General features: G+C 35.1%; 2 protein-coding genes and 1 long non-coding RNA gene across 6 annotated transcripts; 2 read left to right on the top strand and 1 right to left on the bottom strand.

The window, feature by feature from the left end:
• Positions 1 to 24,140: 24,140 nt before the first annotated feature.
• Positions 24,141 to 64,764, bottom strand: LOC101900076 (activating transcription factor of chaperone). 2 transcript variants are annotated; one of them, XM_005179098.4, is made up of 5 exons: positions 64,587 to 64,764; positions 55,757 to 56,035; positions 55,561 to 55,677; positions 25,367 to 25,620; positions 24,141 to 25,302 (listed from the first exon to the last, which is right to left on the bottom strand). In XM_005179098.4, exons 2-5 carry the CDS (start codon positions 55,929 to 55,931, stop codon positions 24,688 to 24,690), a joined length of 1,161 nt encoding a protein of 386 aa, XP_005179155.1. In that variant the 5' UTR covers positions 55,932 to 56,035; positions 64,587 to 64,764; the 3' UTR covers positions 24,141 to 24,687. The 2 variants fall into 2 exon arrangements, with proteins under 2 accessions (XP_005179155.1, XP_019890815.1); XM_020035256.2 differs by lacking the exons at positions 55,561 to 55,677; positions 55,757 to 56,035; positions 64,587 to 64,764 and adding an exon at positions 36,264 to 36,429.
• LOC131805012 (uncharacterized) lies at positions 44,864 to 48,553 on the top strand. Of its 2 annotated transcripts, none has more exons than XR_009343465.1 (2): positions 44,864 to 44,982; positions 47,942 to 48,553. It is a non-coding gene; the product is annotated as an uncharacterized LOC131805012 (long non-coding RNA). The 2 variants fall into 2 exon arrangements; XR_009343464.1 differs by lacking the exon at positions 44,864 to 44,982 and adding an exon at positions 45,894 to 46,922.
• On the top strand, positions 57,377 to 60,247 carry LOC131805011 (uncharacterized). 2 transcript variants are annotated; one of them, XM_059128243.1, is made up of 2 exons: positions 57,377 to 58,759; positions 58,910 to 60,247. In XM_059128243.1, the coding sequence occupies exon 1, from the start codon at positions 57,634 to 57,636 to the stop codon at positions 58,753 to 58,755; it is 1,122 nt and encodes a 373-aa protein (XP_058984226.1). In that variant the 5' UTR covers positions 57,377 to 57,633; the 3' UTR covers positions 58,756 to 58,759; positions 58,910 to 60,247. The 2 variants fall into 2 exon arrangements, with proteins under 2 accessions (XP_058984226.1, XP_058984225.1); XM_059128242.1 differs by having other exon boundaries at positions 57,377 to 58,764.
• Positions 64,765 to 72,089: the final 7,325 nt, after the last annotated feature.

Genomic DNA, 72,089 nt, shown 5'->3' with positions numbered 1-72,089 from the left:
AAAACATAAACCAATGAACCAAATGAAACAAACTTTTTTTTCCCGGAATACTTATTTTATTAGTAGCAAATATACTTAAATACTACAATAATACAACAAGAAATGTAAGACATAGAAATAAAAAACAAAAACAGAAGGCATGTACTCAGTTTTGCACCTTTTATGAAAAATTATAAATAAATACCAAATTAATATTTGGTCCAAAGACCCTTATTCTCTATTACATTTTTTATGCGCTTTGGCATACTCTCAACTAAGTTCTGTATAATTTTTTTTCGGAATTTTGCTCCATTCAATCTCCACGCGCCTCCAGAGATGGTCAAGTTTGCATGGGGCCGATTGATACTGCCCGAGCCGTCGTTTCACAATTGACCATAAATTTTCAATTGGATTGAGGTCGGGACTTTGAGCTGGCCACTCCATGTCCTTAAAATTTTGTTTTGCCAACCATTCTTTGACAATTTTCGCTGTGTGCTTTGGATCCCCATCCTGTTGGAAAGTGATTTCTCCTTCGGGATAGGCACTCTTATCGATAAAATCGTGAAGACGGGTTTTTAAAATATTTAAATAGTCCTCTTTTCGCATTATCCCATCAATTTTGTGCAACGACCCAACGTGCCACCATGTGAAGCACCCCCAAGCCATTATACTTCCTCCTCCATGCTTTACGGTTTGCTTTACATGATGTCTCTGAAGCTTGTCTCCGGGTCTATGCCAATAATACTGCTTGCCATCCGACTGGAAACGGTTAAATTTGGATTCGTCCGACCACATAACACGTTTCCAGTCTTCTATAGTCCACTTCTTGTGTGTCTTTGCAAATTGTAACCGAGCTCTAACATTTTTCTCGGATAAAGCTGGTTTATTTTTTTTAACAGAGGCGACATATCCAATTCTACCCAGTGCTCTTCTAGCTGTCCATCGACTTACGGTTTTTTTAACTCCTTAGAAGCCTCTTTTGGTGATAAAAGCTTATTCTTCCTCATGTTGGACATCATAAGTCGAGCATCAGAGTCCGTTAGAAGGCGGGGGCGACCATTCAACACGCTTTCGGAACAAACATTTTGTCTTTTTTGCACCTTGACCACCACTGACTGACTAATTTTCAGCTTCTCAGCAATTGTGCGTGTCGAACAACCATTTTTAGTCATGGAAACAATACTATTTTCGGTGTCTGGCGATAGCTTCTTCATTTTAAAGATATAAGTTGAAGACTAATTTCTTAATTCATGAAATCTACTTTAAACTATAGGAATTGTGCGACTTTCTGAATTATGACAACGAATAATGAATAAAAAAAGATATGAAACGGTAAATCTGGAAGTATTTTGCTGATAAGAAAACAGGGAGAGCAAAAACAAGTGCGAATAACGGAAGGTGCAAAACTGAGTACATGCCTTTTGTTTTTGATTTTTTTTCTATCTCTTACATTTCTTCTTGTATTATTGTAGTATTTAGGTTTTTTCTTACAAATGGAATAAGTAATCGAGAGAAAAAAGTTTGTTTCATTTGGTTCATTGGCTTACGTTCTATGAGCTGATGAACATGCTTATGCTGAACATGGAATCACTTTTGCTCCCCACTGTATATGGGAGCTTCTAAATTTTTACCGATTATCTCCAATTTCAATAGGGCCAAACAAATGTTGTTTGGAAAATTTCATCTCAATCGGATAATAAATGCGACCTGCATTTTGTTCACAAGAATACACAGACGGACTGACATGCATAAATCAACTCAGAAAGTGATTCTATGGAGATCCTCAAAAGTAACTATGGGTCTATCTCGCTTCCTTCTCCATGTTACAAACAAATGCACAAAGACATAATACCCTTACCACTATGTGGTGTAGGGTATAAAGTGTGGGTATACACTGGTGCATATTCCTATAAACGCACTACACATTTTTTTAAAAAAATTGCAAAAAAAAATAAACAATTTTGAGGACTACATGTTTGTTTATTAAATTAGTTAATATTTCACTTACAATATTGTTCACCAAAAATAAATCATTTGTACTTTATTTATTTGTGTTTACTTATTTTTGACTTATCATTCATTTTTTCAGGGCGCTTTCCTATAAACGCACTTTAATTTGTGAGCCCCTTTGACAGTATTAATAATGTGTGGATGATCCTTTGTTGTGGATTGTCTCAAAAATACGGTTTGGCATTGATTCCACCAATTTTTTGAGGATATCCGAATCGATTTCTTCCCATGCTTGTTTTAATCGTAGTTTTAGCTCTGTTACAGTCATTATGCTGACATTCTGGGCATTATTTCCATAAACTTTACGGGCCATGTATCCCCACAAGTTTTCTATTGGGTTTAAGTCCGGACTACAAGCCGGCCAGTCCAACAGCGGAATGCAATGTTCATTAAACCAAGATATGGATTGTTTTGAAACATGGATTGCAGCATTATCTTGTTGGAATATGCTATCTTCATCCATTTTTTCATCCATAAATGAGAGAAGAGCATCTTCCAATAGTTCGGTATAAGTTGAGCTATTCATTTTTGTAGGAACAAAACATATTTTCGATTTACCTACTGAAGAAAATGCTGCCCACACCATAACACTGCCGCCACCGAAATTACGTTTCGACATTCGAACATCGTTTGATCTCAAATCGTGCCAATAACATGAATATGAGTCAGGACCGTCAAGATTAAATTTCTTTTCATCAGAGAAAATAACTTTGTCCCACTCATCTGTCAATTTCATATATTTTCTCGCAAATTTAAGTCGATTTTCTTTATGGTGTTTTTTTAGCATTGGTTTACACTTCGGTTTTTTCCATTTTATGTTTTCATCTTGTCGTAAAATGTGTGAAACGTATTTGGAAGTTACAGGAAGATTCAATTTGTTCTTTATTTGCGTGGAATTTAATTTGTTGCGGGTTGTTTCTTGTTTTATTAAATTTACTTGTCTTCTTGTTAGTTTTGTATTTCCCTTTGTAGGTTTACGAACTCCATAATTGACCTTTCTTCAAGAAATTCCGAACAACCGATTTTACGTCCAATTTCTCTTTTAGAGCATCCTCGGTCGTAGAAAAATTTTATTTGAATCTTTTCTTGATCGGACAAAAAAGTTCCCTTGGGCATCTTAAAAAGTCATTAAAATTAGTTTTTAAATATAAATAATTCCAGAAAATTAAGACGATATTACTTGAAACGCACCTTTGGATGAAAAAAAAAAATAAATAAATAAAATGGATAATATTTAATTTATAATATTTTTTTACAGATAAATTTCACGTCTGCTTTTATAGGAATCTTCCACTTCAAATAGCACCAAGAACATTGGATCGCATAATTAAACAACAAGAATAAGAAATAACAAATGTTTACTTTCAAAAAGCACCGTTATTAAAAAAGTTCAATTTTGCTTTTGAATGAGAACAACAAAGATATAACAAAAATAGAGAATATTATTATGTGCGTTTATAGGAATGTGCCTCAGTGTATTTGGAAAAAATCACACCGTTCCACAGTGGCCGCTGCCATTGGCCAAAGTTCAAAAAATGAAAATCAGATATTTTTTGTCAAATGTGTACACACATAGACAAATGAAAATATAGACAACGAAATGCTCTCACCATTTATCTTCGAAAAAAATCGGATCAGCAGATGTCGTCCATATCTTTTCAGGGGTTTGAGTGGAAATTTTGAAGTCACTCAATTCAAAAATGTTAAAAATAACAAAAACTGTAGGATATTTGTCAGTTGAAAATTGTTTCATAATAAAAGAAATGTGAAAAGTACGTGATGACATCGAAAAATATGGGAATATTCCAGTGAAATTCTTGAAAAATGATAAAATGTGTTTTCGAAGTCGAGTGGCTTGTACGGTAAATCAGCATGTTGACTATGCAAAACAAGATGAGAGCCACCTGGAAAAAAAGACAAAACTAACTTTTCGTTGTCTATATCTTCATTTGTCTATGGTACACATGAACTCTTAAGGGATTAAGCTTTTTAAAAAACATAAAAATCATGGCTTCATCCTAACTGTCCACTTCGGGAATAGCGTAAAAAAGAGAAAATGTAGTTAGTTGCTCTTATCAGTGGGATCAGTGCAAAAGTGAAGTGAAAATAGAACTGTGTTACAAAATTAAATACATTTCAAAATTACAAATATTAATATAATTATTGAAAAGCAAGGTATTGACTTATTTTTAGTGCAATAATTTGTGCGTTTAGTAGTTGTGTATAGTAGAGAAGATGATCATGGTTTGAGTAGCTTTTAAGATTAATTTTGACAATAAATTTGAATTTCAGTTAAAGTTTTAGTTGTTTCCCCCCCCCCACCCCCCGCCCCCCTGAATCCTCCAATGCGATTTTTTGCACACTGTTAGTAATGGTCCTATGATTCTAAAAGTGCTAATTCAACTCTCAGATTTTGTCAGATTTGTATGTTATGCCCAAAATACTGAAGTGACATCGCTGCAATTGTTGTCTGTTTTATAGTGCTAGTGACATAGACTATGTTTTTGTTGTTATGTGTTGTTTGTCTTATTGCTGTGGTGTTACAGTTTTGTTATTTCACACTTTCTATGCGTTCAATTTTATTTATATTTAATTTTTAATTTTAATCGGATTGTAGGCTGTTCTTGGAAATGTCAAATATCGCGAAGACATATGTTTGATATTTGGAGTTCAACACGCGGAACAGCAGCTGAAAAGGTAAAATTGGTGAATGACACTCTAAAGCTCAGCATTGAAAAGGAATATTTATTTACCAATCAAAATAAATTTGAAAAATGCAAAAATTATAACTGCAAGAAAATAACAGACTTTTGGAAAAAGTCTCATAGCGTGAAACGAACTGTATTGGAAAAATATTCTGATTGGATTTCCGAATATGAGTGTGAGTATTAAGAAAAAAATATTCAGATTCTCTTTCGGAAGAACGAGTACGTGGACATCCACGATTGAATCTTAAAGAGTCCTCGTCTAGAACAAAACGCAAGAAAATAGCTGAACTGGCGGAAACAAATGAATCCGCTGCAGAAGATTTGCGAGTTGTCATGGAACCAAAGTCACCCACAATTTTGCCAGCAAATATAAAAGAAGTTATGTCGCTAATAGTAGAAGCAAATCTGACAAAACACCAATATCTGTTATTAAGAAGCTTCATAAACAATAAAATAGATGTTGAATTTTTAGCGAGTTATGACAGTATCATAAAAGAAAACCAGTAAAGAAAGTCCTAAAGTCGGGCGGGGCCGATTTTATGATACCCTACACCACTCTGCTAATTTAGTTGAGCTCCACTTAATAATTAAAAGTTTTTATGGGAAAATTCAATCCTACACGCTATGATTATAATTATAATTTTAAATTCGGACTTGTATTGACCATTTGGTGCGAAATTAACTTGAAATCGGATAAAAATATATATGGGAACTATATCCAAATCTGAACCGATCTCGATAAAATTTGGCAAAGATATTTCTGAGCTGTATTTGATATATTTCCCTGAATATCGTTGTTACGGAGTGCATATTACGGCTGTGGGTAACAAATACAATAAATCGGATGAACAATATATATGGGAGCTATAACTATATCTGAACCGATCTTCACCAAATTTGGCATACTACCTTCTAGACTAAATTCGGTCGTATGTGCCAAATTCCATCCCATTTGGACATATATTAGACGTTTGGTGCACAATAAAAGGTAAATCGGACGAAGTTATATATGGGAGCTATATCCAAATCTGAACCGATCTCGATAAAATTTAGCAAAGGTATTTCTGAGCTGCATTTGATATATTTCCCCAAATATTGTTGTTACAGAGTGCATATTACGGCTGCGGAGGACAAAAATAACAAATCGGATGAACAATATATATGGGAGCTATAGCTATATCTGAACCGATTTCGATCAAATTTGGCATACTTATTTTCAGGCCTAATTTGGTTGTATGTGCAAAATTCCATACTATTCGGGCTGATATTACACGTTTGGTGCACAATAAAAGGCAAATCGGACGAAGATATATATGGGAGCTATATCTAAATTTTTACCGATTATCTCCAATTTCAATAGGGTTCGTCCTTGGGCCAAACAAATGTTGTTTGCAAAATTTCATCTCAATCGGATAATAAATGCGACCTGCATTTTGTTCACAAGAATACATGGACAGACGGACTGACATGCATAAATCAACTCAGAAAGTGATTCTATGCAGATCATCAAAAGGTACTATGGGTCTATATCGTTTCCTTTTGCCTGTTACAAACAAATGCACAAAGACATAATACCCTGACCTCCTTGTGGTGTAGGGTATAAAAAGAAGAGTTATCCCGAAATAATAACTGTAAATGATTCCAGAGCAGAAGTTGAATTGCAAAGCTTACTAGATCACAGCGTTTCACGTATAATGGAACTGCAAAGCGATGTAATTGATCAAATTATGGTTGTCCTAACACATTGACTTGTATTAATAGGAAAATGGGGTTTCGATGAAAGTATGGGTCATAGCGAGTACAAACAGAAGTTTGAAAAAAATAATTGCGATGATAGACGTTTATTTGTAACATCATATGTCCCACTTCAACTAATTATTCATCCAATTCAAAAAAGAATCACCTCATTTATCCATTGAAGAAGAAAAGTATTTCAAAGACAAAATATGCCTATTAAGTCCTACAACTATTAACGGAGAAGATAAAATATTACACATTGATCACAAGTTACAGCTAACTATGGCTGAGGGTAAGGTATGTAATGCGTTGACTCAAACGTCATCAGTTAAGTGCAATATATGAAATGCAAGCCCAAAAGAAATGAATAACATTGAAGCCTGTTTACAAAGAGAGGTTCAAACAAATGGTTATGAATTTGGATTATTGCCTCTGCATGCATATATTCAATTTTTTGAGTACTTTCTTCATTTTTCTTAAAGATTAGAAATTAAAAAATGGGAAATTAGGTCAAACTTAGAAGAAACAAGTAAAAAAGCTGTAAGTTCGGCAGGGCCGAACTTTTAATACCCTCCACCAATTGGTACAAATTTGGCAATTTCAAAAAAAAATAAATAAATAAAATCCGTTAAAAATTCTATTAAAATCTTAAAAATACCGAATGCATATACGACGACGTGGACCTGCATAGGCAAATTGTGTCATAAGTTATTACAATATTTAAATGGGAAACTTGACGAAAAATATGTTTATAATGTAGCTAAAATCATCAAAATACCGAATATAGGGGGTACCGTTATATGGGGGTATACGAAGACGTGGACCTGCACAGACAATGGGCTGAAGTATCCATTACGAACTTCACATGCGAAATTTGAAACAATCCCGGTAAATAATGTCGCTAAAATCATCAAAATAACGAATATCGGGAGGTACCGTTATATGGGGATATATGATAACTTGGACGTACATGGCCCATTTACGAACTTAACCTGCCTACTGGCAAAATATACATGTGTGCAAAATTTTAGCCTTCTATCTCAATTTGTTCGAAAGATAGCGTGATTACAACAGACAGACAGACGGACAGACAGGCAAAATTAATATACCCTCCATAGTATGGTGGAGGGTATAAAAATCAATTCCAAAAAAGAAAAGAAAAAATCCAATTGAAATTTCGAAAAGAAATGAAATTAATCGTAGATAAGCCAAAAGTTGGAGGCAGTGGATCTTCAAATGACGAGAATACTGCAAGAGTATTTTTCAAAAATGTGAGCTTATCTGCGGAGATAACAGGGATTGATAAGAATGTGATTGAGAGGTGCTCAATATTGTTACAAGCTTTGTCTTCTGGGTACAATCTCAATGTCGAAAAATTTAAGATCTTTGCACTGGAAACTGCTAAACAGTTGACTAATATATATCTATGGTACTATCTTCCACCCACAGTACATAAAATTTTAATACATGCACCCGACATTATAAAATATGCCATGGTATCGATTGGAGAATTATCGGAGTAGGCCGCGGAATCTAGAAATAAAGATATAAAAAAGTTTTGACTAAATCATACCCGAAAAAATTCTCGTGTTTCAACAAACACAGACCTTATTAACCGTCTTCTTCTGAGCCCTGACCCTTTTATAACGGAACAACGAACGTTACCAAAAAATAACAAGTAAAAAAGCTGTAAGTTCGGCCGGGCCGAACTTTTAATACCCTCCACCATTTGATACAAATTTGGCAATTTCCAAAAAAAATAAAATAAATAAATAAATAAAATAAAAAAAAATCCTTTAAAAATTCTGTTAAAATCTTAAAAATACCGAATGTCTATACGACGACGTATACCTGCATAGGCAACTTTTGTCATAAGTTATTACAACATTTAAATGCGAAACTTGAAGAAAAATTTGTTTATAATGTAGCTAAAATCATCAAAATACCGAATATAGGGGGTACCGTTATATGGGGGCTATACGAAGACCTGGACCTGCACAGATAATTTTCTGTCTTAGGCTGTAGTATCCATTACGAACTTCAAATGCGAAATTTAAAACAATCCCGGTAAATAATGTCGCTAAAATCATCAAAATACCGAATATCGAGAGTTACCGTTATATGTGGGCTATATGAAAACTTGGACCTACATAACCCATTTACGAACTTAACCTGCCTACTGGCAAAATATACATGTGTGCAAAATTTTAGCCTTCTATCTCAATTTGTTCGAAAGATAGCGTGATTACAACAGACAGACAGACAGACAGACAGACAGACGGACAGACAGACAGATACACAGACAGACAGACAGACAGACGGACATGGCTAAATCGTCTTAGAATTTTACGCTGATCAAGAATATATATACTTTGTTGGGTCTGACGTGAGTATTTCGAGGAGTTACAAACGGAATGACAAAATTAATATACCCTCCATAGTATGGTGGAGGGTATAAACAATCTGTATTATTAAAAACCTGTATTTGATTTACTTGAATAACCCAGAAATTTATAAATATCCATTAATAAATTTTATTTAATTTTATTTTGAATTGTTATTTTACAAAAAACTTGAAAATAATAAAATTTGGAATTTATTTGGATAAAAAATACTTCTTTTTTGAGGTACCTTTAGAGGGGGACTCTACTTGAAGGCGGGTCGTTCCAAATAATTTTCAGTAGGGTTATTCTTTTACTCTTTAGAACGTAAAATGTCAAATAACAAAACAATCTGGTGTGGAAAGGTGACAAGAATAAGACAAATAACTCTTATTCGGGAGGTACGTTGTAAGAAATCATGCCAAAACATGCACCGATCATATCCATTTTGTCAATTTTTTTATTTTTACCCTATCAAGGTACCACAATCAAAGATTCATATTAATATCTGCTCTGAAAGTATTTTTGGCCGCTGTTCCCATACGACCTCGACCACTGTGCGTTCGTTGTAATTCAAAATACAAAAAAACAAGCAGATTGCTGAGAATCCGCTTGGAAACCTGAAACCTTCGAAATACGGAGTATGAGGGCTCACATTGAAGCATTCCCCCGACTTCTTCGTAACTATACAGGGTGAGATAAAAAAACTGCAACAAAGTTAAACCCCATAATTTTATTTTTTTTTTTTTTTTTAATTTTATTAATGAATGCTAAAATAGTTCAAATTTTAGAATAAGTTTAGATTTGTTCGAATTAGTCAGCTTTGGCACGAATTATGACCTTCAAACGGCCAATGAAATCGTCACACGATACCCGAATGTTGTTCTGCGGTATTTTGGTCCATTCCCGGTGAAGCGCTTGCTTGAGGTAATCGACACTTAGGTAAAATACTTCAGACACAATAGTCCAACGGATTGGTATCCGGAGATTTTGGTGGTCATTGTGCGCTGGAAATAAAGCAAGGAACCTCTTGGGTGGCACGTGCTAAGTGCGATGGTGTCGAGTCCTGATGGAATGTCCAAGGTCTGCGGCCAAAATGTTTGCGTACACCCTCCAGAATATTTTCGCGATAATATTCGGCATTTATTCTGATGCCACAGTCGATTAATACGAGCGGAGAGCGACAATCGGTTGTTATGGCGGCCCACACCATCACCATGACCGGCACTTGAGTTCTGGTGGCCAATCGAAGGTGCACACTTTCAGCTGACCTCTTTGGCAAGTAGACACGATCATTTTGTTTGTTTACAAACTGCTGGACAACCAATGTTTTTTTATCAGTGAAAACCAAATTCGGCAGTTCACCACTCTCGGCCAAGCGAAGCAACACTTTAGCTCTTTTGACTCAATTTTCTTTCTGTTGCGGTGTAAGTTCTTACACTTTTTGGAATTTCAATGGCTTTACCCCGCGCTCATTTTTCAATGTTCGCCGAATGGAATATTGCGATATCTTCAACTCCCGAGCCAATTTTCTGCCACTGCGACGTGGGTTTCGATCAAGTCGCTTCTTTAATATTCGAACCATTTCTGCGGATGTTGCTGTTTTCTTCCGTCGACTTCCTTGACGTCGGGCTACTCTATCAGTATCACGGTAATGAGCGATGGTGCGAGACACAAACGATTTATTCACATTTAAATGCTGGAGGGCTCTAACGATAGCCACTTGTGGTTTTCCATCCAAAAATAAATTCGCTTGAATTCCATCACGAATTCTGGAAAATTCTCACCAAAATGCTTTTGTACGCTTGTAAACAATATAATGAGCTATTACTGGAATAATTTTAACAGCTGTCGGGCGAGTGGCTTAAAAATTACAACAGTCTGAAGTTGGTTTAAGTTCATTCATCTCACCCTGCATACAGATCAACTTATATATTGCATTTATATTGGAACTTCTTGTAAATATGTACTGTTTTGAACCACCTGAATAGAATTGGCACATCTCTGGTACAGAGCATGGCATCAATCTCATTCTATATATTTTGGCTTGAAGTGATAAAAACAAATTTTCCATTCCAACCCCATTCTACTTTCCCTTGTGTACATTAAAAAATGTTGCCACACAGTACCTCATATTCCGTTTGTTTTAAACCTTCATGACAATGCTTTAATTTTTACATTGTTATATTTAGTTTACTCTATGATGTTACAATTTACGCTATGTATTTCTAGAGCGAATCCAAATTATAACAAGTAAAAAAGGAGTAAGTTCGGTCGGGACGATCTTTCAACTGGGAACGATTTGACAATTTTCAAAAATATAAAATCCATTAAAAATTCTGTTAAAATTTTAAAAATACCGAATATAGACGTTGTATTGGGGTCTATACGACATTGACCTACATAGGCATTGTTTGTCATAAGCCATTACCATATTCAAATTCGAAACTTGAAAAAAGCGGTGAATAATGTAGCTAAAATCATCAATATATAGGGAGGTACCGTTATATCGGAACTATACGAGGACCTGGACCTGCGAATATTGGGAGGTACCGTAAACATGCACAGACAATTTTCTGTATTAGTCTGTAGTACCCATTACGAACTTCAAATACCAAATTTGAAAAACCGGTGAATAATGTCGCTTAAATAACCAAAATACCGAAAATAGGAAGGTACCATTATACGGGGGTTAAACCAAAACGAAGACCTACCTGACCCATTTTCAATACCAAAAGTCCTGCAGACATAATACACATTTGAGTAAAATGTTATTAACCTATTTCATTTTGTTCGGAAGCTAGAGTGATTTCCACAGCCGGACGAACATCCCTAAATCGATATGAAAATTTGTTCTGATCTAGAATATATTTACGTGGTGGGGTCAAAAATACCATCCATACTATGGTCGAGGGTATAAATAATTTGTTTGGCATATCAAGTTGCCTACAACTGGGTCGACGACAGTTTCAAAGCTCACATCACTCTACACTGCTTGCCACAACAAACCTTTGTCTTAGGAGCTTGTGTAAGGCTTAAATATTAAATCGGATGATAAAATCCATAATTCCTCTTATTTGGACTTAAAATTGGACAGGATAATATAAGGAATCTTTATCTAAATCTGAACGTACCGGAAATATTTCTACCTTGTGTGTGTTATATCTTGGTCCCTGTTGAAAGACTTGAACCAATGCAGACATAAATTGCCGAAGTACCGAATATCAGGAGGTACCGTTATATGGGGCTATATAAATATACAATGTTTTGGAACATGATATAAAACCCGATGCTAACTCTACGCACTGAATTTTAAACAATTATGTTAGAAAATATGACCAAAATCAAAGTCAAATCATTGAATATTAGGAGGTAAAGTTATGTGGGGTCTATACGAAAACGTGGTCCATTTACGAACATAACTTCCCTAATAAAATCTACGCGCATAAACAAAAATTTCGTTTATTATTTTAATTCATGTTTATTATACCCTCCACCATACTATGGAGGGTATATTAATTTTGTCATTCCGTTTGTAACTCCTCGAAATACTCATGTCAGACCCAACAAATTATATATATTCTTGATCAGCGTAAAATTCTAAGACGATTTAGCCATGTCCGTCAGTCTGTCTGTTGTAATCACGCTATCTTTCGAACAAATTGAGATAGAAGGCTAAAATTTTGCACACATGTATATTTTGCCAGTAGGCAGGTTAAGTTCGTAAATGGGCCATGTAGGTCCAAGTTATCATATAGCCCCCATATAACTGTACCTCCCGATATTCAGTATTTTGATGATTTTAGCGACATTATTCACCGGAATTGTTTCAAATTTGGCATTTGAAGTTCGTAATAAATACTACAGCCTAAGACAGAAAATTATCTGTGCAGGTCCACGTCTTCGTGTAGCCCCCATATAACGGCACCCCCCGATATTCGGTATTTTGATGATTTTAGCGACATTCTTTACCGAAATCGTTTCTAATTTGGCATTTGAAGTTCGTAATGGATACTACATCCTAAGTCAAAAAATGAGCCATGAAGGTCTACGTCTTCATATAGCCCCCATATAACGGTATCCCCCCATATTCTGTATTTTGATGAATTTAGCGACATTATTTAGCGAAATCGTTCCAAATTTGGTACTTGAAATTCGTAATAGATACTGCAGCATAAAACAGAAAATGGGCCATGTAGGTCCACGTCTTCATATAGCCCCCATATACCGTACCCCAAACCACCTCCTAAGTACAATTTCTTTTCTTTTGCCCTTTGTCTTTGGCCCCTATTATGTCAAAATATATACACCATGGCACAATTACAGAGGGTAGAACAAAGCTACTCTCAAAATACAATTTTTTCTTTTAGTGCCCTTATTCTGGCGAAACACATACTCTTATCTTTGCATATTTTGTAATCTAGCTTGTCAAATTTCTCCGCATGAAATGAATGATTTTGAAAAAAAAAACATATGATTGCATCGCTTTACCTTCTTAACTCTGACATGAGATTACCTTGACAAAGGTAATCTCCACGAAGACGTGGACCTGCAATGACAATTTTCAGTGAGAGGCTGTAGTACCCATTAGGAACTTCAAATACCCAATTTGATACAATTCCGGTGAATAATGTCGTTAAAATCAGCAAAATTCCGAGTGTAGGGAGGAACCGATATAGGGGGAGGGGGGTGGGTATACGTAAACTTGGACCTGTAAGAACAATAGGATGAAGTTCGCGTTGGGAACTTAAAATTCCATGTTTGAAACATTTCCGATGAAAAGTATGACACAAATCATCAAAATACCGAATATCAGGATTTATATGGAAACCATACCAAAATTTGGACCTATATTGACAACTCTAAGCAAGGATGTTTCTTACATAATGAGAATACAAAAATTTACAGGGAAAAATGCTTAAATATTTCCGTCCAGTTATTTGGGGGCTATATCAAAACGTGAACCTATATAGCCCATTTCCAATACCAATTCCAGCAGAATAAACACATATCTAAGGAACAATTTATCAACCTAGTTTATTTCGTTCGGAAGCTATAGTGATTTCCAGAACGGACAATGCTAAATCAACTTAGAATTTTATGTTGATAAAGAATATATGTACTTTGTAGGGTATAAAATGTTAAAAATGGAATGACAAATTTAATATACTTATATGATGGAGGGTTTAAAAAATGTTAACACATGTGCTTTTTTGCGATCTAATCCTTTATCAACTGTATATACTATTAACGGGAACACAAAATTTTAACACCCAAGGAATTCTTCGTTGATCTTGGCTTCCTATTGGATCCTAACTAAATTAACTTTTAATAATCAATGGTCAATAAAGCAAATGGTGTTTTAGAATTCATAAAACGGTAATCCGCATGTTACCAAACAATTATTTGTATGGCAAATACTAAAATATACTTCAGTGATATAGAATCCTATTATTGCAATCAATTCTGCTAATATTTAATCGGTGCAAAGTTTCATTAAAGCAGAGAAATTTTAATTAAACTGCCCTATTCAAGCAGACTAAAATTGATTAGACCACATGGTAAAAGTATACAGATAGATGCATCAACGCTTGGGAATAATAATATGATAATATGTCAAAAAAATGAATAAATGGATGTGTATATGTTTTTCCATACGACTCCAATCGGCAATTGTTATGATATGCATTTTTAATAATTTTTAAAAATTTGAATAATTTTTCATTCAAAAATTTCAATTCCCAAATACCTGTATGAACCATGTACAAAGACCTAAAATGGTAAAGACTAGACAAAATGCATTTGAGCAAATGGTTTGTGTCTACAATGCATAGAGTAACAGCTTATGACAGAGGCATGTTAATATAAAAAACATCAATTACAGAAACGAATGACAAATTAAAGTTCGGAAAATCGGAAAATGTGATTCAAAAATTCTATTCCATAGACTATTCTAAAAATGTGCATGCTTCCTTAGCGGTTTAAGTCAGTTTACATTGGCAACTATAGTTGTGTTCCAGAACCTGCAAATTAGTACTAATTAGCACTAATTCTGCTACAACGCGTTCCCGTACTCCAAAAACTAGCAAAACTTGCAGCTCTCTCGAGAACAAAATGGCGCTGAGTGGTGCACATTTCTGCTTGTTTTAGCTACATGAATTTGGCCGAGCAGAAATGTGCATATTGTAAATTTGACATTTAATTGGCAGGGCTAACAAGGTTGAAAAATGTATTGATACATTTCAATAAAGAAAATGATCAACTTGAAAACTAAAGGAAAAACTAATATTTGTCGTGCAAAAAACAAAAAGAGAAAATATGGAGCAACTGATGTATTCACTTTTGGATGATTCCAGCAGTGAAGAGGACTGGCTGAATGAGGAATCAGATTATTAATTATTATTATAAATTATTAATTTTAACTTATCGTCTTCAATACTCATTTTTTAAATGTTGGCGCTCTTTTCAGTAAGGTTTCACCAGTCCGATTTAGGCTGTTTACTTTTGGAATTTTGAATTTTGACATTTTATCGCATTTCTGCTAATTTTCCGTTCCCTTACTTTTTGAGCAAACCTAAATGAGAATGACATTTCTAACTGTTCTCTCTTCTGCTAGTTTTACTACTAAAAAAGAACTGGAACACAACTTATGTTGCTATGATATCATAACAACAGAGATATTTTCACAGGGTTGCCATATTTTTACTCTGTCTTGTCCTATCTTTATACTTCTATGTCTTTGCCATGTACCTACATTCAAAAGTAGACGTATTATATTCAATACCATAATGATATTTCAAATCTTAATTGGTAATGTGCCTTCGGACTCTCTTATTTCTTCGTTAAAAAGTAAACAGGCATTATCAATTTTTAAATACTGATTTTCACCGAACTAATTATTCGATGGGTGAACCTATAAGTAGAATGTATGTATCTAGATTATGACTCTTTGGATGATGTCGTAAATTTTTGTACTAGTATTCAAGGTACAATAATTACAAGGCAGAACAGAATAATTAAATTTGAAAATGTTTAAATTATTTTGTTCAAAACAAAAATATGCGCATACAAAACTGTATACATGTTATCATGGTTCAATAGGAAAGGTCGCTCAACTTCAAGGAAACTAAAAAATGCAACTCTGTGCTGGAGTCTTATAGTGTCAAACAGACTTTTAAACATGGTAGAAGAATATAGGTAGACACAGCTGCTGGGACAATGAACTGTCCAAGCATTTTTCGAATTGAAAATGTTGAATGAATAATTATTTAAATTTCTAAAATTTTTTGAAATACACGAATTATAATGACCTCCGAATGACGTGGTATAAGATAACATATACAAATCTACTTATATTTGAAAGAACATTTAAATTTTTTTTGAAATATCAATGTTATCCAGCGTTGATGCATCTACCTGTATTCTTCTACCATGCTTTTAAATATGCAACAGTTGGTTTTGTTTATTTTTAATTTTTTATCAAAACTCTTATATTGGAGAAAATCCGTAAAACCAGAATGGAATTTTGAGGTTATTCCACAAAATTTAATCAAATTATTGTATTTTTATTTCATTACTAGCTGGCCCGATCCGCGTTGCCGGCCCGTAGTTTAAGTTTTTAATGATTACTTTTTAATGTGTAATTTTTCACAGATCTGGATCATATTATTGGACCTTGGAGGTAAAGTTATATGGGAACTATACTACAATTTATACTTATGTTTAAATTATTCGGTGTTTTAAATTTTTAGCCAAATTGATTGGAAATTTGTTAGCAATAGTTGAAATCAGGAGGTACCTTTATATGTGCGCTTCTGCGTAACATTGGCCTACATTAAACACTTTCTTTGAAGTGGGTTTCTTCCTCCTTAGTAACTAAGATACTAAATAGGGCTAAATCAATTAAAAAATGTGGCCAAAACCCCGAAAATAGCTAAAATCAGGGAACATCTTCATACCAAAACGTGGGCCTATATTGATAATTTTTTGCAAGGATGGTTTTTTCTTACTAAGAACTCAAATCACTAAAATTTGCAAAAATTAGTATGAAAAATGTGGCTTACATATAAAAATACATGAAATCGGGATATACCCTTAAGTGGAGGCTATACCAAAACCTTGACCGATACGATTCATATTTTGTACAAATAGTTCTACATATAACCCATGAGCCTGTATCAAATTTGAAAGCTCTATCTTTAATGTTGCGAAAAATAGAACAACATATTTGAGGCCCTGTTGGTATGAATAAGGCTATACAATGGGCCATAAAAATGTTTGGCGTGGGAAAGTAAACGCCTTTAGAGATTTTGATCTACAAACCGAATACTATTCATTTTGAATTGACCAACCGCTATATTGGCTCTTGCACAGTGTAATTACTCCCTATTGCGCATAGTCCCCCGTATATTGGTACCCGCGATTTAAAGTATATTGAAGGTTGTGGAAGAATTTTCAGGAGGCTATAATTACTATTTTGTTAAGTCCGCATATTGCAGTGACCCTTTATATTCATTGACATCCGTCCCAAAGAATTTTGCATTTTTAGTCCTCATTAGACGGATTATTACCATATGAAAGAAGTAGGTTTAGGAGTTAGCATCTTAGAGGAGAAGTGCGATGTAGGTCCTGAGATGTTAATTCTTGTCAGGAAAGATAAGTATTTAGCATCGTATTGTGCTCTAATTCCCTTTCCAATGTCTTTCATTCAGAATTAAAAAAATTTAAAATTTTTAACATGTTTGTTTTTGGATTTTATCCTCTTCTGCCGAGAAACCATTCCGAATGGGCTATCATTTTGAATTTCGACTCCATTGAAAACTTTTTCTCGATTTTTTCCAGAGTTTAGAATTTTTCGAATTTCTCTTTTCTATCGCAAATTTTGCGAAGTTTAGAGAAAAATATTTGAGGTCCCTTATGTATAGTTAGGGCTACATTTAATAAACCCTAAAAAGTTTGGCCTGGGAACCCTAAATCCTTTCGGGATTTTGATCTACTAACCAAATATTATTCACTTAGAATTCCCCAACGCAGAGATTGTGTGTTTCACAATGCCATTACTCGCTACATACACCCGTCTAATGGTACCTACGATCTAAATAACATAAAGGTTTCAGTAAATTTTTTCCGAGTATACGATGTACCTTTTTGTACAGACCGCATAATGAATTCCTCTTTTTATTCGGCATTTTACTGATTGCAATGATTCCAATGAATTTGAATTTCGAGCATTACTGCCAAATGAAAGGGTTAGGTCCATGGTTTGATATGACCCCTATACAGATTTATCGGTAATTTTTTTGTATGTTTGGAAATATTACCATTTAACATCGTATTGTTATTTTTTTACCTTACATTCAGAATTCAAACAAAAAATTTAAACATCAACAAAGCATGTAAAATTGAAAAAAAAATCATGCAATATTTTAAATTATGAAGAATTAAAAGTTTATATACATCACCATAAAATATATGCTCCCCTTTTTTATTTGCGTATTTTTACGCGATATTTTGGATTTTATCCTTTTCAGGCCAAGAGACCATTCCGAAATAGTGTGAATTGTCGAAATCAGTCCAGCCGTTCTTGAGTAAAAGTCGTAGTAACAATCATTTAATTTGTTCGCATAAAAAACACAATAAAATTCAATAAGATAAGGCTATCATTCGATTCCAGTGACATTTCTTGTTATATTCGTTATTTTCTTAGCGATTTTAAAATAGTAAGTATTCTTTCACCTAGGGTGACCGCGTTAATTTTTTTCAGTTCGCCACTACAATTCAAATTTCCACCCGTAATTTCCATTCTCAAAAAATCTTCAATAAAGTCAATCAAATTCAAAAAAAAAAACAGTTTGAACACACTATTAGTTTTTTTATATATCATCCTCTTCTGATTAACACCTATACTTCTCTTACCCAATAAATACATTAAATCTATAAATAGTTAGTTTTGTCCGTTGTCGCTTTATACTACCCGAAAAATACTGCACATTATAGTAGAATTCAAAATGAAAAAAACACTACATATGTACATTCGAAAATAGTAAGTCAAAAAGAAAAAAAAATCATGCAAAATAAAACATTACTATTGTACATTCCAAAAGTCAAAATGAAAAATTTCAAATCTATCATTTTTAAGCGAGTTTTTTGGATTTTATCCTTTTCCGGCAAGAGACAATTCCGAATTTGTCTGAATCGTTAAAGTCAGAACAGCGGTTTTTGAGTTATAAGCGCAGTAACTAACACAACTTTCTTTTATATAGATATAGATATAGATTGTATTTTTTATTCAAAGCAATACACACACATACACAAAAAAGTGTACACCTATTATATATCAAGAAATGTAATTAAATCACAAACTATAGAGTGAAATCAGCTAGGTTTTGCTGCTACCTGTAATAATTATGCCATGGTATTGATATAATAAGATCTAGAATAATTATATTTTTAAATGAGTAGTAGTAGTGGATTTTTTCCACCAACTGATGAAATATTTTCTGTAGCTGGTATTTCAATGCCTACTAATTTTCCACCATGGTACGGATCATGGAGAGTACGCGATCCCTACGTATTAGAGAGGTCGCCCTGACGGTCGGTTGGGTAGGAAAGAGTGGAGTTGGGATTGTTCGGATAAAAAAAAACGCTCTCCGCTTACCGAGGTTCCAGACAGAAACCAAAGTAATAGAAAATAAATAATGAATCTAAGGTTTGGGTAAATAATGAATGAATGAATGAAGGAACAGAATATGGACATAGGGAAAACGCGAAGATCCAATGGGGGAACTAAATGAAGATAAGACAAATGATGTAATGTCATAAAGTAAGCTGAAATTAGTAAAGAAAAGAGTATAATCACGGTACAGTTCACCGACGTAGTCAATGGTTCGCCCCGGAAAAGTTCTTGGGGAGAGTTTCACTACCAGTTCTATGACACGTCGGGAAAACAGATCTCAACAATATATGGGGGCTCGATAAAAAATACTAAATTCCTAATGTGAGGCTTGTCCCTCTCTTCTATCTAACCATTTTTATAAGGAATAGTAGAATTTTTTGGCACCTACCCAATATTTATTGCTCTACTCCAGTACCATCTGTAATTTACCTTGTCAAATTTCACTGAATAGAAAACAAGTTCCCATCTCGGATTTCTGTGTACACAATGGATCATGATAAAACTAAGAAGGAAAAGTAATTTCAAATAAGCATTCTTATCTTTGCATTTTCTGTAATTTACCTTGTCAAATTTCACTGCATAGAAAGCAGGTTCCCATCTCTGATAAACTAAGTCAACTTAAAACTCCTTTGTTCCTCTACGAAGAAGCCAGCCGATGACTCAAGCGAGTCGGAAACCCCTTTTATGTACTCTCACCTTTAGGTTGTCTAAGTTCAGATTCGGCCCGTAATTTATGTTTTACCCTATGCTCCTTTGTTATTTTACAAAGAAGCCAGCCGTTGACTTAAGCCAGTCAAAAAAGCGTTTTATGTATTTTCACCTTGAGAGTTATAACAAATAGCATGTTAAAAAGCCATAGGTGTTTTTCAAATCACTAATAAAAACGGCTGATAGCCAAAACAGCATTGCCAGTAACAAATCTTAATTCTTAAATGCAACTCTGCCTCAACATCTCGAAGTAAAATACAACTATGCTTAAAACTGTTTAAGTGTAAACAACAGCTGGCATACCTTACAGCTGTTTCTCTTCTATTGTTTTCAATTGTATGTTTTGTCACTTTAACTTATTATTCGAAATTTTGGTCTTACTTGAAACCCATTAGGATTAAGTAGTCATTTGTCGACTTCTGGTTTGTATTTAGCTTCATAATCGTATTTGGTTTTAAAAACAAGGCGTAGATGTTTATTAAACTTCCCAAACCAAGTCAAAATTGAGCAAACTATTGAATTTATTCCTACCAAGTTTTAAGACCATACGCCGTTACAAAGTGAGAGAAAAAACTGCAACAAAGTCAAACGCCATAATTTTTACATTTTTTTAATTTTAATAAATGAAAGCAAAAAATGTCGGAAATTGCATCAAATTGTAGAATAAGTTTGAATTTGTTCGATTTGGTCACCTTTGGCACGAATTATGGCCTTCAAACGGCCAATGAAACCGCCACACGTGGCCCGAATGTTGCTCAGTGGTATTTTAGCCCATCCCCGGTTGATGCGCATGCTTAAGGTGATTGACACTTTGGTATTTTTTAGTGCCAACCTTACATTCCAAAATACTCCAGAAACAGTAGTCCAACAGATTGGTATCCGGAGATTTTGGTGGCAATTGTGCGCTGGAAATGAAGCGAGGAACCTCATTTTGTAACCATTCTTGGGAGACGCGTGCTGAGTCCTCTTGGAATGTCCAAGGTCTGCGGCCAAAATGTTTGCGTACCCAAGGCTTTAATACACTCCCCAGAATATTTTCGCGATAATATTCGGCATTTATTTTGATGCCACGGTCGATTAATACGAGCGGAGAGCGACCATCGGCTGTTATGGCGGCCCACACCATCACCATGGCCGGAGCTTGAGTTCTGGTGGCCAACCGAAGGTGCACATATTCAGCTGACCTCTTTGGCAAGTAAACACAATCATTTTTTTTGCAAACTGCTGGACAACAAATGTTTTCTCATCGGAAAAAAGCAAATTCGGCAGTTCACCACTTTCGGCCAAGCGAAGCAAATCTTTGAGTCTATTTTCTTTCTGTTGCGGTGTAAGTTATTGCACTTTTTTGGAATTTAAATGGATTCACCCCGAGCTCATTTTTCAATATTTGCTGAATGGAATATTGCGATATGTTCAGCTCACGAGCCATTTTTCGGCCTCTGCGACACGGGTTTAGATCAAGTCGCTTCTTTACTTTTCGAACCATTTCTGCTGATGTTGCTGTTTTCTTCCGTCCACCTCCTTAACGTCGGGCTACGCTACCAATATCACGGTAACGTGCGATGGTACGAGACTCAAACGATTTATTCACATCTATTTTCTGGAGTGCTCCAGCCTCTTGTGGTTTTCCAGCCAAATATAAAGTAATCACACTATCACGCTTGAATTCCAACACGAATAACTTTTTTCTGGAAAATTCTCAACAAAATGCTTTTGTACGCTTGTAAACAATATAATGAGCTGTCACTGGAATAATTCTAACAGCTGTCGGACGAGTGGCTTAGAAATGACAGCAGTCTGAAGTTGATTGCAGTTTTTTCATCTCACCCTGTATATAAAGGATTAAAAAGGTGCGGGGTCTCTTCATCCTCTCCTAAGAAAGTTTCACAGTATCACATACAAATTCTTGGATCGATACGTTCACTAGTTTGAATGATAAGACGTTTTTATAGAATTGGAGCAGAAGGTACTGACTAAACTTTTTGCAATTGCCCATTTGATTGATTGAGTGAGCAAGTGAGAATTATTTCATTCGTAACTCATAATTCGAAAAATATTTTTGCAGAAATTAGATCTCTCCACACATTGCATATCGTAAAAAATATGCCAGATTCAAAAGTTCCATATGACAGATCCTTCAAAAAAATGTACAATTTTGAATAAAAAATAATAGTCCCCGATTTTTAAGTATAAAATTTTTTAAGATGTTGAAGAATCTTGAATCCCATGTAAGTCTTAGGGACTATACTTGTAGATTCCTTATATTCGAGGTATTTTTAATTGACAATATAGGTCCATTTCTTTTTGCCACCTTCTTAACTCTTTTTCCGATATCATATGAATATGGTCTATAAAGTCCCCAATTTGCTCTAACTTTTACTCACAGATGGATTTTTAAAATTATATTTTAGAGCACGTTAGGTGCATTTTAACAAGTAAAAATGTTGAGATTCATGAAGCAGCAACAAGCAACAAGTAGGATACACGGGATGTAAGAAATACTCACTTGTGCTGACAAACACCATAAATAAGTTTCCCCATATAAACGTAAACCTTCAAAACATATATCCAAAAGAAATAGGAAAATATGCTAATCGATTGTTTACAGGAGTTTTTTTTCCTATATCAGTAGGAGGTTTGAGATTCATGTTGAGATTCATGAAGCAGCAACAAGTAGGATACACGGGATGTAAGAAATACTCACTTGTGCTGACAAACACCATAAATAGGTTTCCCCATATAAACGTAAACCTTCAAAACATATATCCAAAAGAAATAGGAAAATGTGCTAATCGATTGTTTACAGGAGTTTTTTTTTCCTATATCAGTAGGAGGTTTGGAAATATATCCATGATCGTGAACTGTGCTAGGTATAAATTATTCATTCTTTTCATAAAATGTGCTTACTTGATTAAATAACTAACTAAATAAATATTTATTTTTATATTTACAGGATAAATATGCCGCAGAAAGCCCGAATATTTTGGATTTAAACGATGATTGTTTACTGGAAATTTTTAAATACTTAACTATTCAAGAAACATTTGGAATCCTACACAATCTGGGAAAACGTATTGATAACATAGCATATAAACGCATCGCCCAACTAAAATCTCTCAACTTTAGCCTCCGAGATCCGCCAGAATTCTCACCGTACCAACTCACAGTAATTGGTAAAACCTTGAAGACACTTAGAATTTCCGTGGGCTACTCATTAAACACAGAGCAATTTATTACCCGATATCTTAAGCCATTATGCTACCATGGATCTATTCAGGATTTAACACTGAACTATATACAATTCAATGATGCTTATAAACAGTGTGTTTTGAAATTAGCGCCTAATTTACGATTTTTGGATTTAAATTTTTGCCAGTTGACCGATGGATTATTACAGCCCATAGTAGAAAGCTGCATCCGATTGGAAACGCTTTCGATTATTGGCAACTACGAGTGGAGAGGCAAATCCTTGCATCACATCAAATCGTCGTATATCAAATCTATAACTCTTGAATTGAACGATCTATGCAATAACGAAGTGGAGGCGTTCAAAGCAAAGAGGGGACAGGTGTGTCTGAAAGTATTTGACAAAGGTAGAAACACATTTCGTACTGTAAACAAGGGTTTTGAAACAAATACTCTTATATTTTCCCTATAAAATTGATATCGTAATACCGTACTAACCTAGCAATTCGACGAAATGCGATTATAAGCACAAGAAGAAATGTACAATAAGGACAAGAAGAGTGATGAAAATTTTACATTTTTAAATTAGATTTGTAGAATCTGCTCTTAGAAAATCATGTTTTCACAATTTCCATAATAGGAGCATTCATGTTTAGGATATAACAAATCGATTAAACCCAGTGAACATTTCTTCATAGTACAATAAAAAAAAAACAAAAAGCAACCAAAACATATTTTTATTAAAAAACGCATACATTTTGTTATGTGTAAACCCTTTATTTATTTATAAAATGAATATGAAACATATTTTCTGATGTAAAAATGTATTTTTCTTACACGACCTTTTTCGATAGGGTTTCGTTTCCACTGAAGTGTCAGTAACTAAAAGTGTTACAGATTGTAAGGTTCATTTTATCCAACTGATAAAATAAATTCAATGATCTTAAAAAATGATCATGTCATGAGTATCAAGTTGGATAAAATGAACAAATGACATTTTTAACACCGACCAAATACGCTTCGGACATTTGTATTGAATAATAAAAGAAGTCATAGAGAAAAATATAAAAATTTCGGGACATGTGACATCATAAATATAAAATACGACAATAATTTTGCAAAACGATATGGATACATATGGTACATTCATATGTATGTTGTAAATTTATAACAAATTCCTTAAAGTAAAAAAAAAAAATTAACATAAAATTGATATAAAAATAAAAAGATATGTTCATGTGTTCTAAAAATGTAGATTTGATTTCCAAGGGACATAACTGCAACAAAATAGAAGTGTGAGGATTTACAATTTCTTCTTCAAGTAGAATTCACGAATTAGGGTTTTCAAGTATTTGGCTTCGCGTTTGCGCTCGGCCAGCTGACATTTAAGCTCTTCGTGGCGTTTTGTCAATTCCTGTTCCTCCGTGAGAATCTGTTCCATTTCCAATTTCTTCTTTTGACGATAACGAGTGGCTGCATTCTTGTTTTGTTCCTTCTTGCGAATTTTGCGATCTTCAACACCACGGCCATAGGGGCGGGTACGTTTTTTAGCCGGTGCTGGTGAAGATGCGCTACTTGATGTTTCACTGAAGCTTTCTACCGAATGTTGTAGCAATGGCGAACAACTGCCTGAAGATGGCAGCCATTCGTCGTCTATAAAATCTAAGTGGGATGGAGCCGAAATTGACGATTGAGTTTCGCTGTCCTCAAAATATTTATCAGCAGCTGATTTTAAAATGTCATCAATTAGTTGTGTATTGAATTCAATGTCATCCTCGGAGCTTGCATCGGTTGTTGTACTTTCCTGGTAATGGGGGGAACTATTGCTCCAGTTGGCAAAGGTAAATTGTTGTGTTTGCGGAACTGGTGAAGTTGGCTTTGAACCACTCAAATGATTTTGCTGTAAAACATCATTTATCTGGAATGAATGAGAATATTATTAATAGAGTTATTAATTATGTGTGGGCTTAAGCAGAAATTACGCCTATCAGTATTGGTTTGGCTGTCGCTGTCTCCACAATGGTTGGGGATGACGAAGTTTGTGGTATTGGTGACGAAGCAGCTGTCTGTGGTGGTGAACTTGGCGGCGTTAACTGCGTTAAAACCGAAGCATTTTGATTGGCGAAACTGAAATGATGGATTTCGGTCGGGGCTTGTACCTTGATAGCCTGAATGGGATTGGCGACCGGGCTCTCGATTGAACTATCCAATAAAGGAGCTGGCGAATAAAAGTTTTCTGTAAAAAAATGAAAAATTGCAAATTTAAATATTTTGCTTAAAAACAAGAAAACTGTTTTATTTAATATATATTTTTTTGTAGTATAAAAACAGAACTTTTAAATATTGTTTATCAAATTAGATTGTTATTAACATATGAGGAAAAAACGCAACAATGTGATATTTGTACAATACGATTTTAAAAATAAATTAAAAAGCGCCTAAATTCGGCCGGAACCTCCACCACTTAGAAGGAAATTGAAAATTTAGAAAAATCTCAAAAATTACGGTTTAAATGAAAACCGGTATATATATGGGCTATACGAAGTCGTGAACTTGCATAAATAATTTTCCGTCTTATGTTATAGTATCCATTACGAACTTCAAATATGAAATTTGAAACAAGTCCGGTTAATAATGTCGCAAAAATCACCAAAATGCCGAATATCAGAAAGGTTATATGGGGACTATAGAAAGACGTGTACCTACGCAATTTTTTGTCATTAGCTGTACTACTCATTATGAACTTTAAATACCAAATTTGAAACATTTTCGGTCTATAATGTCTCTAAAATCATAAGAAAGCCGAATATTGGGAGATGCCGTTATATAGGGGCTATACGAAGAAGTGGGCCAGCATAAGTAATTCCTGGTTGTAGTACCCATTAAGATCTGCAAACATCAGATCAATAGAATCATCAAAATACTGAATATTGAGAGGAACCGTTATATGGGGGCTATACGAAAACATGGACCGACATGGTCCATTTACGAACTTTACCTGCCTACTGGCAAAACAAACATGTGTTAAAATTTTAGAATTCCATCTCAATTCGTTCGAAAGATAGAGTTATTACGACAAACAGACAGACATTGCCAAATTGAATTAGAATTTTACGCTGATCAAGAATATATATACTTTGTTGGATCTGACATTAGTATTTCGGGCAGTTACAAATGGAATGACCATGTTAATATACCCTCCATACTATGTATGGCGGAGGGTATAAAAACAACCAGAGTTTATCTAAGTTTACTAATTATATTTGTATTTATATTATATATTTTTATTTTATATTTCTTAACGTCAAAGTGGATTTTAAAACGAACATAAGCATATGTTCTGGTGTAGTCACACTTTCAGATTTAACTTAATAAAATGCGCTTATGCAAAATTATTGTCTGGATATGCATAAAATAAATAACCAAATGCATAATGCATAAAATATAAACTCCAATATGTCCCATTATTAAAAATTCGCATTTATTTTTAACACGATTGGATCCGAATTTGGACACAAAATGTAATCAGTGGATGTTTACAAAATATATGAAAAATGTATGAATTTGTCTTATGCAAAAATAAAACTTACATATGCAAGTTAAAAACAATTTCAAAAATATTTATACGAAATCTGTGAAAAACTGTTGAATAAAATAAGGAAACAGATTGCGAACATAATCACCCTTATTCTGTTTGTCGACGTCGACACAAGTTCTTATTCTATTTGCGAATCGGTATTCTAAGTGTCAATATTACCATTTGTGAGTTTTTTGGTATTCTGTAACAAAATGTGTCGACGACGTAGACTGACGCTATTGTCGTTAGAGTTTTTGGAAAAATCACAAAAAAACAAATTCAAATCAATTGAATAAATTAGTTGAAAGAAAAAAAACAATAAATAAACAGTCGACGCTCTTACTGAACATTGTCGACGTCGGCAAAAAGTAATGCAATTCCAAAAGTGACGACGGTGTCAACGTCGACGAGTAGAATAAGGGTGAATAATGATAAATTGTAATCTACGCCTTTAACTGGTTCTGTCATGGCGAATGAAGTGTATTATTTGCTCTTTCAAAAGACAGTGGCAGAGTAAATGTTCGACCATGTTAGTTTACTCCTCATCCTGATCATCGACACCCCTACCCCACACTTAGTACTCATAGCCCTTATGCTAAATTGATCTGTGATAATATCCACCATCAATTTTGGGACAGGTTTCGCCATGGAGATGAACGACCTCAGTACTCCTACATGGAACAAATTTCTAAACAAAATAATAATAGTGGCTGAAATCTTTGCATTACATGCTCCGAAGGAAAGGTTTATATCTACCACATCGTGAACCAAGTATATCAAACTTTAGGAGTACTACAAATGTTTATTCGAAATTTCATTCATTTCTCGTAAAAAGTGTGATCTATCGACTTGTCACGAGCATATATTTATATCCTTTTTGGAATTCCGAATCAATATTTCAAGTTCTTGCAAACGGATTCATAAAGTTTATATGGACCCAATTTTATAATAAGTATTAATTAAGGCCAGAAGACATTTTAAAAGTTCTGAAAAGAATCTTTAAAACTAAAATTGTCACGATATCTTATTTTAGGCGGAGAAAAAGTTAATTACAGAACATACAAGTGTATGCAATCAAATTTTCCCGTTCCGAATATAGGTATGTGTATGACCAATAACACAGTTGCTTCATTTATCGCCCTTTTTTTCATTGCACAGATTTAATTAATACAAAAATTAAATCAATAATTAGTTAAGAAATATAAAACAAGATTTCCAAGACCGCAGTATCGGAATTTTGTTTTGTCTTGTCTTGATTTAATTTAAAAAAAATTCAGCACGCAACTCGTGATCAAGTTGTAAATAATCTTTGGATGAACAATACGGCAACCAACCGAATGCAATTATTTTTTCATACGAAAATTGGGTGGTTGGGGGCCAAAACTATAGCGACGTAAGAAGAGCTCGCAGCCAAGAAATCGAGATTAAAAGGTTATCGCAAATGCAATGGCCCCATTACAACAAACAAAATGCGTATTTGCATAACCCGCATTCACAAAAATAAAAACTAAACTAAGTAACTGCAACTATATGGAGGCTAGTTGACTAGCTGGCCACAACAAATTGAATGTTTTGTTGCAATCAAAATGAACAGAGTACAGTTTGTCGAAGGTCAGTTCGACAGCAATAATTCATTATTCTATGACGATAATTGAAATAATCTAATCACATTGCAGTCACCACTAAATTCATAATATCCTGAAAAAAAAGAAATGGTTTTTAAGGAATAATTGCAAAAAATAATATTTTGATGAGAATCCACTACATTAACAATTGCTACACAAATCAAATCAGAGTTATCAATAATTGAAAATGCCTACGTGAATATCTTCCGTTAAATTTATATTCAAGTCATCGGTGTTCTATTCTCTTATTTTTGTTCTTTAAAATAATAATATTTCTTGAATAAATAATTCAATTTTAAGAACAATACACACACACGCAAGAAATGATTTGATAACAATAATGAGGCCATATAAAGTGTCAACATTGAATTTGTTTTGAATTTATTTAAATGAGTCGTTCGGGAAAATGTCAAACAAAATCCACTCAAACGGGAAATCTAAAAATGCATCTCCTTAGCGTAGATTTCCCCCTAAAATGGGATTTGAAGAGGGAAAATAGAAGAAGCAGGGAAAATATGGAGTACTTTAAATGAACTAACCTCTGATACGGTGGGCCTTATCGCCGATTTGTTGAATTGAATACGTGAGGTTATGCTAATTGTGATCCCAACTTTTCAGATTACCTCAAATAAGTTTCGCTTAAGTTCTATTCGCATAACTTGCGATTAAGAGATTACACTGCTGAAGAGGGATTTCTATTGAGACAGTTGACATTTTTATATTTTATTCGATATCCCTACGTATAGATAGAAGACTCTTACAGCCAATTATATACGTCTTCGAAGGTAACATTCAAGTGAGCCAATGCTCATCAGAAAATCATTTCATAATTCAGCTAAATAAATAGGAAGTCGTGCATGTTGTGATGCATTTGGAATGGTGTTGTGAAAAAGCAGTCTCAACCATGGTACAATAGCAGGAGTTAGATTAATGCTGTCACTCTTAAATACATGCTTTGTACGCCCTAATTAAATTGGCCTTGATGTGCACACAATTTAAAAAAAAAAAACAATATTCTCTCCAAAATCCAAAGTCTTATCGCCCCATTTAAAATATGTTAATTGAAAATATGTTCACTACTACAAAATAGTTTTGAAAATATATTGCCTTTAACGAGCGGAAGATCAAAATGTTCTCCTTCTCCTCACATTCCTTTATTTTTAATAAAATTGTGTGGAAAGAAGTACTTGATAAGCTAGGGCGTCTGGAGAGTAGTTCTTACTTGGATCGCAGGCCATAAGGGTCATGTTGGTAACGAAGAAGTAGGCTAACTAGCTAGAGCGGGACCTAACGAACTTGAAAAGCTGCCAGTCGCAACACTAATGAGAGTAGCTAAAAGAGATATCTTTCAAAGCGGGATTAGATGAGAAACTTGTAAATTGATTGTTGGTAAATTCTTGCAAACTGTTTCAGATCTCATGCAGGTGGCTCTTGTGAAACTCTCTAGATGGGCACGATACAACGGACTCGGCGTGAACCCATCTAAAACTGAACTCGTACTTTTCACAAGGAGGCGGAAAATCCCAGTTTTTTCAATACCTATGCTGGTTGGAGTTAGGTACTGTTCTTGACCAAAAATTAAATTGGAAAAGGAATAACGAGGAGCGAACGAAGAGAGGGAACAGTTGGGGACTTAAGCCACATATAATCAAATGGTTATATGGATCAGTGATTCGGCCAAAACAAACTTATGGAGGCCTAGTATGGTGGCAAGCTTTAGACAAAGCTACCTTCAGCAATAAAATTGATAAAGTCCAAAGAGTATCATCGTTGCTAATTACAGTTGCCTTAAAAAGCACACCCCAATCTGCACTCGACACCCTACTCAACTTAAAACCCTTAAGTCTTTTTGTAGAGGAACAAGCTGCTAGGTGTGCCGTACGACTCAATGAGTGGGGTCAATGGTGGAGTCAGTCCTTTAGACACTCTATCGTTCTTAAATATCACCCAGACAAAGTTTCGAATCACTGGACATCCAAGCAGGAACATCTGGACCCGGAACACTCCACTTTTTAGCGGTATAGCCGTCTATACCGATGGTTCAAATATGGAAAGTGAAAGCTTGAATATTGGAGATCCTTTAAATTAAACAACGACTGCAGCGTTTTCCAGGCGGAAATCTTTGCTATCAGAAAAGCCATGGCATGGCAATGAATCAGCAGATGAACTCTTTATGGAGTCAGACAGAGGCTACTGGGTAAGCAAATTCTACCAAACTTTTCCTCTTTTTCTGAAACCGAGCCAGCAGTTGTGCTACAATTAGCCAGAAGATTAAAATGGCTAAAGACAACACGTTGATCACAACGTGGATACACTTTAACCCTCTTCGTTTCTTCCTTTCTTTCTTCTAAATTTCCTTTCTGCTATATTCTCTTATTTTCCCCTTATTCTGCATTGAACTTCTTCTCCAAACAGAATGAACACAATGGGCCAGCATGTCACCGAGTGGAGTGGTTGTGTTTTAAACAACCACGCATCCTTTAACCTAACCTAGATAACTGATAACGAATACTAGACCAATATTTCATTAGAAGAAAACAGTTCCTTGTCGTATATAATTAAAGACTTTTGTATCGAAATTTACAGCATGGGTATGAAAAAAAAAAATGTCTTCCATTATAGGAATTACAAAGATATGACTGCAATTAAATTAACTTCTAAAATGGGGCTTTCACCAATTGCCTCGTCAAATTGGCATTGATGACAAAAAAAAACAAAATAAAATACTTTATTTATTGAAATTATTGCCACCTGTTTTTATTTTTTGTTTGGCATTTTCTAGAGCAACAACAAGCAACCGGTTGGGGCGACTAAGGGGAGACGCCAAGAATGTGCTTGCTATAGTTTCAGTTTAGAAGTGAAATGAAAATTCAGTTTAAAAGCAAAAACAGGTAGGGTGGGTCCTACATCAACATTCTGCAATTTACATACTCGCCTGTTGTTTTGATACATTTACAAGCGAATATGACACCAATGCCAGCAGTTAGTTAGACACCATTATAGACATATGCATATAAACATTAGGATGGGTAGATTGGAATTCCACGAAAGCCAGTGACAGATGTCAATTAAACATTTATGCCTTTTCGTCGAAACGCAACAAATGGACAAAAATAAAAGCTGAATCTGAGAGCAGATGTTTTTCTCAATCACGAATATGGTATTGGTTCTGTTACGAACCCACTGTGCTAATAAGAAAAATCAAATCTACATATTCATGTCCATTTCCATTTTAGATTTTATTAATTTTATGCGAGAGTCTGATAGTTGTTATGGATACAGCAAAAACAAGAAAATGGTATCACTTGCAGTCATGCTCAAAAACACACCAACGCAACAGAGCATCGCATTTCACAAACATACACAAAATTTACTAGCGACATCTGCAAATAATGGATGATACAGCGTCACAGTGACGTAAACAATCAAAGTGCGTGCAGGTTATATTTAAGAAAGTAACAACCAGACGCGACAAAGCGAAAGCTGTACGCGAATTTGTTATGACTGGCACTGTAAAAAACAACGACAACAGCATTGATGTTGGTGTTGTAGAATATTTTATTAATTTATTTCTGATTTTCATTATTTATTTTTTTTTTATTTAGCTGTTATGATGTTGTTTACATTCAGACAACTATCACTAAATTGTTTATTGTTTTTTTTTTTTCCAATGAAGTAGGGGAAAAGGAAACTGTGAATGTGACGGACGTAGATAGACACTTTTTCTAACGTTTTCACACTTGGGTTTGAAAAGGTTCTTCGATGGGAAACAATCTTATTTATTTGTAAGGTCTACGAGAACAAAATGCATTTTGGGATACATCTCATCTTCAACGTGTAACTCTAACAAGTTAAAAAGCAGTAAGTTCGGCCGGGCCGAACTTTTAATACCCTCCACCATTTACAACGAATTTGGAAATTTTCAAAAAATAAAATCCTTAAAAAATTCTGTTAAAATTTTAAAAATACCGAATATAGCCGTTATGTTGGGGTCTATACGACGTGGACATACATATGCATTGTTTGTCATAAGCCATTACCATATTCAAATTCGAAACTGGACCCGCACCGACAATTTTCTGTCACAGACTGTAGTTCCCATAACGAACTTCAAATATCAAATTTTAAACAATTCCGGTTAATAATGTCGCTAAAATCATCAAAATACCGAACATAGCGAGGTGCCGTTATATGGGGGCAATACGAAGACGTGGACCTGCACAGACAATTTTCAGTCTTAGGGTGTAGAATCCATTTGGAACTTAAAATACCAAATTTGAAACAATTCCAGTGAATAATGTCGCTAAAATCATCAAAATACCGAATATAGGGAGGTACTGTTATATTGGGGCTATACGAGGACGTGGACCTGCAAAGACAATTTTCTGTCTTAGGGTGTAGTATCCATTTGGAACTTCAAATACCAGATTTGAAACAATTCCCGTGAATAATGTCGCTAAAATCATCGAAATACCGAATATCGGGAGGTACCGTTATATGGGGGCTATACGAAGACATAGACTTGCACAGACAATTTTCTATCTTAGGGTGTAGTATCCATTTGGAACTTCAAGTACCAAATTTGAAACAATTCCGGTGAATAACGTCGCTAAAATCATCAAAATACCGAATATAGGGAGGTACCGTTATATTGGGGCTATACGAAGACGTGGACCTGCAAAGACAATTTTCTGTCTTAGGGTGTAGTATCCATTTGGAACTTCAAATACCAGATTTGAAACAATTCCCGTGAATAATGTCGCTAAAATCATCAAAATACCGAATATCGGGAGGTACCGTTATATGGGGGCTATACGAAGACATAGACTTGCACAGATAATTTTCTATCTTAGGGTGTAGTATCCATTTGGAACTTAAAATACCAAATTTGAATCAATTCCGGTGAATAACGTCGCTAAAATCATCAAAATACCGAAAATCCGGAGGTACCGTTATATGGGAGCTATATGAAAACGTGGACCTACATGGCCCATACGAACTTAACCTGCCTACTGGAAAAATAAACATGTGTGCAAAATTTTAGCCATCTATCTCAATTTATTCGAAAGATAGCGTGATTACAACAGACAGACAGACAGACGGACAGACAGACAGACAGACGGACAGACAGACAGACAGACGGACATCGCTAAATCGACTTAGAATTTTACGCTGATCAAGAATATATATACTTTGTTGGGTCTGACATGAGTATTTCGAGGAGTTACAAACGGAATGACAAAGTTAATATACCCTCCATAGTATGGTGGAGGGTATAAAAAGGAATCAATAAAAATTAGGAATTTCATGACACTAACAATGATAATCTTAGAATAAAATGATAATTGTCATTGTCCTATAATGCAGCAAGACTTCGTAACAGCTTTGAAACAATAACTGCAAGGAAATATTTAGAAATATTATTCGCATGTAGGTAGGTAGGTGGATATAGTATCAAGCTTGTTTTAATACAATTTTTTTTTTTCTGATATTTGCCAAAGAAAAATAAATAAAAAATTAATATTTCAATAACAATTAAAACCGGACAAACAGCCTTTGTTGGTCTAGAAGTGTAACAACAGTGCAGCTGCACATTCTATTTAACGATGCAGATAAGGTTGTTTAGCTATTTTACTGTTGCCACAGCAGATGCAAGTTGCTATGCCTATTCTGGTATGATTAATGAACAACAACAACAAAAACAATTCACTCATCTCAGGGTGTAATTGATTATCAGCTCAAAAAAGGTGGGACAGGTCATTAATACAAAGACCAATTATTTGATTTTAAACAAAATATGTGCACCATCAATTTGGATGTAGTATAAATAATTCTAATTGTCAATATAATGATATGGATATGTGACAAAAAAAAAAAAAAAAACAAAAACACATAACTCTTCGCTACTCAAGAAAACATTCAAAGTTTAGGGTTATGTAATAGAAATTTGACCATTGTCCCATATTTCGTAGTGGATTTTGGAAAAAGAAAATGTGTGCAAAGGATTTCGTTCCGTACGAATCGGTCAGAGATTGGGTATTTTGAAACAACGTATTCTTTTCACAACACCAATAGACCGACCTCCTACTACAAAACCTAGGAATGTCGCACTTGGTAATTAGTCGGATAGGAATTCCAGGGGCGTGTTACAGACGATCGCTGCCACATACTTGTGAACTGAGTGTTGCCTTCTCAGTGCCTTGCAGGTAAATTTCAGAATGTTTCTCAATTGCCGATTGTCACAAAGAATTCCGACATTTATGAAGTACAACAACTACTTTGGACGCCATTTTCATGTATTAGTAGGTTTTCAGACGAAATAACAAACGTGACATTTTTTATAAAAATAATTTAATGCAGTCAGCCGTTGCTAAATTGTTGGGGGTATTAATAGGACTGCCCTTCAGTCGGGCATAAAACGTTGGATTAGGGGAATTTCAGAAATGAGTTCAAAGTCCGTAAAGAGATAAGGCTGGGAATTCCACAAAAACCAGTCAGACAATACAGAAGAGCAATTCTCCACCTAGTTAAATATCATAATCTCTCATAATGAAATCGGTGATAACCGATTCAGATTTGGATTAAGCTTTTCCTTCGATTTCATGTTTATTATGCAATATCTTTCTTCCCGAACATGATAGACTGTAGCGCATACAGTCGAAAGTCGATTCAAATGTAACTATATCTCAAGGGCCCATGTATAACTATCTCGGATTTGATATAAATGAGGCAACAACTATGCTCCGTTTCCCCAATCAATATAAATTATAGATCATGCGTTAGATATAGATATAGTTATTTGATACAACAAGGACTACTCTGGATTTAACAGGGTTAATTGAAAAAGAACGGAAGGCGGAAGGCCGCATCAACATTGAAACAATTAATTAGCATAGCATTTTGGGGAATCAATTATTATATATTAACCAAAGAAAAATATTGTCTGTATTTACCGGAGCTTACGCAAGGAAAAGTTTATACATCGTTATTTTATCGGATAGAAATGCAGCACTGACCACGATTAGCATTTGGCCCACATTTTTGTTTACACATTGCGGTCACATGTGCTCTCCAACAAGCATTATGGCTGGCTGCCCTACCGTTCATGAAATAGAGAGTCCATGATCCGTCAAGACTTATGTCCCAATGTATACAAAATAATTTCGTATATCACGAACGACTCTTTGAAGATTGAAGTTGAAAAAAGCAATTATAAAGAAGACTTTGAAAGTCATTTATTCCTCATAGTAATATAAACTATCTAGCCTGACCAAGATTTAATTTTAACTTCATGCAGCGACCTTTAAAAACGTTCCGTTACAACTAAACTTTGCAAAAAAATATATTGAACAAGATGCAAGAGACAAGAATAGAAAAATGTTTTAGAAAAATGTTTTTATACGTCAAAATCCCTCAGCGGACATAACTGCTCTACTGACAAATAAACTATAATGTACATCACAAAAACAACATCACAAAAAGTCAAGAATGGAAGAAAACCTTGGCAAGACAAGAAAAAATATAAGAACTAGCATGCCCATACTCAATGTATTTATACGTATATATATAGGCTGGAAACCTTTACAGCCTTTACCTACCAACGATCATTCAACCTTAATAGAATTGTTACTAATACAGGGCATAAAATTGAAGTAAAAGACATGAGTTTATACTAACCATAGGCGTAAGGTAACATAAATGTATTCATATTTGCAGCAGCGGTATCGATGTTGTCGAGTTGTTGCAGATTGATTTTTAGCGAATCGAACGAACGAAAATTTTAGACAAAATAAAACGTAATGTATATAGAACTTAAAAATACAATGAAATATACTATGTAAAAAAGATACAAGAGTTTATGAAAAACAAAATCTTACTACAGTCGAAACCGGAACGAATGTATGTAGCAAGTGTAAAAAATATTTACAATTTTTAAATTCGAGTATAAATTGATAAGGTATCGATATTAACAACACTTAAAATTAGGAAAAATTAAAATAATAATTGACAAGACAACTGAGAATTGAAAATAAAAATCACAGAATTTTTTTGTATGGTGAATTTTGTTGTTTGGTAAATTAACCTTGAGTAAATTACCCGTGGTAGTGTTAGACACGAATTACAATTGTTGTTGTGGTTGTTTTTGTTTGACTATTTCAGCTATGGATTCAATATTTCTTTTTTTTTTTGTTTGTTTGTTTTGTTTTGGGAACTGATCTTTATGTTGTTGTTGTTGTTGTGTGTGTTTTTTACTTATTTGGCAATGTGTAGCGTTAGGTTATAATATTAATAATTATTGTTAAGATATAAACAAAAATAGCAAATAGATATAAAGAATGTAAGAAAAATGTCTTTGAACAAAACTGTTTATGAGTAGCAGACAAAAACAAAATTGCTAACTTTTGCTTTTGGAGGGGGCTTGGGGGAGGTTTTGGCAATGTAAGTCGCGTTGCCGTTACCGTAACCGTGCAATCAGTTCTTGATGATGGTATTGTTGATGGCTGGTTGGTTGGTTGTTGGTTGATTGGCTGTTGGGGGGAATTGGTGTCTGCTGGTACCGCTGCTGCAAACAGTTTAACGCCGCTTCACCAGTTTTTGCGAGTTGAACACAATTTCGCGGTTCCAAGTATAACGGTATCCACAGTGAGGTATCATGCTCACGGTGACTTTATTAAGGTTGAACAGTTTGGCGGCGTCGTTTTTGCTCTCGTAGAATAAAACAGGTGCGTAAGGCAAACGACGATGACGCGACAGTTTGACTTAGAACTCAACGACCACGATTAGAAACCAGGAACTGCGTGGAATTACATTAAGTGTAGCTCTCTAACGAAATAATTCTCGGCTAGATAATTTTTTAGGACCTCCAAACCACTGCATATAAGATATGTTAGTTGATTTCTTGGTCTCCTTTTAAAAATATATTAATTCTGTGCCAGACCAGGAGGCTGGTTTTGTTGTTTAATGGAAAATTTTGATATTTGTCGATTTTTCGTTTCTTTTTGTTTTGTTATTAATTTTTTTATCTATAAAAATAAAACAACGAAATCACTCGTATTGGAATCAGTCAGGCATACACACGCGCACATGCACATAAAAAGAATTCTATTCAAAGGAAAAAATCCAACACCGTCGGTCGGTGCTACTTTTAATTATCTGTAGCAGTATATTGTTGTTGATGTTGTTGTTGTTGTTTTCGATTTGAGTACGGCATTCAATATTGAGAAATCAAAAGCTGCTAAACGGCCAATTCAAAACGATTCCGAACAAAATTAAGAGCAAACAGCACGAACGATCGTAAGATTGAAACTGAACTCGTGCCGGAATGCTGTCTTTGATTTTGAACGGGAAAAACAACAAATTGTTCACAAATACACTGAATGAATGAACGAATGGCCGCCGTCTGGCACCAAAAGCAATAACAAAAGCTCAATTCAAGATTGGAATATTGGTGATAAAATCTCCCTTCGCTCGTAGTTCAACTAAAGCAAATACTTGCCGCGGGCGGCCTGTCTTGTCAGCTGTCTTGGAGCTCTTGTTGCTACATTAACTACTACATCTACTAGTTACTCAAACGCTCGAGAGCACCACACCATGACCATCAGCGATAAGTAGTCGTTAGCTCAACTCCAGTTTGGTTCTTGATGTTCGTCGTCGTGCGTGTGTGTATGTTGCATTTATGCCACAATGCAACGAAATTGATTAGAACATTCATTTGAATACAAACATAACTAATCAATAGCATGCACATATATGAATACAATTTCAACATTTGTATTTGCATGGGTCACACCAACACACTAAATTGATACATTTGAAAATGTAACGGTTAGTGAGCAGAGGTAGCGAAAAAATCATTGATTTCAATCGTTATTACAAACAAATGTCAAGTTATGTCAGTTTAGAGGATACGTTGTTTACGATATTAACCATTGTATTGAGGCGAGAGATTTAAATTTATATGGATCTACTGGATATTAAGCTGAGTTGCAAGCAATGCAGCTGTCTCTGTGTTGAAAAGGAAGCTTATTGAATTTTCATTCCGTAGCAATTATCTTCTGTTCCATAGCGTGGAACAAAGGCACAAATAAAGTGTTTTTTTCTGCCTTCTTCATGTCTTCAAAGAGTCTGTAGCAAGCAATCAACGCCATTTAAATTCCAATCATAGATTTAAGTTTGTTGAGAGTATATATATGATATCCTTCGACTATAGGAGAATAGGTATATGAAACTTTGAAAACTGTTTCATTAAGTCAGATATAACTGGCAAATGGGTGATTATCTGGAATTACAAATCATGATGGCAATCGAGACCGATCCGAAGCTTGTCTATTCATATACAACTTTATTTCCATTTATATTTATTTATTGTTCCACTCTTCCTCTATACGAGTACAAAAAATGTTAATAATAATTTGAAATAGTTGTCCTTGTGCCTCCTACCTGCATATTTTTGTAAACGATAATTACTATGTCTTTAAAGCTTGTTCAGCCGTTGCAAATTTGTTTTTTCTTATATTTTTGTAGTATGACTTTCGATCCGTTTAGTTATCGTACCATCTATTACATTCTCGTGGACTTTAGGGATTATTTCAATTTTTCATTGCGAATATTACATTAAATATAAACCGCAGTTGTTGTCCTGTGATAAAGTGTTAAAAAGCTAAACCAGCACCCCTGCATCAATAGGTTTGAGTTGGTACGTGATTTTTCAGTGCAGACACATCCAGTCAAGAGCAAAATAATCAAAAATAAAAAAAATATCAGTCGGTTTTTCCTACTGATGTATCCCATTAGCCTATGTCCATTTATTTCAATATATCCTGAATTCATTCAATATGATGCGCCCTTATGAGAGAGTTATGAAAGGAGTGAGCCAATATTGTCCACTTTCGATCCTAGTCCAAGTTGGATATAAATACGTCTCGACGTCCCAAATTTGGACAATATGAACTAATTTACACACTGTGTAATAATATTTTTAGAAAATGTTGAACCTATAGAAGTGGACCGACACATCCCGTATTTACATTAGGTATACGGTTGGTAGAAATATTGAGATATTATTCTTCTGTAAGGATTTAAAATTGTAGACACCTTCTTCTCATTTGGGTCTCTTTAAGTTTTCTAGATCTGTAAGGAACCTACGCTTGGCTCCTGCTGGAAATATCGTTCTATGTAAGAATTCCTCGTATTTTTAACAGTCTGCCACCCAATCTTAAGACATTTAATTCTTCCTCAAAATATTATAAGCGTACAACTTACGCCCATTTTAATCAAAATATTGTTTAAAAATCTTTATGGTTTTCGTGTGGTAATTTGTTTTTTTTTTTTTTTTTTTGTATTTCCCTGGCATAGCTGATTCATCTACTTCTCCAATCAATCAGTTACATTGCTCATATTTTTGTTAATTTATTTTAATGTTGGAATATTTTAAATAATTTTAGAGTAGTAATGTATAGAAGTTTTCGGACCGTCCATGGCCCCATAGAATAGGACCATTTTTTCTTTTAAACTAAGTCTGCTGCAAATACTCATATATCGGATTTTTACGTTGCATCAATTTTGGACGAAATCTAATACTCCCTCTGAGAGTTATTGTTCGCACGGACGGACGGAGGGACATCGCTAGATTCACTCCAAACGTCCGGAGTCGGATTTCGTATAAAAAATACCTAATGCCGGACAAAATGGCATAAGCTCCCTCTAAAACCGGGAGTCTGGTTGTATAATATAGTGGTCTAAGTCCGCATAAAAAACAGGTGTTTCTCATTAGTCCACGGGCTTATGAGAGCACACATTTTAAAATTAAATTAAAATTATCATTTATTTATTACTGGTATTGATTGGTACTGGTATTGACTGCAAGAAACGCACGGTTAAAATAAGATATGGATTAAAAATATACTTTTAACAGAGTAAACCGTCTTAAATTACCAGTTGAGCGAGGTATCAAGACCAGTACAGTATTTAAATGCATTTGTTAATATTTATTTAGAAGCTTTGTAATCACATTCAAATGAAGACGCCAGCGTTGAGGCAGACGGCTATTGGGACACATGATATAATTTCCCCTAGCCATTATTTAAGATAAAACTTCAACTACAATTCGAATTACGTAAATAACAGATTATTTTTGAATATTTCCCAGACATGCAGTAAACAAATAAAAGTTGACCCTTTATCTAAATAATTGGAACTCTTGACGTTGAAGATGCAGGCATAATTATCTTCAGTCATATTTCGACAAATTGTATACATAAATTAATGTTAAAACTGGAATCGCGAGGAGATTACAATTATTGCTAAAAAATGTGCCTGTTTCGAAGTTGTACCAAACCGAAAAGAAATCATCTTTGTGCCAACAAAGCGGCAGTCATGTGCATTTAAGATAATTATATGCATGAACTTAAAAATAAAAATGCTAATTTTGAAACGTTTTTTTTTTCGCAAGAAAAAGCTTTTCTTTTATACGCTAATGTAGATGGCTTAACGGTGATATACACATCCGGACAATCTATAGTAAAGGGCCGTGAAATAAATCAAATTAAATATGTACCTACACCTAAACCTAAATGTAATTGTATTTTGTGGGTAAAAAAATTGAGACCAACAAGATTGTCCCGAATAGAAATGTACGACCTACGATTTCAAAAGGATAAACATCTTAAGTACAGTTTTGCACGGCAGCGGGTTCTACGACACCGGATTGACCCGAAACAACAACACTTGAGGAAAACCCCGGACCATGGTTTTGTACGGTTTGCCAAAACACCATCCACCATAGATCAGTCTCGGTGCGATGTAATGGATGCAGAGGATGGGTGCATTTTAGGAATTGTTCCGGTTTAACCCGGTTGCGAGACTATAGCGATAGGGACTATGTTGCTTCGTGCTGTACCAACGTAGTCCCCAGTGAGTCCACGACCTCGTCGTCAACTTCCGAGTCGTCGTCGGGGTATGGAACTCCCCCGCAGTCTCCAGAACAGCAACCTTTACCGCAGCACCTAACCCCACATGTTGCTGTTCCAATTCTGGACAATGCATCATTCTTGCAGTTCAATTGCAACGGACTCCGAGGTAAAATTTATGAGATAGTGGATTTTATGAATCGGAGGAATATTAAGATCGCAGCGGTACAGGAAACCAAGCTCAATGAAAATTGCAATGGTTACAACGTATTGAGGAAAGATTGCACCATTCTGTTCAATACAGACCTATCTCGCTTGAGCCAGTCTCTAGTGACCCATACATGGAGTGTATGGGGGTAGCAGTCAAGTGTGGTTCTGCCGAGGTAGAGGTGCTTAATGTGTATATCCCGCCGGTTAATAGCTGTGAACCGCGTTACTTGCCTAATATAAGCCCACTTTTGGAAGGCAATAACCGCCTGGTACTAGGGGACTTCAATGCCCACCATGAGTAGTGGCATTCCGTCCTAGGTAATGACCAGAGGGGATCAGCGTTGGCAGAGCAGATTGACCGCTCCACATTTTGCACGGTAAACGAGGATGCCCCCACCCGAATAAGAGGAGAGTGTCACAGTTCGCCAGATTTAACCATTGTGTCACCCGGTCTGATAAATGACGTGACTTGGCAAGCCGTCATTTCTCTTAGCTCAGACCATCTCCCGATAATCGCCTCCATCAGCCAATCGCCCGATTTTATAACCTCTGAACGCCGCACTTTCCTTCACCATGGGAAAGCCCACTGGCCTGAGTTCAGAGAGTTCACCAAACTTCGCTTCAGAGAACTGCCCAATCCTTCTGATGTTCGGTAGCTGAAAGGATTTTGCGGGACATCACCAACGCTGCAGCCGCTCGCTATATACCTGCTGATCGAATACCCGAAGTAAGATCAAATTTCCCAGCAGAGGCAGCGGGATTAGCGAATGAGCGTGATGAGCTCCGACGTACCAACTCTGCTGATCCCAGAGTCAGTGAACTGACAGTGGAAATCAACCGGTTGGTTGGTTGGGTATAAGCGGAAAAAGTGGCCAGACCATCTGAAGTGTTGCAACATTGGAACCGATTTGAGTAAACTGTGGGTAACGGTAAAGTCACTCTCGAACCCTGAAAAAAAGGATGATAGGACAGCAGTCACATTTAACGACGTGACTGTGACTGATCCGAAGAGGTGCGCTGGCTGTTTTAACCGCCAATTTGTCGAGCACCCCGAGAGTGATAGGGTGATGCGAAGAGTACTACGTCGTATAAGAGCTCTTCTCGCCGAGGATGTACCTCCACAGTTTACGATGGGTGATGTTGCGAATGTCATCTGAAGCGTTGGGCCCGGACGGAATATCAATGGTAATGTTGAAGCAACTGGATACGCCGGGAGTTGAGTATCTAACCAAAGTCCTCAACTTGTCGTTAGCCACCCACATAGTTCCCGAAGCCTGGAAAATGGACAGGTGGGTCCCGATACTGAAGCCTGGCAAGGATGCCAGCAAAGGCGAATCATACAGGCCAATTTCGCTTTTGTCGCCAGTAGCAAAGACTCTCAAGGCCTTACTCCTCTCCAGTATCAGAGGAAGCTATTCAGTTGCTAACCATCAACACGGTTTCCGTCCACTACATAGCACTACAACAGCATTGCACGCCATATCCACACATATCAGTCGAGGACTCAACCAGAACAGGCCGTGCCACAGAACAGTAGTGGTTGAGAACACTACCCTCCGGCCAAGTTTGAAACGTTGGATAGTCAACTATATGTGTGGACGCCAGTCGTACGTGGAGTTCCGGAATAAGAAGTCCAAGCCTCGTAGAGTGAAACAGGGAGTTCCCCAAGGTGGTGTGATATCTCCAGAACTGTTTAACCTCTACCTTTCCGGAATTCCGCGCCCTCCAGACGGCATCGAGATCGTAACTTATGCGGATGATTGTACGATCATGGCGACGGGTCGTGTAGTTGATGACATATGTGTCAGGGTGAATAACTATCTCGCGGAGCTTGCCGCCTTCTTCCATGCGGGAAAAATTAAAATATCCGCCACTAAATCGACGGCAACACTATTTACCACATGGACTGCGGAGATGAGAACACATCTGAATGTGCAAGTCGACGGGCACATAATTCCGACCACCAACTACCCCAAAATCCTTGGGGTCACATTCGATAGCATGTTTAAGTCTTCCGCGCAAGCCACAGCTATTTGCGATAAAATGGAAAGTAGGAACAAGGTCCTCAAGGCGGCAGCACTTGGGGTTCGGATAAGGTTTCTTCCCTTACGTCAGCATAATCATATATTTTCGTTACAGAAGAGAGAGAGGTCCAACGATATAAGAGAGAGCCCTAGATGATGAAGCCTATTAAGCGGGTCTGAATAGCATTCATACTGATGCAGTCGCAGAGGTAGTTAATAATTACAGCATGAATGCCATACTCGGAGTCCACCCCACATCCATTGCAGCTGAAGAACGTCGGCTGCCTAGGCAAACCTGGGTAGTTTTGGCCCAACTACGTTCAGGATGGTGCAGCCGTCTCAATTCGTATTGGACACGAATTTATAAGGATGTGCGGAACGCCTGCCCAGCGTGCGATACAGGCACAACACGCTGCACCTGTTTAATTGTCCAGCCAAACCTTCCCAACTCCGTCCAGAGGATCTATTGCTACAGCCCATAAAGGTAGCAGAATTCCTAAACCTGGACATTGAGGAAGAACCGGATTAGTCGGAAAAAACAACGGAACATGTTAAAACTGCTACAACAACAACAAGTACAGTTTTGATGAAGTGGTGCCCAAGGGCGAAAGTGAAGACCATATGCAAACATGCAGTTATATTTTCAGTGACTGCGGAAGTGTAACTATTCGATGGACATTTCTTTCCAAAAACATTTTTGTTTAATAAAAACGAAAAACAGCGTTCATCGACATTCGAACTCGTGACTTTATTTTTAATTGATCGATTTAATTAAATCACAGTTTCAAATTTTCAAAATTACAAGCCAGAAGAAAACATTGTTTTCTTCGCTTCAAACGTGGTGTTATCACTGCAACAACACAGACAAATACACAATCACACCCAATCAAAGCAGGAACAAGTTGAAAGTCTTGTTTTAATCTGTCGTTTATTGTCGGCTTAGTTCGGCTTGTCTCGTCTGGCTGGCTGGCTCATTGGTCCGTCCGAGTATCTCCGGAGATAGCCAGCCGCCTTATCATCAGCGAGAACTGTAACAGTTGACCAAATGCAAAAACAAATTCATACAAATAAGCAAACAAGCGACGCATACACACACAGCCACTCATATAAGTACTCAATTCTCTACACTTTGAATAAGATATTTCAATTAAATGCCAATAAACAAAATAAAAGCAAACATGGCAGCAAACACAACAAAGACAATGAAAAAATCTGAATCTGAAATCTGAATTTGAAAACAACACAAGAGTGTAGGTATGAGCAGAGCAAACGTTGTTTGTTTTCATTCTCTGATTTCTACGAAATAGCGAAAATGCACTAAAACTTGACCAAACCCGAAATCGCCAATATCGTTTACTAATAAATAATCTATACCGAAACCAGTTCATTGACCTATGGCCTGGCACGTCCTTGACGTAGTGATGGAAACCAATCACATTCGATAATGGCTTGTATTTAAAAGATATTGTTTGTTACTTCTATCAGCGTATTATAATGAAGCGACACAATTATAACAGTCACTAGACGTGGTGAAATGAAAAAAAATATGCAAAAAAATATTATAGAATCTTTAAACCCAAACAAATCGTCTATCCAATACGTATGAAAGACAAAAACTCCAGCAAATATAAGCGAAATATTGTTTTTTGGTTTTCTTTTTGTTTGTTTTGTTGTTTGTTCCTATTATTGCCAACGAGTGTTGCGAAATATGCAAAACAAAAAAAAACACGAAAAACAAACCCCAATTTTACGATTTGAAGCACGTTTCAGCAGCACAAGTCTGGAAAGAAGCTCATTGGCAACTGTTAGTCCATGAAATATTTGTTTTTAGTTATTGTAATTTTCGAAATGTGTGTAATATAAGTGAGCTCGATTTGATAAAAAAAAAACTGCGACACCAAGCTTAATTTTTCAGCGCTTGTCGATTCTTTGCTGTCTCGTGCGTGTTTTCAGCTTAGAAGACTCTATAGTCTTCAAGCTCATTTGCCTCTTGTGTTAGGATGATGGTAGCCAGATCTGAGACATTGCATGTCAACTATTGTTTGGAGGTCATCTCTGGGACCAGTGCTTGCCAAATTCTATGTGTACGCAGAATGGTATGTGGTGTTTGGGTTGCGCCGTAGTGATCGTGTAACACAGTTTGTTATTAAGTTTCTTGGTATGTCCTTTGACAGATTTGTTGAAAATCGCCTGCTTTTGTGTCATTACAGGATTATGAGCAATGTTAATTCTCCTTTATAAAATAAGTTTGTGTTTTGTAGATCTTCGAGATCCACAATTGTTGTTTCAAAGATTTTCGTCTGTAGTTTTCGAGAAGCCGTTTCTTTTGAGGGTTGCGAAATTTCCTTTCCTCCTTGCCTTGCTTAGCCGTGGTTTAGCTTGGTGGAGGAGTTGTGTCTGAGGGTCTAATTATTGTTATTTAAAATATTTTTTTTATATAAATATATGGAATAATTCGTTGTTAATTTTTGCTACATAGGGTAGATGCGCCTAAGTTCGGCATGTCCCAGTAGTCGCCAGTTCTGAAATTTAAACTTAAATAACTAAGAATTGTATTGACCAAATAATGAAATAATTGCAAAAAAACGTCAACAGTGTTCTCTGCCCTCTTTCTGTAAAAAAAACAATGAGGTCCGATTATTTATTGCGAGAGAATAACGGTTTTCGTCTGTGAGTGTCTCCTAACGCGTGCGATAGTGCTTGTTTGTAAAGAAAAAATTAGTGGTGGCGTCAACTTAATAATCAATTTAAGTAAATTAAATTTAATACTTTTGGAATCAAAAATATTTTATAATAGTAAATAACAGTCTGAAGATAATTTTATAACTTAAAAACATACAAATCAAGATTTTTTTCTGTTATATTATTTAATGCCGACATTAGGAACAGAAAAAAAGAGATTTGCCAATAGTCGGCAGGGGATGCCGATTACTAGAAAAATATCATTTTGACCAATTTCGCCCAAACTTGAGAAAAGTATTAAAAAATAATCCAAATACTACTAAAATAAAATAGTAATAGTGTTGAATCGGCAGTTGCTTTTATTTGTGTTTTTTTGATCCACTTTTCTAAATTAAGTAGGTTTTTTTTTTAAATCAGCTATTTGATGTTTTAGATGGCGGTGGTATTTTTGAAAAAAATGGTTGGCTATCTAAAGGAAAAAGATCAATTCACAAATTTCAAATATAAGAAAGGTAATTTTTTCTTTTTTTATTTAATCTCATTTTTATTTTAATTGAAAATCCATACGTTACTGAAGGTAACCATACTATTCTTGATTTTCTACCTATATTCGGTTTAAAATGATAAATAAAACACTATTTAAAAACGAAACTAATTTCAAATTCTGGATGAAACTGTGAATTAGAAATATTGCATTGTTTTATACTATATGAAATAAAAAAATATACAAAATAATATTTTTTTACTGAAATACCATATGCCGACTACTGACAAATAGACATGCCGAGCATTGGAAAATGGTGCCGACGACTGGCAAAAAACTACTATTTTAGTAAAATTGCAAATTTTGCCAATTTAATAAAAACAAATTCAATTTTTGTTTCTTATTTCGAAAAGTAAACAAAATTTGGAATCTGAACGACTTTATTTTTCTGCAATTGAAAGATTTCACTCAGAATGTTGAAAGATTGAAAAATCGAAAATCCTAAAAGAGCCAATACTGGTACACTTACCCTATATAGTTTTTATAGATTAATATAGTTATAGGTTGTTTTTATACTGTTGAATGTTAATATAAGATTTTGGACATGTTGGCTTTTTTATATTGAATTGTATGAAATAAATAAATTGGAAATGAAAGGTATTCTTTAACAACTGCATGACCTAAAAACCTCGACTTTGTAGGCTACATAACTTGTCCAAAAATATATTAAAATCCAATACAAATAAACAATAACAATAATTCTCTATATAACTTGTTCTCATTTCAACATGCGAAAAAATAACAAAAATACGTTGCTGTTCAACTTTTGAATTCCGTACATTCGACGCACTTCAGTAGCATTCCTATACATACACGTGTTTAACATTTGTGGGGGGGAAACATTGACCGAGTACGACAATTTTAAGGTAATATTGTTACAAATATTTGCAAGACAGGTTCTAATTTTTGAATTGGTCATTTACGCGAATGCATTTATGGGAAAATTAAAAATAATCTACGCCAACGGTAATTTTCATTTCATTTCAGCCAAAATACAAGGATATCTATCAGTCCCGGGTAACTCGATGAACTTTGCCTTCCTATCCTCTCTCAACGAGTCCACAAACATGTTATATTGGAACTGATCGCATAGAAACCACAACATTTATTTTAATCCTTAAAGTATAAAAATATTTATATCGCCATGGCCGCTATAACTTTATTTATTTCTTTTTAATTTACAGATTTTCAATAAAAAAAACAGATAGATCCTCTCTATAGCTTGACAAGAATACAGTATTGATCTGATGCCCGATTACGAATACATTGTCTTTCAGTTACAAAACTTATAATGAATCAATGCATGCATCCAAACATTGCAAGCACAATCTGAAAACAGAATTTTGAATTTATTCAAGTAAACCAGTTGCAACCGCAACCTAAGGTAAAAAAACCCCTATCCTATGACAGTTTCAGACCTATAACTAGTGTATATAGAACCTGAAATAAATATAACTAAAATGCGAATAATAGAGAAGCATGCCGATAATGCTGTTAGCAGGCTTTTACAACATTATTTTTCAGTCCTTTAATTTTAAGTTTCAATTGTCATGTCAAGTTTAAAACATAGATTCTCTAAATATATACGTAAACAACAAATTGTTATTTGTATTTATTACTATATGAAATGCATTTTGTAATCACTATAAGATCGTTTGAAATCTTTTCGCTAGCTTCAAAGACGTCTTGAATGTGAATAAAAAACAAAATATCTATCAAAATGCAGACGTCCAAAGTCCATATGGTTTATGTTTGCAGTGTGTCTAAATTTCGACTATTGATTCGTGCTCTTGTGCACAACTTGTTTGAGATTGCCATTAATAAAGCATGGACAGGTATTAGAAACTGTATCACATAATAAAACATTAAACGTGAGATGAACAAAATCATCGGTTATGTACTGTGGAACATTTCTAAGGTTTAAGGGTATTAAAAATTGCTTATTACAAATGTACAAATGTAAATAAAATTAAGTTAAACCCGTAAAACAATGTTTCGTACGCCACGTCAAACTTGTAGCTTTGGTCTTTATCTAAATTGCAAGGTGAGATGTAAAAAACTACAACCAACTTTAGACTGCTGTCATTTCGGAGCCACTCGTCCGACAGCTGTTAAAATTATTCCAGTGACAGCTCATTATATTGTTCACAAGCGTACAAAAACCCTTGGGTGAGAATTTTCCAGAAAAAAAGTTACTCGTGATGGAATTCAAGCATGATAGAGTGATTTCTTTATATGTGGCTGGAAAATCACAAGTGGCTATCGTTAGAGCACTCCAGCATTTAAATCGGAATAAATCTTTTGTGTCTCGTACCGTCGCTCGTTACCGTGATACTGGTAGCGTCGCCCGAAGTTAAGGAAGTGGACGGAAGAAAACAGCAACATCAGCAGAAATGGTTCGAAAAGTAAAGAAACGACTTGATCGAAACCCGCGTCGCAGTGGCCGAAAAATGGCTCGTGAGCTGAATATATCGCAATATTCCATTCGACAAATATTGAAAAATGAACTCGGGGTAAAGCCATTAAAATTCCAAAAAGTGCAAGAACTTACACCGCAACGGAAAGAAAAAAGACTCAAAAAAGCTAAAGCGTTGCTTCGCTTGGCCGAAAGTGGTGAACTACCAATTTGGTTTTCTCCGATGAGAAAACATTCGTTGTCCAGTAGTTTGTAAACAAAGAAAATAATCGTGTTTGCTTGCCAAAGAGGTCAGCTGAAAATGTGCACCTTCGGCGCCGGCCAAGGTGATGGTGTGGGCCGCCATAACAGCCGATGGTCATTCCCCGCTCGTATTAATCGACCGTAGCATCAGAATAAATTCCGAATATTATCGCGAAAATATTCTGGAGGGTGTATAAAAGCCGTGGGCACGCAAACATTTTTCAGCACCACCGCACTCAGCACGCGACACCCAAGAATCGTTACAAAATGAGGTTCCTCGCTTCATTTCCTCATTTAATGGCCACCAAAATTTCCGGATACCAATCCGTTGGACTATTGTGTCTGGAGTATTTTGGAAAGCAAGGTGACACTAAAAAATACCAAAGTATCGATCACCTCAAGCAAACCCTTCGCCGGGAATGGGCCAAAATACCGCAGAGCAACATTCGGGCAAACGTGTGACGGTTTCATTGGCCGTTTGAGGGGCATAATTCGTGCCAAAGGTAACCAATTAGAAAAGATCTAAACTTGTTCTAAAATTTGATGCTACTTCTGACATTTTTTGCTTCATTCAATAACATTTAAAAAAAATGTAAAAATTATGGCGTCTGACTTTGTTGCAGTTTTTTCATCTCACCCTGCATATAGAAATAAAGAAATATATTCCTTTTCATATTGTTTGCACTATTTAACGTTGCAAAACGACACCAATGAGTAGAATTTCACGTGAGCTCAACTATGTTGAGAAAATATATTATTTTCTTCAAATGTAGAACTACAATCATGACGAGGACTGCAAAATGATATTCCAATCTATTGAAAAGACCCCAATTATGCAAATAAATCAATGTTTAGTCTGTTTCCGGTCCGAATAATCATTCGTGTTTGAGTAGTCAATAATTGCATTTCTAAATAGTATTTATCACATTGCAATTGTTTTTTTAGTGTTCTCACAGTATTTTACAATACATTGCAAATATCTACTTCGGCTACAATTTTCCACAAATTAAAAAAAAAACGGGCTATAACATATTTTCATATCAATAATTCAAGACTTGTTCTTTTTGCACTTTTTAGGTCTTCCTTTTTTTATAAAATAAAAACTATTTATTTCTATTTAGTTTCATGGCTAATAATCCACAGGGATTGTCCATTAAGACATTGGTAAATTTATTAATTTTATTGACAAAAATTATTAAATCGAATACATGTAATACATTATTGAATCGATGTTTATTGAATACCAATAATTTTTGTTCTTAATTTGTTTCAATCAATAACGTCATGTTAAACAATTTTATATGAAAAAATTGGTAATGCCTAAAAGTATGCAGCAATATTGATCCACAATTTATTTACATGAAGAAATGTGTGTTACAACTCTTTTACATGTTCTGAAAAACTGAGAAAAAAACAAAGTAAAACTGCAGATTTTTGCATTGGATCCCCCGTCAATTTTTCACTACATAAATTAATTTAATTTACAGAACAGTGTTGGCATGTTTGTTCAGGATACCGTAGTATTTTTTGTTGCAAAATAGTCAAGCTTAATACCATTATTTTTTTTTATTTTATTTATCGAACGTTCCCTTGCCTCACATTCCCACCCCTGTCGACCGATTGGGCGACCTCCCTTTACGAAGGGATCGCGTACACATCATGATCCGCATTATAATGGGAATTTAGTAGGGAATTGAAAACCAGCTACAGTTTCTAATTCATCAGCTAGTTTGCCAAATAATAAAACATGTATTTTAATTGTTTAAAAATAAAATTATTCTAGATTTAATAACTTCTAAACTCATACCAAAATCTACATTACAGTACACAGAATTAAAGTCAACACACATTTTACTAAGAGGTTCGCCCATTGAATAATTCGTGCGGTGAAAATCAGTATATAATAATTGGTAGTATCTACTAGATCTAAACGGAACATTAATTCTAATATATGAGAATAGGAAATCTGAAGGTATATTACCATTTAATATTTTTAGTACAAACATGGAGTTCAACATAGTTCTGCTTTTAAGTGTATACAATCTAATTAATTTTAGCCTGCTAGCATAAAGGGCAAAACAAAATCACTATTCGAATGTAAACCTCCCTCGTAAGGCAAATAGCAGAAATTGTTTTTACACGGATTCTATTTTATCTGTGTATATTGCATATTGAGGATCCCATACAACAGAACCGTATTCTAATATAGGTCTAACAAGAGACGAAAATAACTGTTTTGTTATATATGGATCAGAAAATTCTTTGGCCCACCGTTTAACAAAACCTAAAACACCATTTGCTTTATTTACTATTGTTATTACATGGCTATTAAAATTTAATTTTGGATCCATCAAGATCCAATAAATGATAGTTGATAATGAATGACTGTCAATATTATATTGCAATATCAGAGAAGAAGATCTGGAGAAGCACATATGCTTACATTTGCTTAAACTTAACTCCATACTATTTAACCTGCACCATTGAAAAAGGCTATCTAAATCGTTTTGAAATAAACTAGCTTGTTTATCACAATTATGGGAAATGTATAATTTAACATCATCTGCGTACATTAACAATTTCGAGTAATTTATGGAATTAGGTAAATCGTTGATAAATAAAATAAAGAGGACTGGACCAAGGTGACTTCCTTCCTAGTTGCGATCTATCTTGTAAGTAAGATGATATCCATTTGACTAAGTTTGTGTTGAAACCCATATAAAATCGGTATAAATTGTATGAGTTTGTTTACGCTGAACAAATCCTTTTATTACTGTTGACGTAAATTGTATAAGATTTGTTGTAGTTGAAAGACCACTACGAAAACCATGCTGATATGGACTCAATACAGATTGAATTTTCACTGAAATTACTGCAGGAATTAAAAATCTGACACATTAGTAAGACTACCAGACTTATGTGAAGGTATAATATAAGATTTTTTTCCAGAAAGTAGGAAAGTGACCAAATTTAAGTGAATATTTAAATAATATACTTAAAGGAATTGCTAATGTTTCTGAACAATATTTAAAAATTATGTTAGGTATGCCATCCGGTCCTGGACTTTTAATGGATTTTAAACTATGGCGACTATTGGACACCTCCTGACGTTGTAGAAAAGGCATACTGATTTGATCAGCCTGTGATAACTTATAAGGATACGAATCTTTAATTTGGCAAGATGTACTGGAATAGGTTGTGGCAAAAAAATGTGCGAAACATTCAGCAATATCTGTGCCTGTGACAAATTCTTTATTTTTGTATTTCAATACTGAGGGCTTTGAGGAAACTTTTCGTTGTAGATTAACAAAATCATAAAAAGGTTTAGGATTGGATTTAAAATTATTTTTAATCTTGTCTAGGTAAAGATTATACAATCTACGAGACTCTAAAGTACGTTTAGATCTAGCAATAGAGTAATTAGTATAATCTATTGCTAAGCCTGATTTTTTATATTTACGAAAAAGCACATTTTTAGATTTTTTTAAACTTGATAACTCAGGGGTTATCCATGGATATTTATTTGAATTTTTAATTCTAGTAGTTGGAACACATTCCAGTTCAAGTCTATTTAAAATAACATAAACTTTATCAATTACATATTCCATATCTTTATGGCTGTTACACAGGCACACAGAAGCCCAATTTACAGAGGAAATGAGGGTGTTAAGTTTTCGAAAATTAGTTTTTATACCCTACAACACTATGTGTTGGGGGTATTATAAGTTTAATTGGGCCAAAAATTATGTAACACCTCGAAATATTGGTTTCCCACATAGGAAAGTATATATGGATCTTACTATACAATATATATGTACAATATATATGTAAAAGCATTGATCTTATTTATTCTGCTTGTAAATCAAGTACCGCTGGGCCGATGTTCACAATTCCCATCAATTCGGAATGGTCTCTTGATACAAAAGTATAAAATCTAAGAAAATCGCGGAAAAATATACCAATAAAGAATTGAATATCTTTTGTTTTATTTTTTTTTTTAATTTTTGTCATATTATTTATCGCATGCGATTTTTTCAATTTGACTTACATTTTTGAATTGTAAATCGACATAGAATTTCGCATCAGAAGAGAGTTAAGGACAGGGAAGAAGGCTAGCATTATAGATGATCATTGGATTATATTAAACTGTAAAATGGACCACAATTTTCGTGTGAAATCATTTTGAATACTTAAAACACTACGGAGAGCGTAAATATATAGGCAAATTCTCCGGGTCAAAAACGTAAGGGTTAGAGGTTGCCCTCTCAGGGATCTTTGATATTATTTCAAAAACGAAATCTTCCAAAATGGATTTGGATATAAGGGGACTTCGAACATATTGTAGTGTTGTAGAGTATCACATGGTCGGCCCCGCACGACTATAGCCTTTGCTTACTTGTTTTGTAATTAAGGACAGTTTTAAATGAGTCGGACTGACTTTCTTTAATTAAATAACTGTGAGTCATGGAGATATATAAAGTTGGGTGGTATATATCTTCAGGAGTGCATATTGGAGGAATTCTGAATATATCAAAATGCTGTGTTATATTTACAAACGCCAAATCAAGAATGTTGCCGTGGGGATTTTTCACACTGTTTATTTGATAAAGATTTAAGTCACAAAAACTATTTATAACATCAAATGTATACTGGGTCCTCTTCATTTCGGATGGCAAAGGAATCAAAGATTCAGAATCTGGTATTGGAAGCCACCTAATGGAAGGCATATCAAAATCACCCAGGATCAGGATGCGATCGGAATCTTTTATTTTTTCAGTGATTAAATTTACTGCTGATAAATGCTGATTATAAATGTCGAGTGAAGATAAAGGTGGAATATAAGAGCAAGTTTCAAACAATTTAGATTTGCCCAATTCAATGGAAACACCAACAAATTCTATATGAAGAAAATCATTTAGATCAATTAAATTAGTGGTATTTAATTGACTTTTATACAAACACGATCTTTTCTAAATATTTGATATTTTGAATATAAAATTTCACTATTTAATATAGATGTTTTTAACCAAGTTTTTATAAAAACAGCGTTTGTTTATTAGTGGAGAAAGATGGTAATGTTTACCAGGGGGTAAGGCGTGGTTTCGAAAAGAGCCACCAATCCTCATCAGTCCCTTCTTTTTTGTATGGAATATTCTCCCCAAGAGTTTTGTATGTTGAAAATAGGAATGAATGAAACATTCTTATAATTTAAATATATTTAGTTTAATCCATTGTATAGTGGTAAGGTAGAGCTACCAGCTGATTATAATTACAATTTAAGTGTGCCCGACTTCTGTCAATTTTGTGTATGTATTTATTGTTTTGAAAAATGAAAGATGAAAGACATGAAATTGAAAGATTGAACAGTTTGGATCATGTTGTTGAGAGAAAATCCAGGCATTTCATTCAATTTTCGCGCTATTTAACTCATTTTAAAAATGAGGAAAAAATGAAAACAACTTGTTGTATATAATTTTGAACGATTCTGACAGGAAGCAGGCATAGTATTAGTATTTCCGTAGTTTTACGAAGCTCTCCTACCTCCTTATTGCACTATGAGTTTAACCCATACCGCAATTACAGAAGTTAGAAAAAACCTACCCCATAAATATTTTTTATTTTTCTTTTGGTGCCCCTATTCTGTCAAAACATAAACAAAAAAATGAAAATAATTTAAAATTATTTCAAATATAGAGAAAACAGAAAATTATATTTTCCACGTTAAAGACAAACAAAATGTACAATTTTGGGACATAACATTTCTGCCTTATTATCGATTCAATTTTGTGAAGAGACCACAATATTCCATTCAAGTTTTGTGGTTTTCCCCAATATAAAAAAGTTTGTGAAAAAATGTTAATAAACAAAACCAATTGTTGAATGTTTAAAAAGTCTATTTGACATAATAAGGCTCCAGTACAGAGTTCATGTTTTATGCACTACTTACCCTCTTTCAAATCGTAAAACTCCATTATCAAATCTTCATCATCAGGCAATGCTTCGACCAGATCGACATCATGATGTTTTAATTCAAAATCAATTTGAGCGGGGAATATGATCATATCTAGTTAAAAACATGAAATCAAAATGTATTTGTTATTGCTAATTGTGTTATATCAAATGCATATAATCTGCATACTAACCATTTGCAAAATTATCGTCGGGGGCGAGCCAATTCTCGTTAAGTTCTTCACATACGGGAAGTAATTCGCCGTTGGGCGGCGAAATAGGCTCCATTTTGCCTTCCCAACACAGATCTTGAGGCAACGCTAATGATTCCATGGTTGTCATATTGTTCATGTCCGTGGATGATGTCATTAAAATTTAAAGATGTTTCAGATATTGATGTTAACGTAAGATGTAAATACAAGGGGCCTTGTCCTAATAAGACGCTTTCCGAAGCTGAGGGAGCCATGGCGGCTCTGTAATAAAACGAAAAATAAAAATTATTTTTGTGAATTTTGTTTTTGCCAAAAGGTCTTTATTGTTGTTTTTATAAAAACAACGTTTGTTTATTAGTGGAGAACGATGGTAATGTTTACCAGGGTGTAAGGCAAGGAATACCTAGGTTTCGGAAAGAGCCACCAATCCTCATCAGTTCCCTTGTTTTTTGTCTGGGATATTCTCCCCAGAAGTTATATTAAAAAATAACTTCTATGACATAAAACTTTTTTTACCCAAGTGACGAGGTTGTAAGCTCAATAGAGGAGGAACCAAATAATTAAATAAACTTCAACTTCTGGAAATCGCAAATAAGTTAGCATTTTCTACTCGTACATTCATATCCTTAAAATAAAAAAGTTGGCTATGTGTGCTGTTACCATTTTTGATAGTTTATTATTTATCATTTACATTGTGCATATCATTTGAAGTAAAAGAGTAATGGGAAGTACAGTGCAGAAAGCAATGGAATATTATTTTGTATTTCGTGCCAAACATTGGAGTCTTCATAAGATACCAATTAATAGTAGGACCCAATATTTCGAAAAAAAAAAAAAAAAAAAAAAAAACAAAATAGGACGTAAAATTCATATTTTTTAACATTTACTTGTCAAAAGAATGGTGTGAGTTTTGACTGGGCCGAATTGCAAATTCCCTTTAAAATGAGAAAAACTTAACTTTTGTCTGCATGAAAAATTTGCCAAAACTGGTACTGATATTGAACATTTAGCGAACACTAAGTCAAAGCCCAATTAACTAAAACAGTCTATGGAATTTGAATTTCGAGCATAATTTTTTCGTTTTAAAAAGCAGATTGTCTTGTTATTAACATTTTGTGTCCTTTGTGCGGTGCCGTCTAGAGTTTTTCAAATTCTAAATTAATATGTGTAAATATTAATATATGTAAATATTAAATCACAGTCTTTTTTGGTGGACTCTTTAGCTCCGTAGCGATGGAGGACGAAAAATTATGACCAATTGGATATTTGGGCGACTGAAACCCTAAAAATAAATAAAATAAGTTGCTAGATTTATATGGGTTCCATATAAAATAGTGAGTCTGTATTGAACAATTTCTGCAGTTTATTAAGCAAGAAAAACTGAAATTTGCTTATAAAACGCATTCAAAGTTTGTATGTGCTTGGAATCGGGAAAAGCTATAAAGCAGTCAGAAGGAAGTTGTAAAGAAAACTACCATCGAGGACCCATGATTACTATTAATACTAGACCAATGCAGACACATCATTAAATCGACTAGGAATTTGTATACTGATTTTTGGGGGGTATGAAAGTTATTTGGGTCTAAAAACTTTGTAATTTTTCAAAAATCTTTTACTATAGATCCCTGCAATGAACAAGCATTAAATTTGAGCTCTGTCAAGAAAATAATTAAATATTTAAAATTGGAGATTTTTACAAATTGACTGGACTATTTCTTGTGGATATTGGTGTTTGAAGGTCTGGAGCTGTGGCTTTTGGTGGAGTTGGTTTTTCTTCTCATCTTTTTAACCTGTTGCTGTGCATTTTCGTTTGGCGCTCTTTTTTTTATTCATTTGCATCTGCCAAGGTAATCCTGAAAATGCCGTCGCTATTGACCTGTAATGTTTGTAAGGATCATATTGCCAAATCCAAATATAAAATTGGTTGCAAAGGCTGTGCAAATTTTTTCCATTTGGATTGCGTTGGCATTTCTGAGGCTGAGGCTAAAATAAATAAGCAACTCAGATACACTTGTGTGTGCTGTGTTCGGGCTGCTGGTGGTAGTGGTGACGCTGGTGTGGTTGATCGCGGAACAAAAGCGAACACTGCAGTTGATGCATCTAGGGTTGGTGCCACAGCTGATGCTTCTTTGAATGGTGGTGATGGGACAGTTGGTGTGGCTGCGTGTGATTTTGTTGGGAATTCAGATGCTCTGCGAGAGCTGCAGGATAACTTGATTTTGTCTATGAAACAACAAATGGACACGTATATGGCTAGATGTCTGTCTGAATTCCGTACCAAAACTGATGCTCTGTTTGATCTTTATAATGCACAAATATCTGAGGTAAAGCGTGATGTGGTTGAGCTTAAAAAGGCCGTAGTTGAGTTGAAGATGACAGTCTCTGAAGTTAAAAGTACGGCTTTGTTAGCAGAAAAGAAACTTGCTGATAGGATTTCTGAGCTTGAGTCTTTTAACAATGTGCTCCAGCGAAGGCTTAACAGAGCTGATATCATTATAAGAGGTTTGCCGGAAAATATTAAAGACCTCAGGAGCTTTGTTGTTAAAGTTGCTAATTTGTGTAGGTTGCAACTATCTCATGGCGACATGCAGCAGTGCTGTTACATATCTGAACGTAGAGCGGTTTTGGTGAAGTTTAATTCTATTCAGACAAGAGATTCCCTTATCCGCCGATTTGTTAAAAGAGGGAAGGTAACCCTAAAAGAAGTTATGGAGAATTGTCTATTGGAGTCCCGTATCTACTTAAATGATCATCTTGTTAAATCGGCATCTAGTCTTGTCTTTGCCTGCAGAGGCCTGCTCAAGAAGAAGAAGATTAAGAAATTCAGGTTGTTAAATAGTGATGAACCTCAAGTTGAGGTAATACTTGGTGATGGAAGTAAAACAATTTTTGAGCGACAAGAGCTTCTTGAATTTGCTCGTAGTTGTCCTCTGCAACCGGGTGGTGCTCCGTTGGTTGGTGATATGCTGCTGGGAGTGTAGTCATGTAATGTAAATATTAATTTTGTTTTGATCTCATTGGCAATTTAATTGTTTTCTTGATGCAAATTATTGTTTATTTGTTCTAAATAATCTTTCATATTATTATTTATTATTTATTTTTTTTATTTATATATTTATATTTTTCAATTTTTAGTATAAGATGCGAAATCGAATTTACATAATTTTGCTCCCCAGCCCCTTTATTTGGTTTGATGTCACTTGATGATAATCTGGGACCCATAATTAATGACGCTCACTTTTTTAAACCCTTATTTGAGGGTTTGTCTGGTAAACTAACGTATGGCCACTTGAACTGCCAAAGTATTCGCCCATCGAGATTCAATAATAAAATTGATGAGCTTCGATCCTTGCTGGTTGGTAGTGGTATCAGCATTTTTGGTGTCACTGAATCTTGGCTTAATTCTGCACTCTCATCGAAATCGTTGGTTGTTCCAGGATATAAGCTGGTGCGGAGTGATCGTGTTGGTCGTGTTGGTGGTGGGGTATGTCTCTATATTGGTAGTGGCACTCCTTATAAGGTAGTTTTTCGTTCAAATAATTTTGGTGTTTGTGAGTCGGTGTGTGTTGAGTTGAATATTGGGGCATTGGTTTTGCTTGTGGCGGTAGTATATCTTCCCCATGGCGATGTTCAGTCTTTCTGTGATGTACATGAGAGTTTGTTTGATCGCTTCTCTAATATCATTGTCCTTGGTGATTTTAACTGTAATTTATTTGTGTCTTCGAACTCTGTTTCGATGAGAGGATTATGCAGATCATTGGGGCTAACTATTGTGCATAACATGAAACCTACCCATTATGATTTGGCCCAAAACTCTACCTCGTTAATTGATTTTTGCCTTACTAGTGATAATTTGTCCTTGGGTTTCTCGTCTCAGGGTCGATGTCCTGGTATATCACACCATGCCTTTGTTTTTGGTTCGCTTAACCTGCCTGTATTTTCAGAGGAGAGATTTATTGAGTATCGTAACTTTGGCCGAGCGGATTGGTTGGGCATTTTAAATTTCATATCTGATTTTGACTTCAACCCCTTATATTCCACTTCTGATGTGAATTGTCAACTTTCACTATTTGATTTGTTGTTTAACGCGCTATTGTCTTTCGTTCCTGTTTCGGTTCGTAAGGTCAACCCCAGGAATGATGCATGGTTGGAATCTGATGTGGTAAAATCGGCACGGATGTTTAGAGATCTTGCGTACTTTGAGTGGCGCAAGCGACCTATGGAGGGTAATAGAATAATATATTGTATGTATAGGAATCGTTGTAAGGCTGTGATGAGGAATGAGAGGCGTAAGTACTATAATGATTTCTTTGGTCGTATGAATAATAATCAGCTGTGGAAATCTCTAAAGTCGTTTGGTGTTTTGGGTAGTGATAATGAAGCTCCACCAATTGATGTCAATGCTGCTAATCATTATTTTTCCGGTGGGAATCCTGGTTTTGTGGGTGAGCGTGGTCAGTCTTTTTATAGTGAGGGTCATGTGGGAGATGATGTTTTTCGGTTTTATTGCATATTTTATTCTGATGTTGTAAGGTCATTAAATAAAATTAAGTCGGGAGCTGTGGGGGTTGATGGCGTGCCAGTAAAGTTTTTTAAACTTATATTTCCATACATTTCCTGTCATTTCCTGCATTTTGTTAACTCGATTTTTATGACATCTACTTTTCCTCGGGCGTGGAAGGTTGCACGAATTGTTCCTGTGCCGAAAACTGGTGAATCATTTGATTTGCCGAATCTGCGTCCCATTAGCATTCTACCTGCTATGTCAAAAGTCGTTGAGCATATTATTAAAGAAGCGATTGTTGACTTCCTTGATGATCGTAGGCTATTGAGTAGTTCTCAGTTTGGTTTTCGGCGACGATGTAGTACGACCACGCACTTATTATATCTTACTGACATGATTAGAGATGTATTTAATTCATCGGATGTTGGGTTATTATTGGGCCTTGACTTGTCAAAGGCTTTTGATTCGATCAACCATTCCCTTTTACTTGACAAGCTGAGGTTTAAGTTTGGTTTTTCATCTTCTGCGTGTCGTTTAATGGCTTCATATTTGGAAGGTAGGTCTCAGTTTGTTGTTCATTTGGGTGTTTCGTCTGAAGTTTGTAGTGTCCAATGTGGAGTCCCGCAAGGTTCTGTACTGGGACCGTTGTTATTTATTATGTTCATTAATGACATTGTGCACTCAGTTGTTGATGACAGGTGTTGTCTGTTTTTGTATGCAGATGATATTCATGTTTTCTTCAGAGAGGCTGATATTGCTGGGTTGGAAGGGTTGGTTAATTCTATTGTTTTGTCTCTTTCGTCGTGGATTTCGCTAAATGGCCTTATGATTAATTGGAATAAAACTAAAGCTATGCTGTTCAATGATCATGGTAATGGTGGTTCTCTTAATATTACTGTGGGTTCTGTGTTAGTGAAATTTGTTGATGAAATGAAATGTCTTGGTATTATAATTGATCGGAAGTTGGACTTTAAGAGACACATTGATTCCTTGCTTTGTCGCATAAGGTTTCAGCTGCGGAGGCTGTATTGTCTTAATGCTTATTTGTCTTGTCATGTTAGGAAGAGAGTGGTTGTATCCTTGCTGCTATCGCAGGTAAATTATTGTCTAGAGGTAGTCTCCGGTACTACTTCTTCTCAAATGCAACGTATCCGTAGGGCGGTAAATTCGATTGTTCGCTATGTGTATGGCTTGCGTCGTGGTGATCATGTTTCTTGTTTTGTTAATGATCTCCTGGGATTGCCATTTAGCAGCTACGTTGATCTTCGTATTCTTCAATTTCATTACAGTGTTATGTGCAATTTTGACTCGCCTCTTCGTGAGAACTTTGTGTTTTGTAGATCATCTCGAAATCCTCAATTGTTGTGTCCAAGGTTTTCGTCCTCCATTGGTGAGAGATCATTTGTGGTTAGGGCGGTGAGATTGTGGAATCAGCTTCCTTTGGCCTTACGTACTTTTGCCCATACCAATTATCTGTTTAGGGTTAAAGTAATTGAATACCTTCGCCTAAATATGTAGGCTATGTTTTTGTAGTGGTTGCGTCGGTTTATTATGGGTTTTTCTTTTTGTTTTTCTTTTTGTTTGGGCTGGGGAGCCACTATATTATCTTCTTAATTTTATTTGTAGGGTATAATGTGAGTTACTATTTATACTCTGTTTTGTGAGTAATAAAATAGTTATCTCTTATTTTTAGCTCGTTTCTGCTACACTTTTTCACTGCTCTACTAGACTATTGTTTAGTTGGTGATGGTGAATCGAGGTGTAGGGTTCGAGCTTCTCGTGAATTATTAAGATAAATTATTAGGTTTAATATGTTATTTGTTAAGTTTGAATTAATCATTGAATTTGTATTATGTTAGGGTATTGTAGATAGATAATATAAGTTATGGGCCCTGTGGGCTTATTTATATTTATTTGTAAGGTAAATAAATGAAATGAAATGAATCAAGGTAAAAATAGCCAAGGCAGGGTTGTTTTTACTATTCTAGAGTTGTTTTAAGCTTCAGCGCAAAATATTTACTTTTGCAAACATTTACTTTACAAACTGTATGTGATAGGACAACCTTGAATTCTTAACGGTATCTCTTGAGCTTAGCCAATGTTAAATGCCAAACTCAACTTCAGAGTCACGTTTAAATAATAATAACACACGTATGTTTGTACGAGTGTATGTGTATGAACGTGTAAAGGTTATTTTGGTCGTATCTGAATACTAAAAAAGTCAACCAAACATATTTTTGTTCGTCAAGATGAATTTGATCGCGTTTCCATCATAAATTTCTATTAACTTACAGTTTTGGTTAATAAAAATTTATAATGGAAATAAGAAGCAAAGTCTATCTGTCGGGCGGACAGATAGACTATTTGACGCATGGTAGGTGTCAACCATGGTAAAATGATATCAAGGTAGGGCTATGATACCATATGATTTCATTTTTTTTATTTTCTTGGCTTAATATGTCATATTTATTTGTTTATGTATGTGTTTTCTTCTCAATAACAAAAAAAAATGTTCAGAAAAAATTCAAATTCGGATGTTTTCAAAATGTTTATTTCTGACATTACAAGCCAAACAGGTAGACCTCTATACTTGCAATTTTTTCAAAGTTGGCCTACCTTCTCTTCATTGTACCAGGATGCCAACCTTACCCCTACAACGGAACAACTCTATTTTAGTAGAAACTCCTCGATTTTCTCGAATTTTTTTTACCAGAGATTGTTGTTTTTACCCTGATTCCGGGAACTATTTTTTCCTAGGGGGAGGGACATGGGACACCGACTAGACACGGACGGCCGTAGCCGGTTGAACGTACCTAGAAAATAATATCTCTGGACCCAGAAAAGGTATTAGGACAAATTGTAGCATTTTGGAAAGGTTATAATATAAATAATTTGGCATCACTTTGGTTGACCCCCATAATGGGCCCTTTTTCGACTTTTTGGGGGTTTCATAAAAAATACGGGTCCAAAAAATCGATAATTTGACTATAACTTCCGAACCGCATAAAAATTCCCCATCATGTAACCACTTGTTGGACTAGTCCGGGACTAGTCGGGATCCTGAACCCGGACTTTCGGGTCAAAAATAAAAAGTTTCCCGAGAAAAATAGTTTCCCGGGATCAGGGTAAAAATATCTACCACTAAAAAAATTAAAAAAGAACTAAACAAGAGTTATGCCGTTTATTTAATAAAAAAAAATTATTTCTTATTATATAAACGTGCGTTCAAAAGCTAAAGAAAATCGAAACAAGTTCTTTTTCGCTTTGCGAAAAATTGGTCGAAAATATGTAGGTGTTTTTTTTTTTTTCTTCTTTAAATCATTACAACAAAACCATATGGTTGGTGGAACAAAAACAGCCACCACCACCCAGTCCCAGCCGTAAAAACAAAAAATAACAAAAATATTGTTGATAACAGCAACAGCACCTACAGGCAGACTGATAAGAAAGAACTTAGTATTGAACTTGAATGTTCAAACGTTTTGCGAATGGCCCTTTCCAAGCAGAGAACCGCGAAGACAAAGTAAACAAAGGCATGCGTCCGTTCATTCTATTGCCAAATGTCGTTATATAAAATACAAATAAACCCTTTCCAGAATAACAAATCATCAACATACACGCGCAAATATTTAAGGGGGGGCTATTAACGTGAATGACGGAGCACTTTAGTAACAGTAACAGCGCTGCCACGTTAACATACATACAAACTTGTCCACACTCCACACGCAGAAAGATACTATCAAATGAACAACAAAAATAAGCGAGCTGGTAACAATTGCAATGCGTTGGCATCTATTGTCTGTGGCTGGAAATAGGCTAAACAAAACAAAACACCTAAAAACTGGTATGGTGTATGGTAGCACAAATCTGCCAACCAAACTGTGCATTTTGAGCCAAAACTCCACAGTTTGAAAAGCACTGGTTGCACACACATTATGGTATTGCGTCAGTCATCCGTTGCCACAACTTTCTCTCTTTATTTGCATTCACAGCCATACACGTTGTACAAGCCAAGCTACACATGTTGATGTTTCATATTTCCACGAAATAGAATAAAAACAAACGACGGAATGAATTTCACCAGAATTTCCCCTTACCCCTTCTAAATTCAGCGATCAAACACAAACGATACCACACACACATACACATACGCAATAACCAATTCGTAATCGTGTTATGCCAGTCACTAAAATATTTATATATTTGGCAAAAAAAAAAAATACCTGCTGTATTCTTTTCTAGACACTCAGATACGGAAATATCATTGAGTTAAAAACCTATTAATTCCTGCCCTGGGAAGATACTTACGCTTTTTTATAATCATTTTCGTAGAATGTTTTAAACTTTTGGGGCACTGGTGCCTTTTTTGTTTGCTTAGTTGCAAAATCCGACTATATATCCATTTTCACCGAAATATAAATGCAAAAAACACGGGCAAATATTCAATCTTTTTACGTTTCATTGGGGAAAATGACTGAGAAGGCAAATCATCAAATAGCTCAGTTGAACCAATCTTATTCACGCCAGTGCTGAAAAGTACCAAATTTACATTTTGGGTACACATGGCCGTCACTATAATTGGCCTAAATCAAAGCGTTTGACGCAAGGTGTGTTCACATTTTGGCCAGGGTAGCAACAACATATCGTCGCTTGTGAACACTTCAACAATTAGTTAAATTAGATAATATTGACATATCAGAGTTTTTTTGTGCGCAAACCCTGACATTTTTAAGGAAAGCCATATATCCATCAAACATGTTGTACAAATGAAATCGTTTGGATTGTCAATTCCTTTGAATATTCGCACATTATATAGCGCATCTTAAGGTGAGAATGAACAGAATCTGTTTTTTCTGGCATAAAGTTGTAGATACATTTTATAATACATTTTTTTGAACGTTCCCACGCCTCACATTCCCACCCTTGATGACCGAGGGGGCGACCTCCGTTTACGTAGGGATCGCGAACTCAGCAGATTCCGCATCATAATATGAATTTAGTAGGAAATTAGGAAACCAACAACAGAATCTATTTCATCAGCTAGTATATAGATAATACAACATATAGATTTAATAATTTAACAAGTAAAAAAGTAGTAAGTTTGGCCGGGCCAAACTTTGAATACCCTCCACCATTTGAAACGAATTAGAAAAAAAAAAAAATTAAAATCCATTAAAAATTCAGTTAAAATCTTTAAAATAACTAATATCGGAAGGTGCCGATATATGGGAGATATACGATATTGTGGACCTATATAGACAAATCTATGTCTGGGGGTAAAGTACTCAGAAGGGACTCCTAAACAATTCCATTAAAAATGTGGCTAAAATCCTCAAAATACCGAATATCGAGGGGTACCGTTATATTGGGGCTATCTTCCAAGGGATAAAGTACTCACAAGGAACTCCTTGTGTAGAATTTCAGACAATACCATTGGAAAATGTGGCTTAAATCATCAAAATACCGAATATCGGGGAGTACCGCTATATGGGGGGTATACGATATCGTTAAACTATAAAGACAATTCTCTGTCAGGGGGTAAAATGCTCAAAAAGAAATCCTTGTGTAGAATTTCAGGCAATTCCGTTGAAAAATGTGGCTAAAATTATCAAAATACCGAATGTCTCGGGGTACCGTTATATGGGGGCTATTCGATATCGTGGACCTATATAGACAATTCTCTTTCAAGTGGTAAAGTACTCACAAGGAACTCCTTGTGTGGATTTTCAGACAATTCCGTTGAAAATGTGGCTAAAATCATCAAAATAGCGAATATCGGGAAGTACCGTTATATGGGGGCTACACGATATCGTAGGCCTATATGGACGATTCTCTTTCAGAGGGTGAAGTGCTCAAAAAGAACTCCTTGTGTAGAGTTTCAGACAATTCCATTAAAAAATGTGGCTAAAATAATCAAAATGCCGAATATCGGGGGTACCGTTATATGTGGTCTATACGATATCGTGGACCGATATAGCCCATATTCGAACTTGACCTGCCTGCAGACAATAGACATATCTGTGCAAAATTTTAGCTTCCCATCTTAATTCGTTTTGACTGTAGCGTAATTAAAACAGACGGAGAGACAGACGGACGGACGGACATGGCTAAATCGTCTTCGAATTTTACGCTGATCAAGAATATATATACTTTGTTGCATGGTAGAAGAATATAGGTAGACACATCGACACAGCCGCTGGGACAATGAACTGTCAAACCAATATTGGAATGGAAAATGTTGAATGAAAAATTATTTAATTTGTAAAAATTGTTGAAAGACGCGAATTATAATAGCCTCCGAATGACGTCGAATAAAAAAACATATAAAAATCCACTTATATTTGAAAAAATATTTAAAATGTTTTGACATATCAATGTTCCCAAGCGTTGATGCATCTACCTGTATTTTTCTACCATGCTTTGTTGGGTCTAAAATGATTATTTCGATGAGTTACAAAACGAACTTAATATACCCTCCATACCATGGTAGAAGAATATAGGTAGATGCATCAACGCTTGCGAACATTGATATGTCAAAATTTTAAAATTGTTTTTATCAAAAATAAGTAGATTTTTATATATTGTCTTATACGATGCAAATCGGAGGTTGTTACAATCATGGTACAATGATATCAAGGTAGGGCAGAACAACCATATGATTTTATTTTTTTATTTTCTTGGCTTAATATGTCATATTTTATGTTTATGTATGTGTTTTCTTTTCAATAACAAAAAAATTGTTCAGAAAACATTCAAATTCGTGTGTTTTCCAAATGTTTATTTCAACGTATGTATCGACAAAATCTAGAGTTTTTGTAGCGGAATAATCCTTTAGAGATATATAGTACATGATTTTGAAAAGAAGTGTTGACCTTTCATTCAATTATCGCGGTTTTCAATTATTTATTCAAAATAAATGCAACAAGTTGTTTGATTTTTTATTGTTTTGATACTAATTCTGACATTACAAGCCAAACAGGTAGACCTCTATACTTGCAATTTTTTCAAAGTTGACCTACCTACCTACCTACCTTTTTACAAATTTGACAGTTCATTGTCCCAGCAGCTGTGTCGAAGAGACTACCTATATTCTTCTACCATGCTCCATACTATGTATGGTGGAGGGTATAAAAACTCATACCAAAACCTACATTTCAGTACCCAGGTACAACAAAAAGGTATGGCATAGCTATCAGCTGATTATAATTTTTTCCTGAGACTGACCGACTTCTGTCAAATTTGTTTTGATATATTTTGTTTTGAAAATATGAAAATATATTTTAATTTAATGAAAAAGAAAATATTTGTAAAAAAATGATACCATTTCAATTGATAAACAAGTAAAAAAGCTGTAAGTTCGGCCGGGCCGAACTTTTAATACCCTCCACCATTTGGTACAAAATTTGGCAATTTCCAAAAAATAGAATCCGTTAAAAATTCTGTTAATATCTTAAGAATTCCGAATGCTTATACGACGACGTGGGCCTGCATAGGCAAGTTTTGTCATAAGTTATTACAATATTTAAATGCGAAACTTGAAGAAAAATCTGTTTATAATGTAGCTAAAATCATTAAAATACCGTATATGGGGGGTACCGTTATATGGGGGTTATACGAAGACGTGGACCTGCACAGACAATTTTCTGGCATGGGCTGAAGTATCCATTACGACCTTCACATGCCGTATTTGAAACAATCCCGGTAAATAATGTCGCTAAAATCATTAACATACCAAATATCGGGGGGTACGGTATATGGGGGCTATATGAAGACTTGGACCTATATGGCCCATTTTCTGTTTTATGCTGCAGTATCTATTACGAACTTCAAATACCAAATTTGGAACGATTTCGCTAAATAATGTCGCTAAAATCATCAAAATACCGAATATCGGGGGTTACCGTTATATGGGGGCTATATGAGGACGTGGACCTACATGGCTCATTTTTTGACTTAGGATTACGAATCCATTACGAACTTCAAATACCAAATTTGGAACGATTTCGTTAAATAATGTCGCTAAAATCATCAAAATACCGAATATCGGGGGGTACCATTATATAGGGGCTATACGAAGACGTGGACCTACATAGATTATTTTCTGTCTTAGGCTGTAGTATCCATTACGAACTTGAAATGCCAACTTTGAAACGATTCCGGTATACAATGTCGCTAAAATCATCAAAATACCGAATATCGCGAGGTACCGTTATATGGGGGCCATATGATTTCTTGGACCTACATGACCCATTTACGAACTTAACCTGCCTACTGGCAAAATATACATGTTTGCAAAATTTTAGCCTTCTATCTGTATTTGTTCGAAAGATAGCGTGATTACAACAGACAGAGAGACAGACGGACATGGCTAAATCGTCTTAGAATTTTAGAATTTTTTTTTTTCCAAAATTGGTTTGACAGTTCATTGTCCCAGCAGCTGTGTCGATGCTTCCACCTATATTCTTCTACCATGCTACTAGATCTAAACGCAACATTAATGCTGGTAAGATTAGGAAATCTGAAGGTACATTACCATTAATTATTTTAAGTACCAACATAGAGTTCATTATAATACGTCTGCTTTTAGATGTAGGTAATCTTATTAATTTTAGCCATAACAGTACCATTTTCTAATATAGGTCCAACAGGGGTCGTAAATAACTGGTCGCTATAAATTGATCAGAAAAATCCTTGGTCCAGGGTTTCACAAAACCTAGAACACCATTTACTTTATTTGCCACTGTTATTACATGGCTATTAAAATTTAATTTTGGACCATCAAAAGACCAACATCGACAAATGATTCTACAGTTGATAATAAATAACCGTCAATATTATATTGCTACATTAGAGAAGATCGGGAGAAGTATATGTTTACATTTGCTTAAATTTAAATCCCATGGTATAATTATTACAGGTAACAGCAAGTCCCAGCTGATTTGACTCTATAGTAATACTGGTGTCAAACTTGATATAACGTTTTGTGATTTATAGTACGTTTACGTTGTATATGATTTAGAAAACCCAGTCGGTTTAAATTGCCTATTCCATTACATACACCTCAAATAAATCTGCATAAATAATGTTAACCCAGAAAAAAACTGTAACGTAAACATGTCTTTAATTCCATTTCTTGATATACAATAGGTATACCCTTTTCATACCCTCCACCATACATAGTAGTATCGAAATAATAATTGTAGACCCAACAAAGTATATATATTCTTGATCAGCGTAAAATTCTAAGACGATTTAGCCATTTCCGTCCGTCCGTCTGTTTTAATCACGCTACAGTCAAAACGAATAAGGATAGGAAGCTAAAATTTTGCACAGATCTGTATTTTGATGATTTTAGCCACATTTTTCAATAGAATTGTCTAAAATTCCACACAAGGAGTTTCTTGTGAGTACTTTATCCGCTGAAGGAGAATTGTCTATATAGGTCCACCATATCGTATAGCCCCCATGTAACGGTACCCCCCGAAATTCGGTATTTTTATATTTTTAGCCACATTTTTCAACAGAATTGTCTTAAAATCCATACAAGAAGTTCCTTGTGAGTACTTACTCTCCTGGAAGAAAATTACCTATATAGGTGAACGATATCGTATATCCCCAATACAACGGTACCCCCCGATATTCGATATTTTGATGATTTTAGCCACATTTTTCAACCGAATTGTCTCAAATTGTACACGAGGAGTTGTGTGTGAGTACTTTACCCCCAGACATAGATTTGTCTATATAGGTATACAATATCATATATCGCCTCAATATATCGGCACTTTCCGATATTCAGTATTTTTAAGATTTTAGCTGAAATGGATTTTAGTTTGTTTTTTTAATGTTCTAATTCGTTCCAAATGGTGGCGCGTATTAAAAATTCGGCCCAGCCGAACTTACTGTTTTTTTACTTGTTTGATATAAAATTTCAGTTCAGGGCCTCAATTCTTGTTCTGTGAAAATGTGAACTGACAATTTTTATAAAGGAAATAAATGTCAAATAAAAATTTTATAAAGAAAATATTTTTCAATTCATATTTTCATAGAACAAGAATCCAGCCCAGGTCAATGTGAACATATTTTATGCCCAATAATAGAAAAAATAGCTGATGTACTTAACAAAACTCCAAAGGCGATGGTTCGGAAACTTTTTTATCTAACGTGGTGTTTGCGGTTAAGGAACAGCAACCTTAACCGCAAAAACCACGTTAGATAATATATTCGTATATTTCATGTTTCCTAAAATTGCAAAATGTAGAATACTTTATGTATGTATGCTGATTGGTTTCAACTTGAAAGGCATGTTGCCTTTTCCACGATTTTCTAGCGATTGCTTGAAGTGTTGAGAGATTGGGACCAACAGGTAACAACTATACATTCAGGGGAATGATGTGAAAGCATTAAAATTTAATATTTTAAGAACTATTCTTCTGCATTTTCAATTTAATAATCAGAATTCCAAAAATGTATATTTTTGAAATTAAAATAATTTATTGAAAATTAATTATTTTTTTTACATTTTTGGACACATAACTTTGACACTTGTATTACTTACAAAAACAAATGTGTATGTGGTTGTTATTACAAATGTTGTACAACAACACTTTTTCTACAATGTTTAAATCTATACAATTTAACCTAGGCCATTGAAAAGGATATCTAATTCGTTTTGAAGTAAGGACTTAAGGTGAGAATACATGAAACGCTTTCTTGGCTGGCTTAAGTCATCGGCTGGCTTCTTCGGAAAAGAACAAAGGAGCGTGGCGCCAAAATCCAACTTAGTCAACATAAGACTCCTTTTATTCCTCTACAAAGAAGCCAGTCGATGACTTAAACCAGTAGAAAAAGCTTTGTATGTATTCTCACCTTTAGACTTAGAAAAACTCATTGCAGATAATGGACAACACCCAACTAAACAAGAGACATAACATAAAGACTTTTTTTAATCAAATGCTGTGTTAGGTCTAAACTTAAACTGGATTGTTGCTAACGGACCATAGCATAACTGATGTAGATGTAGAGCTCATCATCCTGTAGCTAATGCTCTGTTCCAGATCTTGCAAGAATCTACAGGGTTGTCCATGTTCGACGGACCCATCTGGCAACGCCATAACTTTGACACATCGCATAATGACATACCGCGTTTGAAGCGTCAGTCCAAGCAGATTTTTATTATGAACCAATACACGCCACGCGAAATAGTTGAAGAAGAAGTCAATTGTGAAAACTCAACGTGCTTTTAAAACATTAAAAAATGTGAGAAGTGCGCCTTCTAAGAACACCAATAAGCGTTTATACGAAAAATTTTCGACTGGTAAGGCTCTTTCTAATCCGAAGAGGCCATATAAAAATCGACCAAGGCGATCGGCCGAGAATATCGCTGCCGTACGAGCCAGTGTTGAGAGGTACCCAAGAACATCCCAAAAACGCCGTTCTCAGCAGTTGGGCATGGCTCGGTCCACTTTACAACGGATTATTCGCATTGATTTGCATTTGTTCCCGTACAAAATTCAATTGACGCAAAGAATGGAATGGGCCCAAAGAATCATGGGTCCGTCGAATATGAGCAACCCTGTACTAGTTATGCAATTTTTTCGATATAATAAAGGGAAAATAATGATGCAATGAAATAAAGGTCACCTCATTTCAAATTTGCATTCCCAGCTCTGCATTTTCTGTAATTTACCTTGTCAAATTTCAATGCATAAAAAACAGTTCCCATCTCTGATTTTGCGTATATACTATGAATTTATTAAAAAAATTTTGACAATGAAATGTTGTTAAATGTATAAATTTCAAAAAATTGTA

This window comes from Musca domestica, unplaced genomic scaffold, assembly GCF_030504385.1.
Source record: "Musca domestica strain aabys unplaced genomic scaffold, Musca_domestica.polishedcontigs.V.1.1 5, whole genome shotgun sequence".
In the NCBI taxonomy this organism is placed as follows: Eukaryota; Metazoa; Arthropoda; class Insecta; order Diptera; family Muscidae; genus Musca; species Musca domestica.
Note: the sequence above shows the minus strand (reverse complement) of the source record. Positions and strands in the feature narration are given on the sequence as shown.

What these genes read in the sequence shown, in the direction of transcription:
- LOC101900076 (XM_005179098.4), bottom strand. Translation starts at nt 55,931, where the DNA reads ATGACATCATCCACGGACATGAACAATATGACAACCATGGAATCATTA. An exon ending in CGACGATAATTTTGCAAATG is followed by an intron (nt 55,678 to 55,756) that starts GTTAGTATGCAG and finishes GTTTTTAACTAG; the next exon opens with ATATGATCATATTCCCCGCT. An exon ending in CCAAACCAATACTGATAGGC is followed by an intron (nt 25,303 to 25,366) that starts GTAATTTCTGCT and finishes CATTCATTCCAG; the next exon opens with ATAAATGATGTTTTACAGCA.
- LOC131805011 (XM_059128243.1), top strand. Translation starts at nt 57,634, where the DNA reads ATGCCGTCGCTATTGACCTGTAATGTTTGTAAGGATCATATTGCCAAA.